General features: G+C 45.5%; 3 pseudogenes; 2 read left to right on the top strand and 1 right to left on the bottom strand.

Moving 5' to 3' along the window:
* Window positions 1–39,270: 39,270 nt before the first annotated feature.
* LOC144134821 (uncharacterized) lies at window positions 39,271–42,174 on the top strand (annotated as a pseudogene).
* A 1,327-nt stretch (window positions 42,175–43,501) lies between these two features.
* Window positions 43,502–45,255, bottom strand: LOC144133971 (uncharacterized; annotated as a pseudogene).
* Window positions 45,256–56,477: 11,222 nt separating this feature from the next.
* Window positions 56,478–57,361, top strand: LOC144133970 (uncharacterized; annotated as a pseudogene).
* The last annotated feature ends 14,728 nt before the right edge of the window (window positions 57,362–72,089 follow it).

The following is a 72,089-nucleotide window of genomic DNA, read 5'->3' as shown; positions in this document are numbered from 1 at the left end:
CGGTTTCCAGTGCACATTATGAATTTACGGGCGCTACCAAACAACTCCAAAACGCAGCGAAAAAGAGCACCTACGTGTCATATGAATGATTTTCCCGCCATAGTACCCTCCTCAGGTACTCGAGTCTCCCCCCCCCCCCCCCCCCAGAAAATATCGTAAACCTTCTTGGGGTCATAGTCTTCAATGTCGTGCGGAACAAAATTCCGCACGTCCGTGTGTTGAATAATATGTCTCCATCTTCTCCAGCGTAGCGCACAAGTACATACATGCTGTATTGCTCGAGGAACAAATCTAGAAACACTGGACCAAGCACGAAGGCAAAAAAATGTGCTGACAGAGTCGCCTAGACCCCTATTCACTGAAATGAATAGTGCAGCAGGCGCACATCTCCGCGAAACACCAGCAACGGCGGCGCTGCGATCACCAACGCAGAACATCGAGCCTCACAAGGAATAGTTTAGTGTTAAGATTTTCCTGTGAGTACGTACGCGTTTTCTCGCCCAGATGAACGTCTATTCATTAACTTTCTAACGAAAAACAAATATTTTTTTATGTTGTTTGACTTTGTTGATAAGTTCAGGAGTGAGCGTTTGTAGCGCCGCCGTTTAGTAAGCGGATTGCTGTTGTAAATGCCTCACGGGCAGTCTCCTCTCCGGGCCACTTCTCTGCTATACCTGTACCATGACCGTGATCAAAGAGGTCACGTTCGCGCCACAGTGAACTAGAATATTCGAATATTCTATTTCACTGTAGTCACGCGAATGAGAATACACAAACTTCTCGAGCAGAAATAACTGGTGTTACATCTTTACGCCTCCACTCTGCTCCGGCATGTAACGATGGAACCACGTTTAAACCATTTGAATTGCAATACAGTTTTGGTGCACTGAAAAACTTGCTTTAAAAATTAGTACAATTTATTGAGAACGTTGATAAGGTAGCTTTTAATGTTTTTTTATTTTTTAGCCATAGTGTGAGCACATGTATTGCGCACCAGGGCTCTTGGAAAAAATGCAATTTCATGACGCTCTGGTATGAGTTGCATATTCTGTCCGAGTTCGCTCCAAATTTTTCTTTTGGCTGTTTGCCTATTTCCGGGTAACTGTTTTTCTGTGCCGGCATATAAAACAAAAATAGAAATAATGATTTCAATCTGCCCTCTAAAGAATATTTTGTGTGATTTTGTTACAGCCTTTCACTGCCTTGGGTACAACTGCGGAAGAGCTATTTTCTCAATCGTAAGCGCCGTTAGCGGACAGCAAACTTGAAGTGAAATATCTGTGGGCCCCGGGAGAGACAGGACATGTTTCATGTGTTGGCAGCAGAACAGCAGTGAGGTAAGAATGAAGCTATTGCCGGGGCCAGTTGGTTTATCATTATGCGAAGGAATGCGCTAAAAACGGCCCAAGAACACAACACACACCCACGACACAAGCAACACACTTAGAAACAAGCTGAAGTGGCTTAACTCCTGCATATCTAGAGCATGCATGCTGAGCGACCTTCAAATTTTCGAACCGAAATACATGAAATACGTACTTCTTCGATTTCGTGCTTATATATAGCTCATTACAAAGTTACACGCCTTAGGTACATGCTTTTATAGCGCCCAAATTAATCAGTTTCTGCTCTAGAATCTGCGTGTTGCCTGCTCCGAACGAAAGCCGAGGGTCTGGCAAAGGAAACCCGGGCCATAAATGAATTCTGGGTAAACGTGAGAACTGAAAAAAAAAAATGTTGCCGGTAAGCTGACGTTTTCACTGATTTCAGAACTGGCGCTGTTTATCACTACCCGTATCACACGCTACCGTGGAACGAGTGCTCAGCCAGGTCTCTTCACTATAAAAAATGACATGCAAAATAGATTGTCTAACGAGAGAGTGTTATTAGCACTCCTCCACGTGAAGTTTCGCCTGGCCAGAAATGGAATCTTTTGAAAGGCATTTAACACGGCTAAGAAAATTTTTGAGCCGTTTAAGCTTCAACGCTTCAACATGAGTGGAACAATTCCACTGCCAAACGGGACAGAGAAGAAGATACTCAACACAGAACACTGAACTAAAACGTTTATTGCCGCCAGCCAACTGCCCTGGTGGCCGGAAAGGATGCAATCACAGTTGACTTCCACTTCCAAATCGGCTAAGATCCTTCTATAGCTTTTCGTTCTATCTACGGAACTATTTATACATTTTTCTTGAAATTTAAATTTCAAACAAGCGAAAAACTACAACCTTTATTGTAGTTTTTCGCTTGTTTTGCTGTGTCCAGAGAAATTTCTGAATGCATACAACTGCAGTGAGTTTATTGTTCGGTGCTATTTCTGTTATTCTTTTTCTGAATGTTTTTCGCTTAAAAACAGAAAAAAGAAAACAGTGCATTTGTGATGAGCCCCACATTTGCCTTAACGAGATTTTACTTACTTGCCTGCCTTGCTGCCCTCCCACGCGGTGCGTGGCTTGTGGCGAAAAACAATAAAAAAATATGCCGCGCGCGGCATCAGTGGTGGAATCTGAAGAGGTCAAGACGGGAAAAAAAGCTAGTATGTACATATATCTTTCCGAAAATTATTTTAATTTGAAACAAATAACCAATTCACAAAGAAAAAAGCTTCTGTATACTTTTTGCTGCTAAAAAGTTTTCGGTTTCGGTTTTAGCTACATTTCGGCTACTACGGAAGCCAATTTGGCCATCAGTGGTTTGAGTACGTGATCTAGTAACAGGCCTGGGCCCTGGGATAGACAACATTCAGATTGCCATCTTTGACGTGTGTAATGCGTGGTTGTTCGCTTCCTTTAACCATTTCTCAGAATGAGTTCGCCTCAAACCAAGCGGTACCATCAGTCCTTGGAACCTGGACGACCGCGTCAAGTACCTAGGCAAACTCAGCGGTACCAAGAGCTACTCAGGGAATAGCAACAAGCTTCACAGGAAGGCGACTCCGACGACTGCGTGCCGGCAAGCACTGGCTCTGACCATCTCTGCTTGGATGACGAAGCGCGTGATACGTCTGAACGCGAGGACTGTGAAGCTGATGGTCCCGACGCTACTGGTAGCACCTCCTTTTCCGATGTGCACGATGAAGGGGCAGACTATGAGGCTACGAACTGCGATGAATCGGCAACGCAGGACGATGACGTGAAAGAGTATTTCACGAGATGTTCGAGAGAGACCCTGCCAAATCGGAATATGAACAAAGCTCAAGCCATTTTACTAATTCTGACTTAAGTTATTTACGCAGGTCTTTCGTGGTCTCAAGTGGAGGGTCTCCTTAAGTTGGTTAACACTCTCGTGGAACAGATGTTTTGCCAGACACCAAGTATCTCTTTACTAAACTGTGGAAAGGCAAGTTAAATTCGCTTCAAGTGCACTACTTCTGCGAGACTTGCTATAGATATTTCGGCTGCAAGGATAGGAAGGAAGTGTCACACACCTTCACGTGCGACACTTGCCAAATTATACCAACCGTGTGGTTTCTAAAGGCGAAAGGCTGCTTTCTTCTGGTTTTTGACCACAAGAATCAACTGCACAGCGCCATTGCGGGCTACTCGCAAGCGTTGTATGCACGGCTGAAAGAAGCCACCGCCGTTGTACATGGCGCGTACGCTGATATTACTGATGGCCGCCTGTACCGAAACATTAGATGTGGCGTGAATGCAAAGAGGTGCGACCTCACTTTCACTCTAAACACCGACGGATCACCTGTCTCCAAATCCAGCAAATCGAATGTATGGCCTATTCAACTCATTATTAATGAATTGCCGTTTAACGTCCGATTTCAGAATGTGGTCGTCGGAGCTCTATGGTTCGCGAGGAGGCATCCACCACAGTACTTGTTCATGAAGACATTTGTGGAAGTCTTCAACAACATCGGATTGATAGCGTGGCGGCATGCTGGAGAAACAGTGCTGTCTAAGGTGTTTGTGACATGTTGCTCTGTGGACTCCCCAGCAAGACCTGCATTGCTCAACATGAAACAGTTTAATGGATACTTTGGTTGCTAATGGTGCTTCGAGAAAGGAACAGTTGTTGAACGTAAGTAAACTTTAAGTTGTGAAAACAGACTGAGATGATCAGGATGTGGAAAAAAGATTCAGAAAGCCCCATGGCAAGCCTGATTTAGCTCCCAGAAGCTTGGTAAATTTCCAACCGTGCCACAGTGACCACTATCTGGTGAGGCACAGAGCAGGCAGCATATATCGCACCTAAAACAGCAGTGCAGTCTGCACACTTCATGATCATTTCCTGAGAACGCAACCTTGTGTCGGAGCTACGTGCACCATGCCAAGCAAACATGGAAATTATTCATACTTTCTTGGCATTGTTTTAAACAAGCACAATCTGCCCCATGCTTTTGTGTGAAAAAGTTGTCCAGAATGAAGCACTGGCCGTTGTTTTTGCAGTGCATCTTGATGCAGTATGCTTGTCTTGAGTGTTAAGAATGGGGGACAGCATCGTTAAGCTATTCCGAAATGCCTTGGATACATGAAATTTTAGTTTAATCACTCACTTTCTTTTACGTGAATGGCACTCGCACTCGAGTGCGAGTGCCATGGCTTCAAGCTATGATCATATTCAGGATTCACTCTTTGATTCTATTTTCGGACATATCTGAGCTGCTTCAACCAAATAAAGCATATGGTATTACAGACTGACATCAACGGAACTGACCCTAAATCTCCCCACCTCCTTATATCTCTACACCACTGGTTCATTGCCATAGGTGCTCTTTTTGAACATAGTTGAGCACTATATAATCTTGTGCAACACAGAACAAGTCTTAGGCTAGCTAGCATCTGCGGTCCTTGTTAGCAATTAACTGCAGGTTTTTCTCATATAATATTTTTACCAGCTACTGTGTTTTCCAATTGCTGAATGTTGGTATTTTTTCATTTTTGTCCCAGGTACCCTGTGGTACATTCCTGGAGAAACGCCAGCAGCTCCACGCAAACAGCAGTATGTTGCAAGATATGCGGGATGCCTACGAGCAAGGCCGGCCAGTTCATATAGTCAAACGCCCTTCTTCACTAAATAAGCTCCAAGGATTCAACCTTGTGTGGTGCTTGCCACCAGACTTCATGCACTGCGTACTGGAAGGTGTAACACAGCAGGTAACTGAGTAGTGGCTGGGTGCTACTGGGAAGGCTTTCCACATTGGCCGGAATTTCCATGAGCTGATGACTAGCAGTAAGCCGGTGATGTGACCTGGCTGGCAAGTTATGAGGTGCGTCGTTCTTGTCTGTGCAGAGATGAGGAGGTATCAGGTGGGCGCCACCTTTGCTTGCCAGTCTGAAGTACTGAGATGTCTGCGTATAGGGCAAAGAAAAAAAGTCGGTCAGTGAGACCGAGCACAGAACTGCTTTAACACTAATGCAAAAAGAAGCAACAATCAGTAGAGTATGTTTAAGCAGTAGCACTCTGGTCACCTAGCTTTGAAAAGATTGCTAACAGCACTATACAGAAGGCACGACTTCAAAATAAATGCAATGTACCCTTAGAACAGAACTGTAAATACCATCCAGCTCGGCTGATACCCTTGCCATATTGAACTATTTCATGAAAATGAATAGTACTATTACATTAGCCTGTGACGATATTCTTCCGATACATAAAATATTTATTTCCATTAAGGCATGACATACACTATCACTTGCTTGTAGAAAATTAATTCACCTTCTGTGTTTTACATGTAACCGAATAATTGCAGAAAGAAAATTGGGGCCAATGAAAACTGTGAGAACAGCTGTCGATCAACCTCCCTAGCTGATAGGCAGCACAGAGCATCTACATCGGGGTCTCTCAGACTGGCGCCTTAAAGGCAGTAATTGCACTTACTAAACACGTGACAAGACAGTGATGCTGTCGACCCCCTTTGTTAAGGAGGAGAGCCCTTCATAAATTCTGATCCTGCTCCATTTAGAAAACTTGTCGCTTTCCTGCTCCAATAACGCTGGGTCGATACTGCTGTAATAGTTGTAAAAAGATAGTAGGTGTATTAACAATGTCAAAATTAGTTTTCAGAATTCTAACATGTATAATTCTCTACCTGCATTTAAATGACTACATTCAGTTACAGGCACATTAAAAACTCACGATATCCTAGCCCTCAGGTAGTAAGATCAATAAAGCATTGTTTCAGTTGCTGCAGAAAAGCAATAAAATTACAGCCAGGCGAATGAACCAGCGCCAATATCGCAGACATGACTAAACCACAATGTAAAATAGTAAGCTTTTTACGGCACGACACTACAGCGCTAGTGGAAGAACCAATTACACATCTCGGCGAAATTTAAGTGTTAGTACTTCTCTCATTGAAGAACTCTGGCAAAACTGCACCCACCACTGCACACATAAAGTCCTTTGAAAGAAAATTATTTAAAAGCACAGTCGAAAAAACATTATGCGCAGTTTAAGATGGTAAAGCCAAATGTGTGCAATTGCGAAAACGAAGGCATACACAGCACACTGCAGCGACATGTTGGATGGTGTAAAGGTGTGTTTATAATTTTTTTTGTAGAGGTTCATTACTGCAGCAGTTCAAGGTATGCTTTAATTGCCAAAAATAAATCAATCAAACAAATCCAGCGCTCACAAAATGCTTAATGCTCTCTGTGAGCGAACACAGCCGGAAAGGAATTCAGAAATGTTATTTTCGTGGTGAAAGTAATCGGCAACATTTCCAGTGCATTTGACGTGCGCAACTCAGACAGCTGTAGCTACATCGTCATTCCATTTCCAGGCACTGAACGGCTGCGCACTGTACGCCTTTGTAACGTGGAATAAGCAGGCCATGTTTTGTTGAGCTTGCATATATACCTTGTAAACACACAAACATACACACATACAGACACAAGCACAAAAAACTAAAAGCCGGGAACAACTGCCACTGAGAAGCATACGTCGTTCCAACACAGTGCTTTCCACGCGTTGGCCCCATTGATCGCAGTAGTGAGGGCAAATATACTATGAGATCAAAAACATGAACCTATACTACATACTGCAACTTATTCGCTGCGGAGAAGTTATAGACGCGAAGCGATGGTTTCCATGGCTGTGTGACTGGCTTGCGGTCCTGTGAAAACAGGGCACTTGCGGAAGCCGTTGCGTCCAACTCGAACTTCTACTGCACTCCGAAGAAGTTGTCAGAGAACACCCTACAGCATTTACAGCACTTCAAGCACTCCACGACAACATTTTAAAAGAAAATTTCAAGGACTCTACTTACATTCTTAAGCAATCCCGCCAGGTCGTTCTTCCCTCCGCGTTGTTGCCGGCGTTGTCACGGCGTGGTGCAAGGCGCAATACGACGTCTTCTGATATCTTCAGAACTTCAGACGCCTCAGGTCTTTCGAAGCGCAAAAGTCGCACACAAAGTTTTTGGCACATTCAGAGAACTACAGCACGAAAAGGCCACGCAAGGCGCAACACGAAACGCAACGCTACTAGGGAAAAAAACAACGCCCAAAATGCAACCCAGCAACAAAAAGAACATGGCGGCGCAGCTTGGCGCATTCCAGCCACTGTAGCTTGGCTATAGTGCCTAGAATATACTTGCTAGTGTGCCGAGGGAGCGCGCTCGCGTGGCCGCTGCGGCGATGCCATTCGCTAAGGTGCCACCACGCCGCGTTCGCTGCCGAGGCTGCGTAGGTGCGCTGCGCTTTTCGCTACGGAAGCCTGTCTCTGAACGCTTTGAGAGCACTTTTTGCATAAAAACACTACTGGCTGCAGACAATCTAACCGGCCTGGCATTACCAGGAGAAAATCCTGGACTGAAACAGCGCTCGCCGAAGCATTTGACACGTACCACCAGGTCCAGTCTGCTTGATTTTTATTCGTTTATTCTTTGTGGTGAACCGCGGAAGGACTGAAGCAGATGTCATATTGACTGCCTAATGTTCAGTGCGGTATCCAACTTGAAATAAGCAACGAAAGTTGATGCGTTGGCCGCATTACGTTGTTGTGATTGAACGATCGAGTATGGTTCGGACTCATTGTTGCTACATGGAAACTTCCGATCGAGATTTTATTCGACTAGAGGCCAGTCGATTGCAATCCACGCATCGCGATCGCGGCTGAAGGATATGGTATACACCTTCATACTGAGTGAGTGCTCGGCTAGCTCTGTCCAGATGGAAAGACCGAGTCTTGGCCCCCATTCTCAATGGCGAGCAGAACATAAAACCCGGAATGGCGTCGTATATAGGTAAAAGAAAAGCAGGGCACTCTCGCTCTTTCCCACCACGGGTTCCGTCTTCAAAGATCGCATGCGACGATCAACACAAGCAGTTGGAATAGGTCTCACTATTGATGTGTTTGATTTGCTAATCACAGCTTGCTTCATACAACTTATGCAGGTGTGTATGAGCTTGCGCTTCCCTTTGTAACAGAACAAAAGAAAATGGTGATTGTACCATATTGATTCTGATTTACAAATCTGGAATACAGTAAAAAACAGATAAAAAACAGCTTGTTGTAAGCACGCGCTTGCTTTGTTCTTTTCCGAGAAAATACACTGTAGCGACCACAAGGCTGCGTTCTGGCATCAAGCTTCTAAATGTTAGCATTCTTTCTATATAAAAAGTGGCAAAGTTGTTTTTCTCTGCTCCATAACGTGCGTAGTCTACAGAGGCAGCAGGTGTTTCAGGTATTTTGGTTCAGGTTGCAGGGATACAAATTGAGTCCAACGTATGCTGATCTTGAACAGCAATACAGCCCATCTGCTGCTGCGGGCATGAGCTCTCAGTCGGCTCCTCTATTGCTGCCGGCTCGTCGGAAACGTCGTCGAGCGTGCTTGACGGTCCATGGCTGACGCCTGCACCGGCACTGCGTGTGTGCCCTTTAGCGGCAGGTTGGTCACACAGGCTCCTCACTTTTCTTTTCTATGTCTTCTTAGGCAGAAGGTATTTCGGATAGTTGTCGAATACTGCTGGCATGAAATCGGGCATGAGGCGTGGTCTATCCCTGGCGAGCTCGTTGACGACACCGTTCACCATCTCTCGATGTGGCAGTCTTCAAAATGTTCCTCGCAGACAACACACGCTGGAGTCAACTTGCGGTCCTCTCTTTTGATCAGCCGCTCCGTGCAAGCCGTGTTGGGTCCGAGGACACACGGAACATGGAAACCTTGCCCGGATTCGACGGGTAGCCACTCCGACAGAGCGGCACGAAATATGTTTTTTTCCTGGCCTTGATGCTTCGACTTTACCATCATTAGTCGCTGTGGTTTTCCCTCACGTGGACCAGCACGGAGAAAACAACAGAAGAAAGCGTAGATGCGACAAAAATGCTATAATCCACACCGCGCACGACCGATGCAACTGCAGCGACTGCGGCATGTCCGGCAGCGACGGCACCTTTATGGCACCTTTAGCACCTTTACGACGAGCAGCGCCCCTCGCGGCCAAAGTTGGAAGGCATCGCTCGCGCTGCCACCCTCTCCCATTAGGAGAGCGCTCCGCTCGACACACTAGTAAGATATTCTAGGCACTATAGCTTGGCGCAGCTGTCGACTTGGGGATTGGACTGAATTGGCTTCGACTGGCTTTTTTTGCTGCGGCACCTGGCGGAATTTTGGTTTCGTTCGAATCCGGGTACTCTTGGGAGCGAAAATTTCTTTTGCGAGGCAGAACTCATAATTAGGAGCAGTGTTGGCACACAAATGGGCCTGTTTCCTGTAGCGGCCGCCAGTCTCAAGTATATATTTCCTATGCTGGAAAGGAATGCGCAGGGTGTAGCCATTATAAGACACTCCAAAATAGCTTCTCGCTTGCTTGAGGGAATTGTCAGTGTTGGTTTCGCGTCTAGCCACAGATATGCTTGACAAGAATGTGGGCTTTCCTTTCACACAATACTTTGGCAGCGATGTACATAATGTGCTTGATGCCGACACAATAAGTCTTGAGAGCGAGACTACATATTTTCGCTTGGGGCCGTGGCGCGCTAGCACGACGCGGGAATCTGCATGGGCATGACCATTTATTTGCAAAACTCTCAAATTCAGCTTCTCTTTACAGCGGAATGGTTCTTTACCATTCAGACCAAACCTGTTTTAGAGGCAGATTGGGTGCAGCGCTGGAGAAATGTATTGTCAACAGATGTCGCGCGTCTTTCGTGCATGCGCTTCTGGCTTGTGTTGTTGCGGCGATAAAGGGATTAGGCGAAGCTCTGCCAAGACATTGATGCGCAGGTGAAATGCACCCTCAACCAACTGCAATCGAGACGGAATGGTGAAACGTAGCTTTGCCAGTCCTCAGCGCTGAACCGAACTACTGCCCCTAAGACGGGCCGCGAAGCCGTGGTAGAAGTGTTTTTGCTATGCAGGAAACGTGGCTTACGAAGTTTTAGAACTGCTCTGCTAATACTGCACCGAATTATTGTCCTGCAGTGCGTCATGTGCTTGGTCGACAAACACCGTTCGTAGTAGATCACGTGCGCAATGTTTATGCTCTACACATGACGTTGCGCGAAAAAGGCCCATTTTTTCGCCGAAGGAAAAATAGGATATAACTTATGCAGATACAAGTCAACACGAACTCGACAAATGGTGTATGCAGTAACTTCGGCGATGAACGAGGCTACTCCTATTCGCGCTCATTAGTCAGTAGTGAGACTTATTCATATTTTGCCGCTCGTCGTGGAAAAATATTTGTTTACAGATATTTGTATGCTTTGTTTATCCCGTTTGCGGACATATCAAGCGATCGCAATGCTAGTGAGGTTGTTTTTTACTCAACAAAAGAAACGAATACACATAAGAGCCGCTCAATTCTGCCGAATTTTTTCTCGAGGTCAGCGGTTGATTCATCGTTGGCCTTTGAAAATGTAATGCTTTATGTTTGCATTGAATTATTTCGAACGTGCTCAGGTGCAGTTTGGTTTAAAACTTTACCGGGTAAAATTTTACCGCGAACGGAGCGAACTCATACAGTGAAGACACTGAACAATCTCCATAAAAATTGGCTCATAATGACATTTTACCGAGAAAATTCAATACATGACCGCGAATGGAGCGAATACAATCCTCAAAGACACGAAACAAGATTTCTGAAAAACTCATTATGAAGTCTTACGGAGACAATTCTATTGAATTTGTTTTGAGTGCGAACGCAGCGATCGAGTTCATATAGCGAAGGCACAAAACAAGCTCTATAAAATTTGACTGATTAAAAAGTCTTATGGCGGCAATTTTATTGAAATTGTTTTACTCAGAACAGAGAGAATTTATATAGCGAAGGCACGAAACAAGCTCTATAATGTTAGACTCATTTTGAAGTCTTACGGAGCTTGTTCTATAGAATCTGTTGTGACTCAGACCAGCGAGAGTTTATAAAGCAAAAGCACAAAAATTCTCTATAATATTCGACCCATTATGAAGTCTTACAGGGGCAATTCTATAGACCTTGTTTTGACTGCGGACGGAGAGCGTTCATATATGAAGGCACGAATTTGTTTTTTCTGCGACCGGAGCGAGTTCATACAGTGAAGGCCAAAAACAAGTTCTATAAGATTTCGCTCGTAATGAACACTTATTTAACCAATTCTATACAATTTATATTGACTGCGTACAAAGCAAGATTTTATAGTAAGGTATCATTAATGATGAAACAGATTACTAATGATCTGGCTCGACAGCCAGCGAGTTCCTATAGAGATCCTTTAAAGCCATTAGGCTCCCTATACAAGTTCAAAAGAAACTCAACCTCAGTAGCACAAAGGGGCTCTGAATTTCGGACACTTGTGGGTCTGGCACGGGCTGTCCATAGGGGCCCGACGTGGGATATGTGCGGGATTTGCAACTCGGCATTGGGAGGGACCCACAAGGGTATGTCACGGATCTCCCCAGAGAAGACTCGGACCGAAAAATGAACTAGGCGACAGGTGTACCCCTACAGGCGCACATTTAATACACCCCAGGTGAGACACAAACTAGCACACAAAACTAACACAACTACAACAAAACAAAAAAAACTATAAATACACACGACCCGGAAACACTGCTACCGGCGTCTACTACTAGCGTTCTACTGTTAGTGGTCAGCGTTCGTGCTCACGGATGGTTCGGTGCGGCTGCGGCGTCGTATGGATCCAATAGGCGGCGTCGAGGCGGCGTTCGACGTGCTTGGGATGGCTTCGCTGGCGGCGTCGCTAGCTGCGTCGTATAAGCTCCCGGTCCAAGCGCCCATCGAGGTGATGCCGGTGTTGTTGGCGTTAGGGGCACCACCCGGACGGTTGGCAACAGCGCTGGAGACACCCCTGGCCATAGTAGGTGGTAGCGGCCTCCGTTTACTCCCCGTAACAGGCTCAGGCACGGCAGGAAGTCCACGATGTGATGCCGTAGAACGCGAGCTCACCGGAGCAGTAGCTGGCGTCGCTCTATTCCAGCCGAAGCAACCCTGACCCGCCGGAGCCTCCGCTTCTCTGTTCTTCCCCCGTGCCTCGCTTTCCCTCGCCCTTTCATAGCCTTGAGGTTAGTCTACGTAAGCCTTGTCGTCTTCTCCTTCTCTTCTCCACCAATCGTCTCTCTCCACCTCACCGAACGCATCTCCACCAATCATCTCTCTCCACTTCACCGAATGCTTCTTTGTTCTTCGGTTCATCCACGTCGTTTTCTTCACACCTGTTTCCTTCATAATTTTATTTTAGACTCATTATATGTGACAGGGCAGCCCATTGGGCTTACTACATAGCACCACGCAGCTGTGCGCTGGATCTCATTGGGCTAGCCCGTTTCGGGCCCCCATGTGTTAGCCCGTCCTGGGCTTTCTTGGGCTAGCCCGTTCTGGTCCCACTCAGGCTACCATATTCGAGCCCCGCTTCGGCTAACCGTGCATGGTCCACTTAGTTGTCCCCACAAGGTCTCCCAGAATAGCCCAATGGCTTCTTAAGGCACTTGTGGGAAATCAACAATGCAACCCATATGGAACACATAGCGTATGTCTTTGGGCCCAACGAAACAATTGAATTTAAGGCCCACCTTGCCAACCCAGAGAGGCTTTCTTCACACCAGTTTTTTGTGTACATGTTACTACTGATTTTACATTCCGCAGATCTGGCATTACAATGCAAGTAAGAATGCTTCTTATTTATTTATTTCTTTTTCCAAGACATTCGGAGTCCATTTTTTGGCATTCTTGTTCACGAAACCGAAATTACTAGGGTGAAGGGTCCACACCCCCTTCATTCCAGCTTTCCGACCGCCATCCTTGTCTCTTGCCCCCCGCAGGAACGTAGCCACTCTCTTGTTAATACCGTCCATGGTGGCTGTCGGAACTCTGCGCTGCACAGCAGCTGTAAAAGTGAAAAAATAAACATACATCAAATTGATAATCAGTATGGCGGTAAAAAATCACTTTCCAGTATTAGTCACATCTTCTAGGAAATACTCCATAGCCGTATGCGATGCTACAATATACAAAGCTTGAAATATCAGCAAATTTCTTTTGGAATTAATATTCATAACCATAACATAAATATTCATAACAATAACCGTAACGTGCATGAGCCATTAAAGGACTGTAGACACCTAGTTATATGTTATTGCGTGTTTTCTTCTGTCAAACTATGCGTTAGATAATAAAATGCATACAATATTAGGTGATAGTTGCCTAAAACCACTAAATAATTTGTTACTGAGTTTCATCTCTCATGTGGTTTTGGTTTCATCAACTGAACGACTACTGTCGTCAACATGATGTTTGGTCGCTAGGCCCAACTAGAAAAGCTGTAATGCAATCGCTGATATGTAGTTTTAATTCACTACGACATTTAATTCAGCTTCTTCCAAGAACTGGAATGTTAAAAAATGACCTGTAAGCAATTATATAACTGATATTTTATGCCTCATGTGACTTAAACACCGACTGCACGTCGCAGTCATCGTTCGACTGATGAAACTGAAACAGCGTCGAGAAGAAATTCAATTATAAATTATTTAGTGGTGGTACATGTATAGAGTGTCTAGCGCATGATTTGAAAGAAGAAAACACACAAGAAAAATTTTGGTGCCTATAGTCCTTTAAATTTGGATGCCTACTCAGTCATTGATAACGGAAGTGCTGAAAACCACATAAGGTGCATAGAATGTAGCTTTTTCTTGCAATTAGATGGTGTATTCACAAAATGTCTAAAACCTTCAGAAGATTCACATGCACCACCAATAATTGCCCTGTACCGGCGAAGGTTCTCGCATGCAAGTCAAAATCCTGTAAGCCTTTCTTTGATAAAAGTCTTGTGATAGGAAAAAGTAGAGAAAGGTTAACGCGCGAAATCATTGAAGCCGAAAAGATAAATAGGTCAGGATGCTCGTGTGTTAGCACACCTTCCATACTCCTCTCAGATAAAGAGCTCGTTTTTCTAAGAAATCGATACTGTTCGCACGTGTGATTACTGTTTTCTGGTGTATAAATGTGATGCTTCAGGAGAATAAAATTTGTTGGAAGTTAGCGCTCGTGGTGTTCGTCTCTCGTCTCTTGTGTCCTCGTCTTTTGCTGCGCTACAGTGTATTGGAAGGTTCTTAGATGTTTGGTTTTCGCCCTGCCCCTCGAATGTACACCTGAGATCCACATGAGTCTTCACTACAGTATTTATAATAAGTTTTATAGCCTCATCAGCTGAATCACCACGAATAAGTGCAAGCTTTTTGATATCAAATAGATTATACAGAATATAAAAAGCGAACTATGGCATGAAAACCATACAGTGAATCTTTAATAAAACTCGCTCATGGAGGAATCATGCACAAGTCAACAAAAATAAGAACCGTGTAGAACAGGATCATACAGAGGACTGAAACAGATCTATGATCACAGTGGTGTGAGTCAGCCTAATGATAACAGCATTCTCTGTTGTCTTCTACAAGCCCATCTTTGTATCATCATGTTAACTTCCATTTATGCATTATTCAATGGCAAATCCTTCCCAAACAGTAAGATAAGGGGGAAAAAGTAGTGAACCTATTATTTTAAGGCCATCTTGAACCATGACAAAATTGTAGTCTGGAGCCACATGAGTGATGTAAGCACATCACCGTCAGCTGCCACTATGCACAGCAAGGTTAATGCTTGTGCTAATTTCTTGTTGTAGGTTAGATATTATCTACAACAAATCCTGATTCAACTACACTTGTACAAAATGAAGCTTTCAGGTCTACAAATGCAAACGCAACACGAGGCAATTTCCAAGTTCCAACATAATCTCAAGTGGACACACCATATGTAGAGGGCTCAAATTAAACTACACCTGAACAAAACACCATGCATCAAAATTATATTAAGAGAAATTAAGACGTTGCCAGTAGTTCATAGGCACAACTGAAAGAAATGCATGCCCAGTCGAAAAAAAACACCAGCCAATTTTTGGTGTTTACACCAAACCGGCTTTTCATACACAGGTTCTGGTGGGACCCGGTGTAAGGATTTCTGGAGTGACCATATTTGGTGTTCCGACCAGACCGGACTTTCAGACACGGGTCCTGATGTGGCGCAGTGTGGTGTGTTTTAGTGTGTTCTGGTCTGGTGTTCTGTGCTGTGACCCGGTTGTGTGATACTGGCTCAAGTGTGCTTCGGTTCAGTGTTTCCTGGTGTGGTCGGTGTACCATTCGATTTGGTGCGGTTGGTGTACCGTACTTTGTCTTGATAGAGATGCTGTGAATTTGGACACACTATCGTGAGCAAAATTAACAGATCCCTGCGAATGCACGCCAATTGATGTAGAACGGCAAGCACTCCTTACGTCGAGACAGGTGCACTAAAATCCACCAATCTCGCTGCGCGGGTCTTGATGGCACGAGCATTTCATCACGTGGCACCTTAACGCTGTTAGGCATAATGTGGCACACACTCGAAGTGTCATAATTTTTCAGATGATTGTACAATGGAGCACGCACATAACCACATCATTTCTGTTCTTGCCGAAGATGAAGAGCAAGCACGTATGGTAAAGAAGGAAAAATGCTCACATTTGCTCAAAAGCATCCCTAGCTTTATTCGTGGACAAAGTTGGCAGTATATTCAAGATGGAGGCCCCTTCCATTATAGCGTGCATCTTTTCTGACCAATTCGAATATGTTGCATTTCCCTGACGGCAGCTTGACTCCAGCTGTGTAGCCACAATGCCTGGAAACAACAGAACAAAATCATGAATTTGTGTGAAATACACAATAATAATCACAGTGCAAAGACACCTAGCAAATTCTGCCATTAAATTTACCTCAGTGGCGCAAACAAATACTACACATTCAATACGACTCGCAATGCCTCTCCAGTAATCCGTCTTCTACTTTATAGTAAATCATTGCTACCCCCATAAAGCATCCCACTTGCATTCATTTGCTTGAAATCGGTCGCTAGATAAGCTACTATATCATACTTTCATTCACACAATGTGACGAGGAACACGGACAAGTGGGAAGACGCCAAAAAACGCTTTCATGTGCCTCCCCCCTTGTCCCTGTTCTTCATGCTGTGTGAATAAAAATGTGAAATATTGCGTTAAGTGTCTTTCTTTTGTATTCATAACTGCAGATATTTACATCACAGCTAGGTGCTTCTGCATCCTAATCTGAATTCCTATCATATTTGGGCGTTGCACCTGATATTGAGCATGACAGTCATTCTATACACAAAGTCAAGCTTTTTGAGACAATCAACAGCACTCTAGCATCTCGGGTAATTTCATTCATTACCAGGCTCAGAGATTCTAATCCTTGGTAACCTAGAGAAATGTATTGATATGCAAATTCTACTGCTGCAGAAAACAAAAATTAAGAGGAATTAAGTATTTACAGAAATGATTAGAAGATGCCCGTTAAGATGGGTACAAAAAAGAGATAAGATGTAGTTCCTCTAAAAAAAATATTTGATGCGAGTACATTTTAGGGTGACAAAATCCATGTACTGAGACTTTTTATGCGCACAGTGCGCACAGTGGCTGGATGCGGCTATTTAGAATATCATTCCTCTTCAATTCTTCCTATTTTGGCAGCAAAGCATAAGAAGCCGACTGGTGAAATTTGTTTTAACTGAATTTCGCATACAAAACGACAAGACTGAATTTTAACGATTCGAAAGGAAACCTTAAACAAGATGATCTGAGCCCTGGCACTGGTAAAACCGCAACAGATGTGTAAAAAAAGCTGCCAGACTATTTTTCCTGCTGAATGTATTGAAACCAAAGCTGCCTGAGCGCGCATCTGTTTTGTTTATGTATAGCTTGCTATACACAACCTGAGAATCTGGTGCAGTTCACTGCACAGTACCCGCAGACACTTGCACGCATAAAAAACCCACAGTAGATTCTGCATACTGTGCTCTGCCTACTATGGTGCCTAGCATTCCATGTCTTCTAGTGAGTGCTCTTCTTTTGGTGCATCCACGCATTAGGGTTGCAATGAATAACCTTTACCAGTTGACTGGTTTTAAGCCGGCAGATCACTCTCAACAGCCGTTTCTCACAGCAAGGCAGATAACAATAGCTGTTTCAGGACACTGTGGGGGGGGGGGGGGGGGATCCAAATTAATTTTGACCAAGCGGGGTTCTTTAAGCATCGCTGATATTGTGTGGCTGAATGGCGCCGTTTACAAAGTAGCAATGTTTACTGCCACACATATACATAACACACAATTAGCATGATCCCTCCCAACATGTATGCAACAAAGTGTTGCAACCGCTTCGAACGATCTCTACAGGCCCCACTGAGCTGTGCCTACTAAGTGTGAAAAAAGTGGCTAAGATGTGCTTTGTCATAATCAGTGGCACAATCTATTTTTACAAAGCGTGCAGGAAAACTAGCAAAAGAGAGCTCAAGCGCACCTATGCTTGAGTAAAAAGTAGCCAAAAATTTTTATATGTAGACTGAAGCAGCTGAAGTTAGAACGTGGCTTGCAAAACTGTATTCATAACAGCTAGACAGGAGAGCAGAGAAGCTAAGGGAAAAGAGGGGCTCATTATGGGCTACGTGATGAAATCTAACCGTCATTTATATCATGGCATCCGTCAGCTACACAATATTCCAGATAGCATTCCATTCAACTGATTTTCATGCAAAATGCTCTCAGTGATGGCTACAAATTATAGATAAAAATTTTCTTTCTTAAGTGAAGACAACCAGAGGATTCATGGACGATGGCACATGCGGCGGAACGCGCGGATTCCTCTACTGAATAAGCATCAGTTATGCCTCAGCACTTTAAATTCAAGCTTCAGGGCAAATGACTGCTAAGTACCGTCAGTCTTCTGTTTCCATGGCATGAGAAGCATTCAGTAAAAAAGTTGTTCATTATGGGTAATTTCGCTGATAATACAGTGCCGCACTGCACCTAGAGCTAGGCATTTAGGCGGAACGCGCGGATTCCTCTACTGAATAAGCATCAGTTATGCCTCAGCACTTTAAATTCAAGCTTCAGGGCAAATGACTGCTAAGTACCGTCAGTCTTCTGTTTCCATGGCATGAGAAGCATTCAGTAAAAAAGTTGTTCATTATGGGTAATTTCGCTGATAATACACTGCCGCACTGCACCTAGAGCTAGGCATTTAGGCTGCTTTATCCTCCCATGAGCTAACTGCACCCATCAATTTCGCTCTTGTCAATAAACTTTCACACGAAGACGATATCTATAATTATTTGGTCATGTCTTGTGTGTTTGTCATTATCCATTGTTTGGCGCTTTTATATCAGAAACCACTAACAAACCTGGGTCGTAATTCTCACATACCCTGATGGAGTGAGTATATGCCTCTGAGATAATCCATCTAAAGCTAGCAATTACCTCTGAGTGCAACCATTTTTCACTTCAGTGAATTATGAAACATCACTCCAGCGCACAACACACGAAGAGAATATACACCACGGACACCGGACATAATTTTTGTGCGCTGGAACGATGTGTCTTAATTCTGCCTAGAACCAGCTATCCCCGCCTTTCTTGCTTAGCCTTGTGGAGAACCTTTTCCTTGCCTTCCGCGGTCACCTCCTGACCACTTGCCACTGGAACTGCATTGTACAACTGCTTCTGTTGGCCAGATGGTAGTGGCAGTCCTCTTGTGAAATACTGCATCCTTTGGGATCCCTTCATGGTGTCATACATTGCCTTCTCTACCCTGAATTCAGATACACCTACAGGAAAAAGAACACGCGTATAAAAATTCTCATATGCGCAGCCAGGAATATGATATTGTATTTGTGCACTACACAGCGGCAGTATGTTTATTGCCTGTTGAAGCAAGAAAGTAAGATATCATTTCGTTTATTACCAACACAAGACTTAAGACGTTGATGGTGCCATGCAATAGTGGTGAGTTCTGATAGCAGTGTGAACTGCAAAAGGCAACTGCTTGCTCTGCCTTTTAGAATTTGCAACTTTAACCGCACAATTATTGAAAAAAACATTAACTTCATAATTGAAAATCGCATATTTGTATGTGTGGCAGTTAAAACTGAAAATAAATATAGTAAAAGCACTGCCAGTTTTTAAATCAACACGCATTGACTGGTAAGAGCAATTTTCTAATTAGAGTTCTTACCCATGCCCGTGTCAAGCAAGGCACCAATGCCGGTTGACCTGCAGTAAAGCTAATGTGTCCTCAACATGCTGCCTAGATAGCAAATATCTTTTAGTCAAAATTGAACGAAACGTTACTTAGCATTTTTTGAGCTAGAAGCGCATGCGCTATCGATATAGTCCAAGGCAAACAACTTGATGTCTTAGTATAGTGTTCAACGAGGGGCCCACACGCAGAAACGCTGTAGTTGCCCCTGTTTCCTTATTCAAAGTAATACAGGGGTGAATGGCTTGTGGTGTAGATGCTAAGAAATACAAAATACAAGTAGAAACAAAACTGAAGTGCAAAGAAAAATTAGAGACAAGTTCTGTCCTTAACTTTATCTGACACAAGAGAGTACATGTTCACAAAATAGTAATAAATGTGCATCATCATTTTCATTTAAATGCTTCATTACCTCTTAGCACAACCTCCCATATGACCCACATGATTTGCTACAGGAGCAGAATTCCCGTGTGCACCAGTAGCATTTCATGAAAGACCTGGCGGCATTTTTCAAGAATTATACTCATTTTCACAATGAAAGTTCTAATCAGCGAGTTTGACAGCAAGCAAATATGATTTGAACCCAATAGCTTAAGAAATTTTTCAAGCGGTTTGTAACATTATGCTTACAAACAGACAACTTCAGGTGTCTATACTCATCAAAGTTGCCATCAGATCTCAGCTTTGGTGTGCTCATAAAGTGAGGGTTGGGCGCTTAGTTTTAATGACCAATTGTCACGGCTGGTACATTGTGCTACCTAGTCAATGATCAAGGCTGTGAGAAACTATCCTCCAAAATCTGACGTCTGGCATAAAGGCTTTTCTGAAAAGCAAAAGCAAATGAAGGACCACTGAGACCTGAAATTTTTTTCTACTTGCACAATTATGCACATACAAAGAAAGCTGAAAAACGGCGCGAAGTTATACTGGTATTGTGGCCCCAGATGTTCCCTCATTTGACCCTCATTATCCAAACTAAAGCAACAAAAAAGACATGACTACTGAAGAAAGCATAATTAGCTCCCATAAACGCTCATCGGCAGTCAGAAAAAATAAATTTTAACCCCTCATAATAACACAAAAGTCAGCCAACGAGGCCACTGTGTCAGTATGCAACTAAGAGACCATGTACAAACTATACACTGTAAATGTAAAAACTCTACATTAGAGCAAAGCATGCCCTGCACTTGTGAAACAAATTGGTGTCCATGTAAGATTCATGTCATAGGAGGTAGCACCAATAATGGCGTATTCTAAAAAGGAAGAGGACACTTAAATGATGCTGTACAATTTATAATTCAGCCTTTCAGTCAACTATAATTGTTCTAGTACCATGAGCACCGTCAGAGAAGGCAATAAAGAAAGGAAAGCTGACAGCTGTCATGAGGCCTGCCACAAAAAGCACTGAAGAGAAGTGATGCAGAAACAAAAAGAAGGGATGCACTACGCGATGACACAACACAAATTAGCACAGGAAAAAAGGGGCACAACTAATGCATGAAAAGAGAACAACAAAAAGAAGGCAAGCAGTACTCAACGCTGCTACCCCTGCGAATTCAGAACAGCGAAATGTGCAACACCTACCACTAAATAATTTATAATTTCATTTTTTTCTCTTATGTTGTTTAGGCTTGATCAGCCGAATGATGGCTCTGATGCCTTGTTGAGATTTAGGCCTGCTCAGGCATAAAAAAGGCTACAATATAAACGTTGATATGAAGATTTTTTTCACTACAACACCTAAAACAGCCTGTTTTAAAAACTGGAATAAAACAATGCTATATCAGCAGTTACATTATCAGTTTTCTTGCTTTTGACATGAATCTCAAAACCAACTCCACGTCGCAGTCATCGTTTTTTTTTGATAATAATGAAACGACAAGCAGAAAGACAACTATGAATTATTTACCAGGCATAGAGCAAATATCACAGGGTGGTCCATGCACAATTATGTCTAAGGCATCGTTTGAAAGGGGACGCAAGCAAACAACTGGTGTCCATAGTATATGCACTTTCTTTCAAGCTTTGTTTAATTATGATATCAGGTAGCATGCTGAAAGGCTGAGTCGAACAGGTCACTACAAGCTCCTAATTTCCTGTAAGTGTATTAGAGCAAGTATATTCACTGAAATTGCACAGTGTAATCACCAAGCAAGTGAAATGGCAAAAAATCAGAAGTCACCAAGATAATAACCGAGGTAACAATTTGTGACGAACATTCACATTTTTTCATTAAGCACATTTAGCTTTTTGTGCACAGGCTATATTTGAACAGTCCCTGAAGTAGTTTGCTGTAGATGGTGCCTATTTTCCACTCAGATACAGAGGCAGTAAAAATATTTCAACTACAGTGAGAGGTTCGTTTAAGAGTACCTCTTGCTGGGCTAGTTGGTGTAACGTTGTGTGGTGTAACCACACAGAAGGAACACGCTGTCCTGTCTGTTCTTTTTGTGTGGTTTGTGTAAAAATTAGTGCTGTTTTTACTTTTGTTATACAGTGAGAGGCCGCAGAAGAGTAGCTTACAAGAGATGCTGTCAAGCCCAATTAATGATTCATCTTTGAGGCGCATTCATAGCCGCACTATATAACACCATTCATATTCTTTTCACCAAGTGAAATAAGACGCCTTTTCTGCAGCAGTCTATGAGGAGTGCCATGTGTCACCGGCATTACTGTAGGAGGATGACATGGTTATCCTTCTGTTATAATTGTCTATGAGGAGGGCCATGCGAGATGGGTACTAGAGAAAAAAATGGTAAAAGGATTGTTCTCAGATGTAATATCACCTTAAAATGATGCCCTGTAGCCTATTACTTCATGTTGGTGTTTTTTAAAGCCTGGCTGTTTTGAAGGGGGTCTCTAGTGACTCTAGAAAAGGTAGAGAGGGAACTAAAGAGGGAGAGAGTGAAAGTGGCTGAGCTGAGGCTATGCCAGTGTGCTCATTTTTGCTGTTTAGCCTTTGAGCTGAGCGGCCAGCTGTGGACTCACTCGTGGTATGAGGGTGGGGGTTTCCCTTTTTCTTCCACCCTGTGTGTCGTGCTGTCAACTTTGCATTTTTTCAGCCTCGTCTTTAAGAAAACATGTTAATGATTCTTGCTAAAAATCTGCACGAATTTTGAGAAATGACAGGAGAAATGTTCCAACCACCACTAACAAAAAAAATTTGTTGCTTGCTTCGGATTCATACATTCCCTACACTCTAGTACGGGGAGTCTCAGATTACTCGTTAGTCTTGGTAGGGCTTCTGAGTCCAGCTGAGACTCCCCTGAATTTAAGTACTGCTTCTTTCTGAGCAAGAAAGTGGCACTATCTGATGATGACGTATTGAAAAGAGATACACACGTTATTTTGAATAGGGGAATGCCAATACATGCCATCAACGTTCTGGTCCAAAGGAGACATTGCTACACATTGATGTCAATACAGAGGTGAAAAAAAAACAGATCTTAGAAAACTCGATACATACTTGTGCTCTGCAATGTACGCTTAACGGGCACAGACAAGAACAGCCCCAAATCTGGGCAGTGGAGACATCCTCTCCGATGAAGCTCTTTTCAGACCTCTTCACTACTGAAGAGCAGGCACTTTACCTGCATAACATCATAATTTCCAGCTGTCTATTTTTGTATCCAAAATGCCCAACACTTCCTGATAATTATTTGGATAGCTGGCATTTCACACAACGACAAGAGAATGTTTAAAGAGCCAAAATTCAGATAAAGAACGCCACTTGCTCACACTAGTTTTTATGATAAGCTCCGTACTACATACGTTATTCAATACCACTTAGTTTGAAAGAGCTACAAAGACTCCTTTCTTTTTCTTCTCCTTACTAAGCATGACCCATACCCACGCATTGGGATTGGCCAAGGTTCAGTAGATAATCCAAATGAGGTATTTGCGCAGAGAAAAATATGCGTGAGAAAAATGAATCAAACTAAAAAGTGCAAAACTGAAATGAAATAATGAAATATGAATTATTAGGAATAGAATCGAGCATTTTCGGACATGCGACAAACTTTTGTATACAGCTAACAAGGTAATCGAACAGTTGCAGTTTTGTAATCATGAAGGTAGACGCAAACACTGCTTTACGGGAATCCCTTTGCGCTCGCACCGAACGAAAGAAGTAATGGAAGAGACAGAGGGTGTCCTAACCTCGACAGAGAGACCTCCTCAAAATTCTGTTTTCTCTGAACTGCGAACCGCCGGCAAAAGAGGAGAAAATGGTCTATTGTTTCAACTTGCCCACACGATACACGAAGGTTTGTCGCAGCTAACCCAGATCTGCATAAGTAGAAATTTAGGTGAGAGATTCTGCATCGCAGAAACCTCATTGACACCTCACAAAGCCTTCATTAACACCACCGGATATCTATGGGTACTTTAAGTGGTTAAAATCTATGGTATTGTGCAATGGACCGCTCAACTTGGCTGAAATATGTTGGAAGCGCTGGAAACGTGAAGTTTCTAGCAGAATTAGGTGAGGATTGGGATAGATTACTGGAGCACTGAGAGCTGACCTTGCTCATAAATCAGCCACCTCGTTAAAATAGACGCCCGAATGTTTAAGTACCCAGACAAAGGGGACCTCACGCACTGTGCGCGGAATAAAAACTGAAGGGAACGATTCAATAAAGATTTTCTCGAATTTTTGAGAGGCTAGAACAGAAAGGCAGTCTGCAAGAATGGGAACCCGTGCTACATGCCTAGGCAGTTTGAGGACAGCAAAACGAATGACCAGAAACTCTGCGAAGAAAATAGGAGTATAATCTGGGATGCGAATGGAATTGCTCCAAGACAGCTCCTTCGAAGATATCCCAATCGCCGCCTTCTCATAGCTGCCGGAGGCATCAGAGGAGATAACAGTATGAAGAGGAAAGTTCTGTAGGCGTTCAGGATGGAGCCTATTTAGGATATATGCGGGCATATGTTTCGCATGAGCCGGAAAATTATGGTCGTAATAGAAGACGGGGTCAGCCTACGTATCTCGAACTTGTTGCAACGAGACCAGATCATCCTGAAGCTGGGCAAACATATTCTGCGTGAACCTAACCTGCGGAAGCTGATAGCGTGGCCATTAATTAGTGAGAAACAGGTGTAATTGGGATAGAAAAATGGGTCTAATAACGCCGGGGCCGGGTCAGAGGACCTGAGGGAAGTACGCACTGTAAGAAGTTAGAAGCGGGAAAAGAGATCGGCGATATGAGCTTCCAGATAAAGGACGGCGTTTGAAGATGATTTTGGGAGTCGGAGGCATAGCCGTAGGCCATGCCTTTCTAGTAAAGCTAATGGCTGCAGCTTGCAGTTTGCGCTACCAGAAAAAAAGACGCAGCCAATTCGAGAAACGGTCTCATAGAAGCCTTATAGAGCAATAGTAACGTGTCACGACGCATGCCGCACTTTTTATTGGCAACGCGTGTAAACCGGCCCACAGCACGTTCCCCTTTAATAACATTGTTCTTAGTATGGAGTCGCCAGTAAAAAATGTGATCATAAGTAACGTCTAGGTATTTAACCAACTCCACCTACGGAATTGGAGCGGAGCGGTAGACTAGCAAAATGTACAAAGGAGCGTCGGGCGGAAATACCAGCATGCCACATTTGCTGACATTAAGTGACAAATTAATTTGGTTCAAACAGACTTTAATAGCATTCAAGTATGCCTGCAAACACTCGTAGAGTGCATGAATATCCTTTGCTGATGCGAAAAAAGCTATAGCATCTGCGGATACATAAACTGTAATGTTTAGAAGAATGGCATGTCCCGAACCAATATGTTGAAGAGGAATGAAGACAAAACAGATCAAGAGAAGGCAATGTATGACACCGAGAAAGGAATCCCAAAGGATTTAGTATTTCACAAAAGGACTGCCACTACCTTCTGGCCAACAGAAGCAGTTGTACAATGCAGTTCCAGTGGCAAGAGCTCAGGAGATGACAGCGGAAGGCAAGGAGAATGTTCCCCTCAAGGCTAAGCATAAGGGCTCGTATAGTTGGTTCTGGGCACAATTATGAGACATTATTCGAGCGCAAAGAATATCTCCGGTGTGCGTGGTGTCTATTCGCTTCGTTCGCGAGTTTTTGTGCGCTGGAGGGATGTTTCATAATTCACTGAAGTGAAAAATGAATGCACTGAGAGGTAATTGCTAGTCTTAGCTGGATTTATCTCAGAAGCATATACTCACTCCTTCAGTGTACGTGAGAATTATGACACAGGTTTCTTAGTAGTTAATAATATAAAAGCGCCTAACAAAGAATAATGACAAACATACAAGACGTGACCAAAAAATTGTAGATAATGTCTTCATGTGAAAGTTTATTTAAAGGAGGTTAATTGATGGGCGCAGTTAACTCGTGTGAAGATAAAAGCAGCTGAGAGGCCTAGATTCAATGGGCAGTGCATCAGTGCATGATCAGTGAAATTACCCATACTGAACAACATTTATTGAATGCTTCTCATGCCATGGAAACAGAAGACTGACAGTACTTAGCAATCATTTGACCTGAAGCTTGTATTTGAAGTGCTGGGGCCTAAGTGATGCTGATTCAGTACAGGCATCCGTGGGTGCCGCCACATTTGCCATCTTCCATGAATCGGCTTGTTGTCTCGACTTAACGATGAAAATTTGTATCTATAACTTGCAGCCATCACTGAAAGCATTTTGCATGAAAATAAGCTTGAATTGAATGCTATCTGGAATATTGTGTAGCTGACAGATAAAATGATGAAAATGACTGTTAGATTCCATCATGTAGCCCATAATGAGCCCCTCTCTTTCCTTACCTTCTCTGCTCTCTTGTCTAGCTGTTATGCATACAGTTTTGCAAATCGCGTTCTAACTTCAGCTGCTTCAGTTTACATGTTAAAAAAATTTGGCGACTTTCTGCTCAAGTATAGGTGTGCTTGAGCTCTCTTTTGCTAGTTTTGCTCCATGCGTTGTAAAAATAGTTTGTGGCATTGAATATGACACTTTTTTTCACACCTAGCAAGGACGGCCCAGTGGGGCTTGCAGAGATGGCTCGAAGCGGTTGCAATACTTTGTTGCATACAAGTTGGGGGGATCATACGACTTGTGTGTTATGTATATGTGTGGCAGTAAACATTGCTATATTGGAAAAGGCGCAAGTCAGTCACACATTGTCAGCGAAGTTTAAAGAACCCTGCTTGTTTCAAATTAATTTGGAGCCCTGCACTACAGTGCCCTGAAGCCGTTATTGTTATCTGCCTTGCTCTGAAAAACGGCTCTTGAAAGTGAACTGCCGATTTATCCAGACTACTGGTTAAGCTTATTCACTTGACTCGTAATAAACTCGGATATTTTTCGTTACTGGAACCCTAATGCGTGGATGCAAGAAAAGAAATCCATCTCACTAGAAGACAGGGAATGCTAGGCACCGTAGTGGGCAGAGCACAGTATGCAGAATCTACTGTGGGTCTTTTATGCGTGCAAGTGTCTGCGGGTACTGTGCATTGAACTGCACTAGAGGCTCAGTATGTGTATAGTAAGCTATACATAAACAAAACTGATGTGCGCTCAGGCAGCTTTGGTTTCAATACATTACAACAGGAAAAACAGTATGGCAGCTTTTTTACACATCTGTCGCGGATTTACCAGTACCAGTGTTCAGAGCATCTTGTTTGAGGTTTTCTTTTGAATCGTTAACATTCCAGCCTTGTCGTTTTTTATGTGGCATTCAGCTTAAAATAAATTTCAGTAGTCGGCTATTTATGCTTTACTGCCAAAACAGAATGAAATGGAGAGGAATGATTTTCTAAATAGCCGCAGGCAGCCAGTGCTTTACTGTTCTGCACATTGTGCGCATAAAAAGTCTTAATACATGGATTTTGTCACCCTAAAATATACTCGCATGAAATATTTTTTTGATGGAACTACATCTTATCTTTTTTGTGCCCATCTTTACGGGCATGTTCAAATTATTTTTTAATTCCTTAATTCCTCTTAATTTCTTGTTTAGGCAGCAGTAGAATTTCCAAATAAATTTATTCCTCTAGGTTATCATGTATTAGAATCTCTGAACCTGGTACTAAATGAAATTACCCGAGATGCTAGAGTGCGGTTGATTGTGTCAGAAAGCTTGACTTTGTGTTAGGACTGTCATGCTCACTATCAGCTGCAACGCCAAAATAGGATAGGAATTCAAATTATGATGCAGGCGTACCCAGCTGTGTGTAAATATATGCAGTCAGCTGTGAATAGAAAAAAATGCTTAACACAATATTTCACACAGCATGACGAGGAACAGGGGCAAGGGGAGAGGCACCTCAAAGCGTTTTTGGCGTCTTCCCCCTTTTCCGTGTTCATCGTCACACTGTGTGAATGAAAGTATGAAATACTAGCTCATCCAGAAACTGATTCCAAGCAAATAATGCAAGTGGGGTGATTTATGTGAGTAGCATCGATTTACTATAAAGTAGAAGACAGTTGATTTACTGCAGAGGCATTGCGAGTCGTATTGAATGTGTGGTATATGTTTGCACCACTGAGCTAAATTTAATGGCAGTATTTGGTAGTTGATTTTGAACTGTGATTAATATATTGTATTTCACAAAAAATCGTAATTTTGTTCTGTTATTCTTCAGGCATTGTGGCTACACAGCTGTAGTCAAGCTGCTCTCAGGGAAATGCACAATATTCGACTTTGTCAGAAAAGATGCACTCTATGATGTAAAGAGCCTCCAACTAGACTATGCTGCCAATTTTGTCAACCAATAAAGCTAAGGAAGCTTTTGAGCAAATGTGAGCATTTTTTCTTTCTTTACGATATGTACTTGCCCTTCATCTTCGGCAAGAACCGAAATGACATGGTTATGTGCATGCTCCAGTATACAACCATGTGAAAAATTATGACACTGCAAGTGTGTGCCACACTATGCCTCAATGCGTGCAGGTGCCACCTGATGAAATGCTCGTGTCATCAAGACCCGCGCAGCGAGATTGGTGGATGTAAGTGCGCCTGTCTCGACAGCAGGAGTGCTTGCCGTTTTATTCCAATGTCGCGTGCGTTCGCAGGGATCTCATAATTTAGCTCACGATAGTATGTCCAAACTCACAGAATCTCTATAAAGACATTGTATGGTACACCAACCACACGAAATCGAATGGTGCACAGACCACACCAGGAAACACTAAACCAAGGCACACCATAGACGATATCAGACAACCGTGTCACAGCACAGAGCGCCAGACCAGAGCACACTAAAACACACCACACTGCGCCACATCAGGACCCGTGTCTGAAATCCCGGGCTCGTCGGAACATCAGACAGGATCACACCAGAAAACACTACACGGGGTCACACCAGAACCCGTATTTGAAAAGCCGGTTTTGTGTAAACACCTGAAATGGGCTGGTATTTTTTTCTACTAGGTGCATTTCTTTCAATTGTGCCTATGAACTACTGGCAACATATCGATTCCTTTTAATATAATTTTGATACATGGTGTTTTGTTCAGGTGTAGTTTAATTTGGGCCCTCTACATATGGTGAGTCCAGTTCAGATAAAGTTCAGACTTAGATATTGCCTCGTTTTGCGTTTGGATTTGTTGACCTGAAAGCATCATTTTGTACAAGCGAAGTTGGATCAGGATTTGCTGTAGATAATGTCTTGCCTTCTAGAAGAAATTAGCACAAACATTAGCCTTGCTCTGCATAGTGGCAGCTGACGGTTATGTGCTTACATCACTCATGTAGCTCCAGACTACAGTTTTGTCATGGTCCAAGGGGGCCTTATATTAATGGCTTCACTTTTTCTTCGTATCTTATTGTTTTGAAACATGCCATTGCGTCATGCATAAAAGGAAGTTACTATGATGATGCAAAGAATGGCGTATAGAAGACAGCAGAATTCTGTTATTGTTAGGCTGAATCTAACCACTGTGATCAGAGGTCTGTGTCTTCTATATGATCCTGTTCTACATGGTTCTGACGCTTTGTTGACTTACACATGGTTCCTCGAAGAGGGTGTTTTATTAAATATTCACTGTACGGTTTTCATGGCATTGTTCGCTTGTATAATATGTATAATTTATTTCAGATCAAAAAGCTAGCACTCATTGGGGTGAGACAGCTGATGAGGCTACAAAACTTCTTATGAAGATTGCAGTCAAGACTACTGTGGCCCTCAGGTACACATTGAATAGGCGGGGCGAAAAACAAGCATTTAAGAACCTACTGTGGTACATCGAAATTGTAAGTGAGTACGTGTGAATCTCCTGAATGTTGTAGACGTTTTGTGAACACACTAACTATTTGCAGAAAAAACCTACTTTCAATCCACCTGCTGTGGTTTTCAGCACTTCCGTTATCATTTTAAGATAAGGCATCCAAATTTAAGGAACTATAGGTATTAAATTTTCGCTTGTGTTTTTTCTTCTTTCAAACCATGCGTTAGACATTCTATACGTATACGACTACTAAATATTTTAATTGAATTTCTTCTTGCCGCTGTTTCAGTTTCATCAGTCGAACGATGACTGCGACGTGCAGTCGGTGTTTAAGTCACCTGAGGTATTAAAAATTGGCCTTATAATTGCTGACAGGTCATATTTAGTCATTCGAGGTCTTTGAAGAGGCTTGATTAAATGCCGTATTTATTTAAAACTACATATCAGCGATTTTATTACAGTTTTCTGGTTGGATCCTGTGACCAAAACATCAACTTGACGACAGTCGGCGTTCTGTTGATGAAACCAAAACCGCATGAGAGAAGAAACTCAATTACAATTTATTTAGCGGTGGTAGGCAAACACCACCCGGTAATCCGGGTATTTTATTATCAAACGCATCGTTTGACAGAAGAAAACACGGTATAAAAAAAAATTAGGTGTCTATAGTCTTTTAGTGGTTCTTGCACCTTTCGGTTATGCTTATTATGCATATTTATGTTTATTATGATTATGTATATATTCGTAAAATAAATTTGCTGATATTTCAAGCATTGCACATTGTAGCATCGCTTACGGTTATGAAGCATTTCCTGGAAGAGGTGGCTAATACTTTGCAAAGTGATTTTAAGCTACCACATTGATTATCAATTTGATATTTGTGTTTATGTTTTCACTTTTACAGCTGCGGTGCGGGACAGGGTTTGAACTGCCCTCATTTAAGTAATTACCAACAGAGTAGCTGCATTCCTGCAGGAGACAAGACAGGAACGGCAGTCGAAAAGCTCGAATGAAGAATTGACCGTTCGCCCTAGTATTTGGGGCTTCATGAATAAGAATGCCCAAAAATGAACTTCGAATGTCTTGGAAAAAAAATAAATAAGAAGAATTCTTACTTGCATTGTAATATCAGATATGTTGATTGTTATTTCAGCAGTAACATGTACATAAAAGATACTGATGTGAAGAAAGCCTGCCTGGGTTGGCAAGGTGGGCCTGAAGTACAATTGGGTGGGTGGGCTCAGACAAACAGCTATGTGTTCTATATCATTTACCATTGTTGACTTCCCACAAGTGTCCCCTAAGAAGCCCACTGGGCTGTTCTGGTAGACCTGTGGGGACAGCATAGGTGGACCATGCACTTGTAACCGAAGCGGGGCCCAAATAGGGTAGCCCAAGCGGGTCCAGAACGAGATAGCCCAAGGGACCCCAGGATGGTCTAGCTCAAGTGGACCAGGAATGGGCTAGCCCAAGGGGTCCCGGAATGGGCTAGCCCAGGGGGATCCAGCGCGGAGCTGCGTGGTAGTATGCACACACACACACACACACACACACACACACACACACACACACACACACACACACACACACACACACACACACACACACACACACACACACACACACACACACACACACACACACACACACACACACACACACACACACACACACACACACACACACACACACACACACACACACACACACACACACACACACACACACACACACACACACACACACACACACACACACACACACACACACACACACACACACACACACACACACACACACACACACACACACACACACACACACACACACACACACACACACACACACACACACACACACACACACACACACACACACACACACACACACACACACACACACACACACACACACACACACACACACACACACACACACACACACACACACACACACACACACACACACACACACACACACACACACACACACACACACACACACACACACACACACACACACACACACACACACACACACACACACACACACACACACACACACACACACACACACACACACACACACACACACACACACACACACACACACACACACACACACACACACACACACACACACACACACACACACACACACACACACACACACACACACACACACACACACACACACACACACACACACACACACACACACACACACACACACACACACACACACACACACACACACACACACACACACACACACACACACACACACACACACACACACACACACACACACACACACACACACACACACACACACACACACACACACACACACACACACACACACACACACACACACACACACACACACACACACACACACACACACACACACACACACACACACACACACACACACACACACACACACACACACACACACACACACACACACACACACACACACACACACACACACACACACACACACACACACACACACACACACACACACACACACACACACACACACACACACACACACACATTTCTGCTCTCTGCGCTGCCTGAGAGAGCGCCCGAGGCGTCTTTTTTCTTTCTGTTTGTCATTGTTTCGAACGAAATAGCTCGCCAACTGGCCCTTGCATGGAGGATTAGCACAGACTGTAAAAAAAGTTATACATGTTACATTAGTCAGCTGAAAAGCTTCGTTAAGTTCGTAAAAGTTGTATCGTAAACAAGCAGTTGGAAACAATAGAGGCCTTGAAACCTTCGTGTCGTTCTGCTGTTTGTAGTGAAAGCTCAGGACAATAAAAATGTTCTGTGCACTGAAGAGCTCTTTTTACAATATTGTCAGTTTTTGATGTTCATGACAAAAACTAGACTTAAGATGCCAAATACAGTAGCCACGAGTGGGTAGAGTGTCGGATAGGTTCGTGGTATTGAATAAATCTTCCTATGACATTTTTTATTGTAACAAAAATTTGTTTTACGTAGTATGCAATTTAATATCTTCAAGTTAAAGAAAAAGTAAGCCCGTTAATTTTAATACGATATTTTATTACTGATTCTCAGATCCATTTTTGCACTATCTCTTTAAGTGAAAAACCACAAGAACGTCTCAATACATAGGGGCATGCGCAATAAAAAGGGGCCGAACTCGTTGTGGTCTGCTGCTCGGGATGATTCTTTTTTTTCGAAACAACTTTTTTTTTCGCTGGAAGAGCCCATAGCCCGCCTTGGAGGGAAAAGATAGCGCCAAGTCGGCCACCTTACTATCACATGAGAAGAGTACAATTTTAATGCGTTTGTCCTTGAAACGCGAAGTAATCGAGTGAAAGCATTTCAATGAAATCTAATTTCAAAACAAGTAAATGCAGGAAGCAAATGAAAACTAGCAGCATTTACTGGAACATGTCCAACGTTCTCGGACAAAAATTTGATAATTGAAAATCTTTACGACATTGATATAGGAATACTGAAAGTGACGGTCTATTCTTCCGATATGCCGCAAAATCTTCCTTTTATAGTGTATCCGTCGTTCGCATCGAGTAGGTAAAACTGAAAAAATGTGGCGCTCAAAAACTGTTCCTTGTTCAAAAGTGTATTTGTCCAGAACTGTTGGGTATGAAGAATTAGCTGAATGCGACTTAGGCTTGTAGGCACAGATATACAGCCTTTGTAAGAAGCTTAGAGCTTAGAAGGGTTTCCTTCCGGACCACGTTGTGTGGCTCTTGATGGAAAAGAAGAGAAGGTTGACAAATTTTATTAAAAGAAGGGGAGTTGTTAGAGCTTATAAGTGGGGTCCTCATTCCAGGGCTCGACTGGGTTGGGCTACTCTGCGGATCTGTTGTCTGAGAGCCCATCGGTCCTCCAGATTATCGCTGGTCAGCAGTGCTACCAACCGTTCAAAAGACGTGGTTTCCTTCTTCAGAGTGTTTAGTTTGGCCCCATATCCCCATGAAATGTGGAATAGTATACGGCGGGCCTGGCACCAGGGACGTGTGTAGTTGTATAATGTAAACACTGGTCCTCTCCCCTCCCTAGTTTAGTGCTTTCATGGTTTTACAGGAAGGGAGCGTTGGGCTGCATTCTTATAATACAATAAAATTGCACGGAAGCCTAATTACTGAGCAACTTCAGCGTGTAGCCATGAACTGAAGGGTACACTATGTAGTACCCTGCGCTGCCAGCAAAGTGTGCCCCTCCGTGCCCGGCTACGCTTCTGATCGGAGAGGAAATCAACGTTTTTGTTCTTTCTGTAACAAAAGAACTGTAGCGCGACCAAGACGAACACAAGAATAGAGGCACACAGGACTAGCGCTAAACTTCATCTAACTTTATTCACCGGTAGCGCAGCAAATATAAGGAAAAAACCCCGATCACGTGCAGACACCAGATCACATACACCACTATCAACAGAACCGTTCATGATATGCCATCTCCGATTTGTATAAATTCACAGACGTATCGCTAAAACAATATACGCCTCTCTTCCTTATATGAAATGCCTCCAGTAGTTCCCTTGCCGTAGTATCTTTGCTTTTGCCCAAAATCTTTATCTCATGAAACCGTGGTTGACAGTCAGAACACTCAGTGCAGTGCTGAGGAAGATGCGCACCACTTAGGTCTTTCAGTGAGCGCGCATGCTCACCTGCCCTTTCATTTATGCACCGCCCTGTTTGGCCCACATAGACCTTCCCGCATGACAGCGGTATCTGATATACCACCCCGATGCAGCAATCCGTAAACTTCTTTGCATGCCTGACGCGGCAACCACTCTTGTCTTTGCTCGCAATTCGCGCTCAGGTCTGTGCCATCTTGCGTGGGACCGAGAAGGCAACCGGCACGCCATGTTTGTTAGCCACTTTTTTCAAGTGGTGGGCTACCTTGTGCACATATGGCACAACCTCCGGTTTGACAGCCGTTTCTCTGCTGACACATGGTTGCTGCAACTTGATGGTTTTAATCTTCTGTAAGAGGGCTTCAGCAACCGCTGTGATGACAGTGCCTGGGAACCCTGCCGAAAGTAATCTGTCAACCTGCGTGCCATAGCTCCGTTGCATAGTATGACAGCACGATTTCATGAGAGCCGATTCAAGGCAAAGCTTGGCAATGGCGCGTTTCACTGTTTTCGACTGAGCCGAAGCATACGATGGTAACTGCTTCTGTGCTCGCGGTGCGTATTGCCAACATGCATGATTTACACCCACATTGATGTTTATGTCTAAGAACTGTAAATAACCCCGCACAGGCAGCTCATGCGTGAACCTCAGTCCCCCTCCCATATCTTTAAAGGTATTTAACACAGTGCTCACAGCATCTTTGTACGTCAACTCATTCTGTTTTTTAAAAACTACCAGGAAGTCGTCAACATACCTAAAAACTTTCAGAACCCCCTTCCCCGTTAAACTTAGTTCAAGGGCGCGGTCAATAGATGTTAGAAAAATGTTAGTAAGTACAGGCGCTACGCAGGATCCAATGCAGATCCCTTGTCTTTGGCGATAAAATTTTTTGCCGTAAGAGACAAACGTCACACTGAGGTAAAATTCAAGTATCCTCATAACATTATCTATTGAAACCCCTGAGGAGCTCTGAAATTGAACAGCACCGCTCTCTTCTATAGCAACTCTTACAGCCACAAACAGCTCACTGTGGGGCACAGAATAAAATAAATCTTCAACATCCACAAAAAACACATAACCAATTGAAGCATTTCCTTCTAGAAACCTAATAACATCTTTTGAACTGTTAGTATGAAAAGGATCAGATACAGATAGATGACTTAGGTGCTTTTGCAGGTATCTGCTTAGATTAAGCTGCCACGTTTCCGTCTCGCTAACCACAGATCTAAAAGGCACTGACGGTTTATGCGTTTTCGCGGTAAAAAACACCGTAAGCGCATTCTTTTTACTGTTCGTGATGCTACTCGCTAGTTTGTCCAATTTTAAGTCCTTGCACATCTGGGCTGCCTTGCCTTTCACTCTCACGGCGCTGGCTTTCACCGGAACAAAGTTCTTGGCAATAGCTTCACCGGCTCTGACACCAAACTCTTCCTCGGTGAACACCACAAATCCGCCCTCCTTGTCGGCTTGGAGAAGCTGGAGGTTGTTTTCCCTGAAGTAGGACACTATTTTCGTCATGGTATACTTGTTAGCCCTTTTGCCGCTGTTGCACGTCGATCTTGCTAACGCATCCACTCCATCCAGTAGGCATCTTGCCTTGTTTTCTTCAGAAGTCTTTCCTGCTATACGCCTGTTCAAGGCAAGGAACTCATGTGCTTCAACATGCGGCTCATGGCTAAACTTCGGTCCTTTGCTCAAAACTTGGTTTACTTCACTAGGAAGTTCAACTTCTCCCACAATAGTCACCGGAGTCTTTGCCTGCGTCTTGCTCTTCGTCGCAGCAGTCCGCATCACTTGGTTGAGTGTGTGGGCCCACCAAAACTCCGTCATTTTGTGGGCACCTTTTGTGGGAACCCGTACATTAGCGCAAACTTTTACTTAAGGACACAGATCAAGAAACAGAACAACCATAGATAATCCTTTGACCCTCTCTGCTGCACTCTATTGCAATTGGTACTGGTGTTTAGTTGGAACTATAGTGATATTATTTCACTTCCAGGAATTTCACACCCAGCATTCATCTCACAAACGGAAGCGCTGATCAAGGTTTGATCCAAATAGACACCGATGGTAAGAATGGAACATTTTCAACGTGCAGGCCTCAGTTCTCAGAAAGCAAGCACAAAAAAAGCGTCTGGAATAATTGCTAACGATCCCGGGAAGGTAATTTTAAAATATATATTTTCAGTGTCAGAAAAGTTACTACAAAGAATGAAAAATTATGTTTAGCCGATGAATTCTATGTGAATCAGGTAGCAGATGCGCTTTCCTAATTATGTTGTTTCCGCATGTGCAATATTCGTAGCAAAACATTGGCATTATTTTATTATTGGTGGAAAGGTAGCCATAATGGATGGTAGCCGTAATCTTCTTTTCATCCTTGCCGAAAACAGCAGCGCAAAAGTAATTAATATTTCTGTGTGCAGTGTTCGCTTCCCGAGCGTTCTAAGATGCCAAGACCAAGAATGCGCGCCATTCGGTGCATCACCAGTCCAATAGATGCTAATTAAAGATTTTAAAAATCTTAAAATACCTTAACAACAGTGAACAAAGAGCAATGCCATACTCGGTTAAGGCATCCAACCACACAGTTTGAATGCATTAGTGGAGGGTTAATTTCACTAAGGCTTTCTAGGAGACAAAAAAAACAGAACCATGGTGTGGGCTGAGAAAAAGATTACTCAATGCTTATTTACTTGTTTATTCGCGTCTCCTATATTTGCTTTGAAAACTGAAGCTGGCAACATTTAACGCTAGAACCTAATCCAGTGAGGTCAATTTAGCAGTGCTGTTCGAGCAACTAGCGGGTATTAAATAGAACATCATAAGGCTTAGTGAAGTTAGAATGTAAGATTAGGCGTATACAGTGCTAAAGGGCGGGCATGTATTATGCTTTCGTGCATCAAATGCGGCTTAATGACATCCTACTGAATGCCGGCAACCAACGGCATTTCTATCATTTAAGTTCAGCGGTTAGGAAGATCTACATGCATCAAGCTGACCTTCAAGGGTGACTGCATACCATCGTACGTGAAGGTTGGACACTTTCGTCATATATTTCGACTTTTGGGCCTAAGCCACTTCAATGCAGGAAGTGCATGAGGATCGGCCACGTGAGCGGTGTCGGCATCAACTCCATCGTGTGCCCGCGATACTCCGAGTCATACAGCGGTGACGTTTGCCGCGCGACTACCTTGAAGTGCGCCAACTGCCACGGCCCTCATGACTCTTCCTCGAAAGACTGCCCCCGTCTAAAGACCGAGCGGACGGTACTGAATCAAAAGGTGCGAGACCATTCTACGCACAAAGAAGCCACCGCAAATGTGCGACGACGTCGTTCACGCCGCCGAAGGTCGTCAAAGAGAGCAGTCAGATTAGAGAATGCCCCAAACGCAACTGCAGCTTGTCCACCTCCACAAAAACCGTACCAAACCAAAGGAGCCCGGCGCTTGGTGAGGCTGGACCTGCTGCCTCAGATGCAACTTGGCCACCACTACCAAAGCCTTCTACGCCTAAATGTCAGTGATGTTGGCGCACTGAGGGCAGTGTGCAGCGTCCACGACTGATCCAGCCAACAGGCACGATCAAGGTTATGACGCAGATATGAAAGTGATTGCAATGCTAACGTCACTAATGAATGTCATGCGTGCTCTGCTTTCCAGTCAACGCACGCCAGCAGCAAATAGCACACTTCAAGTGCTGGACGCGCTACATCCAGTTATTGCGGCTCTACAGTAGAAGGAATCATGGCTCCTTCGGACCTGTCTTTTCAAATGAATGTCAAGCAAGCTTTCATTTTCCAATAGAATGTTCGTGGACTCCAGTCCCGGATTTGCGATTTACGGCACTAAGTCTACGAGAGTCACTTCCCCATTCTTGTGATTTGGGAACCGCAGATCCCGGCAATTTTGCGAATATCTGGTTACGAGGCATTTGCATCACCCACGCGCAACAGATCCAGCAAAGTCATCGTCTACATTCGACGTGAACTTACATATGTGCTACATTCAGTTCCTCCGAACGAAGACAAACTGGACGTTTGCCTGACAGTGAACAGCCGAGACCTGACGTTTACGCTACTGGCGGTGTACTTGGCGCCATCAAGTCGTCTCGACGCCAGAAGGTTGAGTGGTTTGATGGCAGCTACGCCTGCTCCGTGGGTCATTATGGGTGACTTCAATGCTCATCACACCATGTGGGGAGGCGTTAGGATGGACGTTAGGGGAAGACAGCTTGTCTCCTTCGCCTCTGACCATGACCTCGAGTGCCTTAAAGGCCCTATCTATATTCGGGGGTGACTTATAGCAGCTGCTTGGACTGGACATTCGTTTCACAGTGCCTTACCAACAGCGTCCGGTGGTTTTCGGATGTCGAAAGCCATGGCAGCCACCACATCCCAACCTATCTGATTATTACCGGCCATTCCACATTTTCCCCAGCCACGTGTAGGCAGCGCAATAACTGGACAGTTTTTAAATTATTTATGGAGGCTGCTTGCACAGAGGGCTTCTCTACCGGTCTTGAACAAAAAATTAAGGAGGCCATAAAACACGCCACCTGCCCCTTTATCCCTGTCGCTAACTACACCGATTTTGCCTTCGAATTGCAGCGACTGTGGTCGCAACGGCGCAGGGCAGGGCGCAGATACCGACGAAAAAGTCGCGCCTAGACCTAAGAGGTGCTAGGCGCATACAGATGAAATTCAGCGGAGAATGGACCATTTGCGGAAAAGCGAGCGCCCCCTGTCGTGCAAACGGGGAAGCTCCACCGGCACTTTTGGTTGGAAAGGGGTTCTTTGAGCGAGCATGTGAGAGGCAGCGTTCGGCAGTTGGCGTGCACTTGTTTGGTTGTTTTAGTGCCGTTTATTTGCCGGAAACGTGCGTTCGCCAGCCAAAGACGATGATACAAGAGGAAAACATCCCATTTCCATTTCAAGAAACGGGGTGGAGCGAAGATTTTTCGCGTTGTAGCGTGAGAAACGAGCACGTGTGGCAGTACCTGCACTCCACTACCTCAACTGTTCGCCAGGCTCATCGCGGCTGGTCCTTCAAGGAGGAAGGTTACGTAAAAAACTTGAAGGTGAACTTTGAAACAGCTGACGATGAACTAGGTCTGATGAGAGCGGCGTGCGCACCGTCTATGAAGACCGGTGTTTACGTGACAACGGCATGGTTCGTCGTTAGTACGGGCCACATCGTTGGAGCGCACTGCGATTGTGTTGCTGGGTGAGATATTTTGTTTATAAACGTGTGTCTCTCTAGTGCGGAACGCCGAATGACTAAATGAAAATGTGCATGAATGTGCGCCTATGCGCGAGCGAGTTTAACCGTATAATGGGGTGCAGTAGCGAGTTTAACCGTATAATGGGGTGCAGTTCTAACGCGCACAGATGTTTATGTTTACGCTTTCTTTATAAGGCAGGAGTTTTTACTAACTTCGTACAGCACCTTTTGCCGTTGGGCGCACTTTACTAGTTAGTAAACGACCCGTTGTACTATCTCATATACTGCTCGTGCTGATACTGCCCGTTGCGCGCTAACGTGCCGCAGGAGAGAATGCGCGGATGTACGCGAGGTTGCGCCGTTGCGCTCTCCCGTGCTCCCGCTGTTCAGATAGCAGAGCTTGACATCGTTGTATCTATGGTCAGTGTTTATACTAGTATATCTCATGAGGTGTTTACCCAATACGCGCGTGCGTTGACGGCAAAACTCTTCTGGAACAACCGCGCTGTGTGCACTTGGCAGCAAGCACGAAATATAGCAAGAGCACCACTTTCGAAACGTGCTGGATGCGCGCATTACTGGCCTCATCAACGGCTTCGTTTTTGCGCCTTGTATCTTGTCGCTGCGTTTATTACGTGCAAGTTTCGCTGTTGCAAAACGCGTGCTTAATTTAGATAGAAACGCGTTGCAGTTACATGGCTGGCCTGAGATTTTGTGCGCAACAGAGAATATTGCGTTTCTTTGCTCTTGTAGACTCAGCGAAACCTGCCAACATGTGGCAGGGCTGCTGTTCAGTGCTGCTGCGAGGGCAGAAGATGCACCGTCTTGCACGGATGTACTTTGCAAGTGGATAGTCCCTGCTGAAGGTATAGCACACATGGAAACCTACTCACATCTCCAATAATGCTACCTTGCCGTTCTTGCTGTACACTAAGAGCCTTGTGTTTAAACTAGGTTCGTAGCTATAAAATTCTTAGTGCATGCATATTATGATCACGATAAATATCAATAACACAAGGGCAGCTTGGCTAAACTGTGCACATAAACTGGTTAACTCAATGTAGGGTCAAAGACCAGTTTTAGATGCATTTCACCTCGGAGAACCTAAGCACCAGAAAAGGGGGGGGGGGTAACTTGGTCTCATTCATGCACGAATGGCAACATCGGAGATTGAACCCCAAGGTGTTCCGTATATAAGGTGGATGCTGAAACCAATAGACCACTGCTACAAAGCACATTGTTTCATGAGTTCACATGTCATTGTTTCCTTCACAAAATGTACAACTGCACAGTTATACAGTCATGGCAATTTATTTAACAGTGTTACATTGTTTACTCAATAAAAAACAAAGCGGACACAATAAACTCAAGTTTCTCATGTATTGAACAGCCATATGTTTATAATTAATTTGGTTGCACAACTGAAGCAGCGTATTTTTTCTTCATTTGCAGCAAAAAAGGCAGCTCCAAGGAAGCCCTTGGTCGAAATCAAATTCCAAAAGTACTGTGTCAACAAGCCTCCACGTGGGAAGCGGAAGCGCGATTATGACCCCTGCCCCATTACACCACTCCCTACTCCCCACGACATTGAGTCACTAAGAAAAAAACTAGCATCCGCCTGTCCAGACCTGCAAGCGCTCCGGTACTTGTGACCCACCGACAAAGCCAAGACAAGGCCACCATGCAACAAAAAGGCTATAGAAGACAGCGACGACCTCTGGAGCGAGCCTTCAGCGACTGAGGTGCAGTCATATATGCAGACACTCAAGCCACTAAGCCGAGAAGAGAGGCATGATATATGCGAAGAAACGGTCGGCCAAGCTGCCAACAAGAAGTGGCATGCAGCTCGGGTTGGCCGGCTAACAGCATCACTCTTTAAAAGGATCTGCCGTTGTACTAAGCCAGATGGTTTACTAAAGAGACTACTGTACCCTTGTAATAGAGCCTCGTCTGAAGCGATTGCATATGGCAGAGAGCACGAGGCAGATGCTGTAGAAGCCTATGTAAAGCTGCAGCACGCTAAAGATTTGAGTGTAGCAGTGCAGGAAACTGGCCTTCATGTTCATAACAGTACCCCTTCATAGCTGCCTCACCAGACAGGATTGTTGTTTTAGATGGAGAAGAAGACCTACTTGAGGTTAAATGCCCCTTCTCCAAAAAAGGTATGGCATGCGAAGAAGCCCGCCTAGACAAAAACTTCTGCTGCAGGCTAACTGAAGACGGTGTGGAGCTGAAGCGGGACCATGCCTATTTTTACCAAATTCAAGGCCAGATGGCAGTTACGGGCCATAACTGGTGCGACCTTGTCATCTGGACCGAGGGAGACACGCCAGAAGACCCGCCATACCTCTATGTAGAGAGAATACAGTTCATTGAAGAATTCTGGAATCGGGAGCTACTGCAAGAACTCTTGCACTTCAGCAAGCATGCACTGATACCAGAGATTCTGACAAGGAGAGTCAGAAGGCTTCGACGGCTGTACACGTCCGGCACGTATGTGTCGCACTGCAAATTCAGACAGGGGTATTACGTGTGCACACCTCTTGGAGGTCTGCGCATAAAAATAAAGAAATTAAAGTAGCACACCAGACTACCTATCATCATTCTCATCTAGAGCAAAAGAATTTCATCTTGTGTTTTTTTATTTTTCAGTCTCAAGAGTTGCAATATAGAACTGTCAAAATGTCTCCTCACAATCGTGGCACAAGCGTATGTCCAAGCATACTTTTCGAACTCGAGCCTTCACTCCAGCCTTCATTTTCAACTGTTCTGACCTTTTACATTTTCTGCTAACCTGGAAACTTCTAGCTGTAAAATATTGGGCAGTTCACTTTATTTCAATGTTTGTGACGCATCTAATATTCTGAACTTCTTACTGAACTGACTCCCCACATGCTTTGGTCTAAGTGGAGACCAGCAGTTTTGTAAATAACAAAACTTTATGTTATGAGCACTTTATATGCGTGTTTTGATGAAAGAAGCTGGCAGGTTAATGCGGCAGTGTTAAGGAGCTCGTGTCTCAGAACAGCCGGAGTCAGCTTTGCAACACGATAACTTCCAAATAAAAAAGAAATTGTGGAGATACGAGGAATCGAATCCAGGTCTTTCATAGTGTGAGGCGGGCACGCACAGAACACTACGCAGGCTCATTGGTTCGAACTGAATAAAAGGGGACGTAGTGAATGCGTTGTGGTCTGACTTCGTGAAAAGTCCTTGTGTGCTGGTGCATACATAAGTAATTCCCTGGCAGCGCTGTAACATGCTGTCGCATTCCACAATTAAAGGCTAAGCTTAGGCGTCCTACAATTTTTTTGTTCCCAAATATAGTCGGGAAGAGTGTAGCAAAGGTAGACTGCTTGTTACATTACATTTTAAGACTGAAAGTATGGTATGTGTTATTTGAAGCGGCGTATAGCTGCGAGATGTATTGAAAAGCTTGAGATTAATCTCAACAGCATAGGGGTTCTCGAACGTAACGTCATGCAGCACAACGGTGATTACCGTATGCGTATAAATGCAAGGTAGATTGAAAAAAATCTAACCGTAATGGTTTCCCCGGTTATATCAATTTCAGCCAAACTGGCAGAAAGCATGCCGCATTCGAACAGCAGACAAATTTCTATTGTTGCATCACCTGCAGCTACCAAAGCATTGTTCCCTAACTCTGTCAGATCAGTGGTAGAGAGAGGGCAGGCAGAAATCTTCTTGACACTCGCAAAGTCAACAACCCAGGAGAAAACTTCAGGGTGCTTGCCAACGTTTCGACAAGAGGAGGCAAGTCGTCATGTCGAAACTTTGGTAAGCAGCCCGAGGCTTCCACCTCCCTTGTTCCTTTGTCAGCTCTAGCCGGTTATATCCTTATTATTTCAAAATGCCCTCCTTCAGCAAACAGACAACTCGTGCCCATATCAATCTGTCTCTCTGATCAATGGTAGCCTGAAATTGCTTAAGAGGCAGCAAACTTCAAAAACCTGCTCAGCGATATCAATCACTGAGATTGGAAAGGGCCTGTCTAATATATGAAATCCTTTGACTCTTAAAATGGCTTTTTCAACGTGCACTCTTGCAGAAGCAATGCGCCTAGTTTCATCTACTGCTTTTGCAGGCATCTGTTTTTGGTGCGACTTGCGATATGGAGGCCGATAAACTTTTATGCCTGGTGGCAAGTATGGGAACGTAAAGCCTTTGTCCACCATTATAGCGTCACCTGCATCCAGCTTGTCAAGAAGGCCACTGGCTTCCAGAATAGCTTTATCGGAGCTAGAATCCCCCCATAGACGCGACACATGTGAGATGTACCCATCTGGTGTACAGCCTATATGCACCTTCTAGGTGTTGTAGTGTTTGTAGGGAGAGAAAGTTTGGCGTTGTGCATTCATTGCTGAGAGCCGCTGTATTCTCACCTCCGTGGCATCAAGGACAAGACGGGGTCCTATATCTTCTCGAGTTGGGAAGGTTGTCTGGTGCCTAAGTTCTCGTTGTAAAAAGTTGATCCACTTGAAGAAAGTGCGGCTAACTTGACTTTCAGATATCAGGAAATTCCGAGCCAGTTCTTGGCCTTGCATACCTGTCCTGAGCCGTACTAACACCATCAAAAACTCATTGCCCAAATAACTTTCTTTTCGATTGTCCCGGGGGTCATCCTTCTGCTTCTTATCAGAGCCCCAGTACATCATTTCCCTAGCACGCGGTGAAAAGTATTCTAGTAAAGTGTGAAAAATTTCGACATTTGGCAGCCCAGTATAATACATGCACTTCTTCGGAGTGTCAAGCATACTCAAGGAGAGAAAACTTGACATGGCTGCATCCAGCCGCATCTCGAGCTTCGCATTTTCATTCTGCAATCGGAGAATCAGCTTCTGTGACTCTCCTATTGTCTGCTCCAAGTCTTTCCCCCTGTTAAGTGCGCAGACTTTACAACAGCAATCTGGCCAGGTGTGCTCCTTGATACCTGCAAGCAGCACAGAAAAAAAAGAGCGCACGTAAAGCACTTTAGAGCTTCCTCTGCAAGCACACTAGAACACACTCTCTAACAAAAGAGCTCTATAATTAATTTCTAGTTGATGAGTTACTTGCAGCAGAAGCAGGCCATCTGCAACAAGCAGCCGCAGCGTTCGCACCATGGTGTGAGCAAAAGCTCAGAAAAGCATTTCAATCTGCAAAGCGCGTGCAAACTCACCATTTTCAGGCTGCTGCAACTCTACTCTGTCCTCCTGAGCCGTTGTGACGTCCCGAGAACTTGTGGCCACGTCAGGATTTTCTGCGAGCAAGACAATGGCTTGCACTCAGAACCTGGAAAAACCTGGGTGGCTTCTCGGTCCAGCACAGACCCACAATAACAGTAACGGCTGATCAAACATGTGCAAACTCACGATTTGCAGGCAACTGTAGTGACACTGAGTCCTCATCTACTCTGTTATCCTGTGCCGGATTTGTGTCCATGTCAAGATTCCCTGCAAGCAACAACAGCTGGCACTCAGAAGCTGGAGAAACCCTTCGTGCATAACATTGACTGTGCTATGTGAGTATACTGCAGCAGAAGCAAGGCCAGGTGCAACAAGCAGCTACAGTGTTCACAAAACAATATGGGCAAAGGCTTAGAGCATTACAGTCTGCAAAGCAATGCAAGCTCACCATTCGCAGGCTGCTGAAACTCTGCCATATCATCAGGAGCAGCTACACGTCTTTTTGCTGCACGCGCTGGCGTTTCAAGTTCCCCTACAACCATGAAACAGCGGTTATGCAGTAAACATACTGCTCAATACAAGCAATGAGGGGGAGACATTTACAGCAGTCACATATTGTAGGTCAGAGAAATACAGTGAAAATATGTTCAATGAAGGCATTGCATTGGCGTTCACAATTCTGAAAATGTCCAACTTCGTAATCTAAAAGCACTTCATAAACGCGGGTATCATTGGCAATATTTATCGATTGGGTAATAAATCTACACGCGGTATTTGCACGGCTTTCGCCGTGCGGGTTCTCTAAACCACGCAATAGGTGACGGCCGCACTACGCTAGCCACTGCAAATCCCAACGACAAGCGTTTACAGACTCATCCCACTGACGATGAAACCGACCACAAAATAAGAGACGCGAACAGTGCATTACATGTGCTCCCCAGTTCTGCGTTGGTACTTCTAGACCCCGCGAGAAATCAACAGAAAAAGTAGCGCTTACCTTTATGTCGTTTCAGCCATCGGCTATGACGAAGCACAGCAGCATCACCGGGACTCCTAACGTAGTTGAACACACTTGGAACGAAGTCAGGATGGTTCTCGAATTTTGACGGCCGTCCTGCATTGAACGTTGTTTCTAATCGTACAAACCTATACATAAGCGTTTAAAAGTGCCGTACCTGTTATAAAATGCGAGCTGCAGATCCGAGAATGTTCGTTCGGCTCCCATGGCGAGCCATCTGCATTCTTTCTTCTCACAGCCGTTATCCACGCCGCTCTCTTTTCGGCGCGTAGCCTCACGCACGGGAACCTGTAGAACTTCGTGCTTCCTTTCTCAATGAAGAAATTCGTGCAACCGTAGGTCACGCAGTGGGCTGGCATTTTTATACACGCGGCTAAAGCGAGGCAAGGAGCTCACATTAGTCGCCGCACTACAGCGTAGGACTGCACGGCCGGCTCGTGTTTTCCAACCAAAACCAAATCGTCTATAGGGCGCTGGCTGCGCCGTCGCCGCGCATGCGCAGAAACTTTTCCGCAAATGGTCCATTTCATGAGGTCTGTGGCAGTGTTTTCTTCCTTAGTGAATGGAGGAAATGTTGCGGACAGATATTATTTTTTAAGCATCATATTTTTACAAATCAGAGGTAAATATCCAGAAAAATTGCACTTTTAGACATGTCGGTCTTTCATGTGTACTCGTGAAAAAACTAAGTCAAATATGAGAATTTCGTCTGCAACATTTCCTCCCTTTCTCTTTCTTGATTATCAAGCCGCAATTTTCATCCATATCGAGCTTAGTGTTTGCGTTTTACAGGCTCTGAAATTTGTGTATGCCTTTTCAGCGGGAATTTGAAATTCGCGCCAAATTTAACTAACGCGACGTGGCTTCATTTGGCGTCACAATATTTCGTCGCTACTACACTTTACCACCAACCTCCTGGTTGTCTGTGCTCGTGCACGCAGGATCTTAATCAGAACTAGGAAGGACTACAGCTCTTTCTTTCCTTTTTTCTTGCTTGGGCTGAATTCGGAAAGGATTCCTGCTTTTCTTTTTTTTTTTGCTGGAGCTCTTGGTGCGGAAAGGATGTGGGCTTCAAGGCCACACCCAAAAGCGCCCCCCTTTCCCCTCCCGGGAGCCAAACAATAAGGCATTGTCAGTGCCAAAGCACAGGAAGGAGGTTTCCTATTAAGGACAGTGTGGGAGAACAGAATTGTTCCTTACCCAGCGCAGGGGCGCAGTAACTCAGGTGTCGATACAATTGAAGAAGGCAGCTGTAAATATTCCTCATAGGAGGCCCTCGAGCAAATAGCGGCGCTTACATGAACCCAATACGCCTGGTTGTTGAGTTAACGGGTCGAAAACCGCTACTGGGTTCATGTAAACGCGCGCCGAGTCCGGAGTCGACGGGTCGCGTCCAGTAAACTACGCCGCAGGGGTAGGCGACTCAACTCGACCCTGACTCGATGTGCTTGTAAACACTGTTGAGTCGAAAAGCAGAGTTATTGAGAGGGGAGAGGATAAATGTGAACTTGTTTTTCACGTGCGCCGTCGCGCCTCCGATACAGCGATGGCCCGCCTCAATATTGGAGGCTATGCTGCTTGCTCTACGCTTGGTGTCGCTACAGTTGAACCGGTCTCGAATCGCTAAATTCGAGTTCATGTAAACACGCACTGGTTGAGTTGGATTGACCATCCTCAACCCGTCCCCCGAATCGACTCTACGCTATCGGGTTCATGTGAATAGGGCTAATCGCGTGGACTGACTGTCATGACGTAGCGATTGACCTCCTTTTACTGAGGCACTTGCCAATCACCTGCGATTTCACACTATACTCGCGGAGAACTATTTGTGGCTGTGCAACGGCCCACATCAAGGTGAGAAAGGATCGTTCCTTCCTTTTCCTGCTCAGCCTCTTCTGCACTGCAACTGCGACGCCATGAGAACCGGTCGAAGCCAACGTTCGCCGTTGGCTCCAAGCTAGTGAAACCAGAATGCGTCGGATCGGCATCGAAACATCGGTTCTCTAACGAACCTTTGGTCTAGTGTCGCTCTTTTCCCCCAATTTTCCCCCCGACCAGGCATATCTCTGCTTGAATGTTCGCATTATCAGTGAGGGTGCTGTCCGCGTGTAAGCGTGGGTGCACCTTGTCTGCAGAAAGGAGCTCGCGGATTACCGAGCCCCCTACTCCAGAATAGACATCTCTGTGGTGTACATAACGTGATGTCTAACGTTCATGGCCTGGCCGGCGAAATCATCCAGTTTTCCTTCTGAACCGGTTTCGCATGTGTCAAGCATTCAAACACCGTCTTCATTTTCCCGATTAGGTGTACGCCTCGGTATGCGCCACACCTAGTCGCACCTCCTGCACTACGCTTCCAAAAATCGCACATTTCAATAAATAACGCTCGGAAGCAGCGCTATATAAATACAAATATAAAATATATAATACATAAAAGTATATAATATATAAAATATATAGAAACCATAAAAGAGCAGGTCGCATAGTGACACTTTCCCACAAACCATAGTAGGTTTGGAATTTTCGCTTTCAAACCCGTGACGTCATGACAATTCAGGTGCGCTGCAGTTTTTGTTTACAGAAAGAGCGTACGCGGTTGGCGTGGTTGCAGCGCCCATCTTTTCTTGTATTAAGCTGGAGTTTTTATTTTTCAAAATAAAGCACTACTAGCAACTTTGTCCACAATAGTTGGAAGTCGCTTGTGCAATGACGAAACTTGCGTTCAAAGTCACCACGAAGAGCCACAGGACGATCTCGGTGCTTTTTCAAACCACCCATCTCACCCTTTTACCCAAGTTTGATTTGTTCCGTAGTGAAATTATGAGCAGTGGACAGGAAACGAAGTATTTCAGCTGTAATTTAGTTACTGAAGTGACTATCGCCCATAAATAAACTGAAGAATTCAGCGACGCCAATAGCAAGAAGCTTGCTCGGTGGTCATCGAAGAGGAACCTTCAAGATAAGGCGCTAAAAACAACTGCAACCACCGTGAATAATGTCGATATAGTTGCGCCTGGCTGCAATCTTTCCAGATAACGCTGATCGCATCTCGCATAACAGTATATGCCCGCGCGCCAACGGGTTTGAACCCGAACAAACAAGTAGTACAACAGTTTCGCGGCATTACTTCTGTCAAAGAAGCATCGGCCGGATGCTTAAACAAAAAGTACGGTCAACAACAGCAAAGACAATGCAAAATAAACACTGGAAAGCGCAAACAATGAGAGCACAAAAAGCTTTTTCACTGAGGTCGCGCCGTCCAATCGGCGTTGTTGTGCTCGCGCTTCCTTCCTGCTGTTGAGTTCGGCGAATTTGGACATGGGGAGGGCTCCCTGAGGACCACCGTGAGGGTGGGTGAGCCCTCTGGGAGAGACGTGGCTGCAGGAGTTGTACTCACAACGCATGACATACATAGCACCATTTTATAATGAGCGCATCGTAGTGCGATAAAGCCTTCGGCGTAGGCTAGGGAAAAGCCACAGCTAGCAAGCAACACGATAGAGTTACTCTCAAGAGCCTGTGGCCGCTTCTTCTTTGCGGCTAAGACCACAGGTTGTGCGGCAATAAATTCGACAAGAAGGAGGCGCGAGTTGTGCGCTTTTATACATGCTCTCGCAGCACATTACGCAGGACCAGTTTTCAGTGAACAACTGTTTTTATTGCAATTCCAATTTCATCAAGCATTCAGCGTCTGCCATGGAAGAGCTGCAGCTACAGAGCAACACCATAGTTTCTCTCAAGGGCCCGTGCAGCTTCGTCTTTTTTTGAGCTGAGAGCAGAGGTAGTGTGGGGCGTGTAGATGCTAGAGTCAGTGGAGAAAGTGGATAAAGTGACGTCGATCCTGAAGCACCTGAGCTGGGGCAGCGGAAATGAAGGATAGCAGGCAGAATAGAGAAATTAAATGAAAGAGGTGAAAGGACAGGAAGAGAGCATAGGAGGAGAGGTAACATAAACAAAAGCTTTTTACACAAAAATAAATATGCGCAGGTTGTGCGCGTGGTTAGTTCATGATAGAGCTATAAAAACACACGCACACAGCACTATGTTGACTACAATTGGAATGGAGCGTCCAGTTGGTAATCGTCCAAGGGCGAACTCGCGGAGCGTTCGGTCACTGCGTGTATCTACCTGGCCGAGAACAGACGGGACGTCAAGCCCGTCTGTTCGAGGAACGCACCGAGGCTCACCAAGGTTCGCCCACGGGTGAGCGCACTGCCCTGGGGCAACTTATAAATAATAATAATAATTGGTTTTGGGTTTATGCTGGAAACTGGTTTTCAGAAAATGAGTGGTACCCGCGGCACTGGCTCAGTGGTTAGAGCGCTCGGCTACTGATCCGGAGTTCCCGGGTTCGAACCCGACCGCGGCGGCTGCGTTTTTATGGAGGAAAAACGCTAAGGCTCCCGTGTGCTCTTTGATATCAGTGCACGTTAGAGATCCTCAGTTTGTCGAAATTATTCCGGAGCCCTCCACTACGGCACCTCTTTTTTCGTTTCTTTTTTCACTCCCTCCTTTCTACCTTTCCTTACGGCGCGGTTCAGGTGTCCAACGATATATGAGATAGATACTGCGCCATTTCCTTTCCCCCAAAACCAGTTATTATTATTAGTAAATGAATGGCGCAGTAAATGTTTCCTATCTCTGCTGACACAGTGGTGGTGAAAAATATTTATGGTCTGTAAGCGGGTGACACCGGAGCTCCGGTGCCGCTTGCAGGCGTCCAGAGAGCCCGATGTCACCCTAGGGGGCAGGGGTTAGTAGACGAAGCTGTCTGCCGCTTCTGCTGCCAGACGGACCATGTTGGCCTGTGTCGTCGGGTCTTCGCTAAGAAACGCGGTCTCCCATGCTTCTTCGTCCTTGAATAAATTATATCCAGGGGAGTAGCTGTACACCCATATGATATGTTCCTTTGTTATTACAGAATCTGCAGAGTTGGTCCTGCGGATTTGCCGTTTGCGTGAGGTATCGCAATCTTGGAGAAATGTGGTTCTTGACTTGCAGGCGGCGCCAGGTGACTGCCTCTGCGGACGTGAGGGACCTATCCGGGAGTGGATATTTCCGCCGTACTAACCTGTAGTGCTGTATAACCTCATGGTAGGTCGTGAGCGTCTCGTTCTTAAAGTCTTAAAGTTAGGTTGATGCCGCCGTCCCCCTCCCCCCCCCACCCACCGGTTAATGATCGCTCGGGCGAGGGCATTGGCGGCTTCGTTTCCTGGTATGTTGGAGTGAGCGGGGGCCCAGGCTAGCGTGATACCCCTGTCTATGTTGCCTTTCTATAATATGCTGAACGCGTAGTGTGATATTTTGCCTTTGCAGAAATTTCTTACTGCCGATTTGCTCTCGCTAATGATCACCCTCGCGTCTGTACTAATGCACGCCAGGGTGATCGCCGCTTCCTCCGCTGCTGTGGCTTCTACTCCGCTCGTATATATCGTGCCTTGTTCTGTTCCGGACCCGTCGACTACCACTGAGACGGAGCTTCCGTCGGTGTCTGTGAAGGCAACCGTCTCGGGTGGCGTTCTGCTTAGCTTTGCTTCCAAGTGTTTGGCTCTGTGTTGGCGTCTTTCCTGATCGTGTTGTGGGTGCATGTTCTTAGGTATCGGTGTGACCGTGATTGCTTCCCTGATTTTGGACTCAATGTGGAACGCCTGGTATTTTGTTTCTCTGTTCCCTTGTAGTCCTACCCAGTTAAGAATCTGCTGTACTGTCTCGGTTAGACTTAGGCTTTCGAGTTGTGCCGTCCTCGTTGCATCCGCTAACTCCACCCATGTGTTATGCACCCCAGTTCCCTATTGTGCCTCGGTTGAGGTCGAGAGTGGGAGTCCCAGTGCTCGTTTCTTGCATTTCCTTATTATTGCGTCTTACTTGTTTCTTTCTGATTTATTGATACCAAGGAATGGGGTTGAGTAGCAGATCCGACTCAAGATGATGTCCTGGACCAGCCTCAGCTTGTTCTTCTCCTTTAGCCCTCTGCCCCTGGCCGAGATGCTTCTAATAATGCTTACCACTTGGTTTGCGTGCGCGTCTAGCTTAGCTATAGTTGTCGGGTTGTTTCCAGTTTTGCTTATGAGCATGCCCGGAATTCGGATGTCATCTACTTGCGGAATTTCTTTCCCGTCTAAGTATATTGAGATTCTGGGAGGAGATGCGTTGGTTGTCCTCGTCCGAGGCCTGATGATTAGTAGTTCCGACTTCGTCGGGGAGCAGCTCAGCCCTTGACTTTTGGCATGGAGGTCTATGATGTCGACTGCCCGCTTGAGCCTTTCTTCGATAGACCCATCGCTGCCCTCATTGAGCCAAACGTTGACGTCGTCTGCGTAAACGCTCGTCTTTAGTCCTTCGATCATTCCTAACTTACGCGGGAGGTCTATCATAACTAGATTAAATAGGAAGGGGGATAGGATGGCTCCTTGCGGGGTGCCCCTGTTTCCTAATTTAATCTCTTCCGAGCTGAGGTTCTGCATGTGCAGAGTCGCAGTTCTGTCTTTGAGAACAGATTTGACGTAGTCGAAAGTCCTCTTCCCTACGTTAACGTATGACAGGCCGTCGAGGTTGCCGAGTGGCTGACATTATCAAACGCTTTGGTTAAGTTAATGCCAAATATTGCTCTCGTATCTTTGGTCTTTGGTTTGTCTATAATATGTTTGAGCTTTAGCATTGTATCTTGAGCGCTAAGGTGCTGTCTGAACCCTACCATCTCGTGGGGTCTGAATCTGTTTTCTTACGCGAATCGAGTTGGTCGCGTTTGGATCACCTTCTCCATTAGTTTGCCTAGACAAGAGGTCAGTGAAATTAGCCTAAGATTTTTTATACCCCAGGTTTTGCCCTTCTCATGGATTAAAATGATGTTGGCGTGTTTCCAGTGTTTAGGGAATTCCCCGGATTCCCACACTTTGTTCAAATATGTTGTAAGGTGAACTATAGAGTCGTCATCTAAGTTCCTTAGCATACCGTAGGTGATCTTGTCTGGGCCAGCGGCTGTGTTCCTTTCAAGTCAAAAAGCGCGGCTCTGACCTCTGCAACTAGAATTGGTTCGTCCAGTAGCGGATTCTCCGCTCCCTGATATTCTTTATCCGCTGCCGGGCATGTACTCATATTGAAGTACTCATAGAAATCTCTGTTGACACAACGCCTTGAAGGAAAAGATGTAGTGGGTTTGAAAGAACGAATAGACAATGAACTTGCCCATATAGGAGACGACACCGCAAAAATATCGACCGCCTGAGATTCTGAAGTACACCGACTTTGCCCATTACAAGGGCGTCTTTAATATCGCCACCATGGAAGAGTGGCTGCAGCGGCCGGAATTGTCACGTCCTCGGGCTCAGCAGCCGAATGCGCTAAACACTGACACACGGCGGCCGGCGTATAGCTGACCCCTTGGCTGGGCGTGAACCGTCGACGGAGCCGCCACCCACCAAAGGTCGGATGAAGGATGGACGCCATGCTCGCAAAATCAACGATTGACGGAAACGCCACCGCGGGGAGAGCTTTTCGCCAAGTTGTTTCTGCTAAGCAGTGCGGTAGCCTCTTGTGCATTCTGCCTCCATCGAAAGTGCACACCATGGCCCGGATTCGATTCACGACCTCGTAGCCAAAGATCGCAACGCATTCACTAGGCCCACTTTTTATACGGTGTGAACCAGCGAGCCTTCGCAGCGTCTAGTCTGCGTGCTCGTCGGGCAATCTGAAAGACACTGGTTCGATGTCCCATATCTTCCAAATTACTTTCATTTGGAGATTCTCGTGTTTTGTGTTACAGCACCAACAACAACGGCCTACAACGTCGACAACTGCTTTCCCGCGACGCGGGCTGCTTAAATCAATCGTGTTAAAATTTTGACGCAACAGTTCGTCATACAGTGCTCCGGGTGGTGGCATATGATTTGTTGCTGCACACTGGACACGTCTCTTAGTCAATTTGCAAGTAACCTCGCGACAGGGATTACAACTGATGACATGTATAGCTTTAAATGATATGCCGTTCCCAGACTTTTTCACAATTGTGAAGCAACCGCTCGCCGTACAGCACCCCGGGTCGGTGTTATATGACTTTTCATTGTATCTCATATAAAGCTGCTAGACAAATTAGAGGCTAGCTTTCGAAATTGATTCCAACTTGATTCTTGCTACCTCTCCTCCCGTGAACTGTTTGTACACCTCGAAGGTTATCAATCGTCTTCTTCCCCGGGGGCTTCAGCTTTTCCACACGGAAGTGTCTTGGGCCCCCTTTTATTTCTCGTTTTCGTAAATGACCTCATAAAAGCTATCACAGTTCCAATCAGACTGTTCGCTGATGATTGTGTGGTATACAAAACAATTAAGACCCCAACTAATCAAGAAGAACTGAACGCTAATCTGCATGCAATAGAAAATTGTTGCGCTAAGTGGGAAATGGTTCTTGACTCTGATAAATACGTAATTATGTCTGTTACTAGAAAGAAAAATATTATGATATACCATTACTCCATTGCAGGTAAAGCCTTTAACAAAGTACAACAGAATAACTATCTCGGCTTAGCCTTCACTTCTGACTTATACTGGAATACACATTTAAATAATGCATGCTGCAAGGCACGCAAAGCAATTTGGGCACCAAGACGCAAAATCCGCAATGCAACTACCTATGTAAAAAGACTCACTTATAACACGCTGGTAAAACCTATAATTGAATATGGCACAATTGTTTCGGATCGATACACCGCGTCTAACAAAATAAAAATTGAGAAAGTTCCGAAACTTGCTTCCCGTTTTATCTTCAATAAATATCGCCGAACTGACTCATCAACCGAATTATGTAAATCAGCGAACCTTAAAAGTCTAGAATACTGCACAAAGGTAGATAGGCTGAAGTTTCTTTGCCTCTTAATTCATGACCACTTGAATATCAACACATCACCCTATTTTATAATACACCCTAATGAGACATCAAGACCTCGCCATTCTATGTACACTCCTGTGCCGCGTTCTTATGATTGTTTTAATTGCAGCTTTTTCCTCGTGTTATTTTAAAGAGTGGAACATGCTGCCTGATTCCGTTATAAATATTACTGGATACACGTTCTCAGTTGATGTTGAGGGTTTATTTTATTCTGTTCCTCAAACTGAACATTTAGTGGTTGTAAAGGAGTCCATTGATAACTCGGGGGAGCTCTCCTTTCAGTCCTCAGTAGGTGTGTCCCTCGACAATTTTTTAAAGCTTTTAGAATTTTATTTGAGTGTCACTTCTATCCAATTTGACAAGCAGCCTTTTCTGCAACGCAACGGCGTTTGTATAGGGTCCTGTGTTGTGCCCATTTTATGTGATATTTTTGTAGCTTATATTGATCGCCTTTTGGAACAAGCTTTTAGTGAAGGGCCGGTTTTAAAGGTTTTTAGATACGTTGATGATTTTTTAATCTTTTTATAAGGTTTAAATGACTCTGCTAGCGAACATTCAGTTCGGAATATCTTACAATTGTTTATTTACTATGGCAAAGGACTGTCTTTTAGCCACGAACTCCCGAAGAATGGCGAGATACGCTTTTTGGACCTGAAGGTTAGGTTAACGAAGGAACACACCTGCTGGTCGTATTTCCCACGTGCCAAGAAAGCACTCCTACCATACGATTCTTCCCATTCTAAGACTATAGAAAGAGCCATTGCTTCGCACTGCTTAGAATCTGCGCTTCGTAAGTCGTGTTCGCACGAAATGCACGGTAGCTTCCATAATCAGATTCGCAGGCTATTGGCTGGAGGATTCCCTTATTCGGACCTAACGGCAGTCGCTGAAACCCTCCTAAAGAAACTCGGGCCCCGTCGAATGATGGCTGGAACTGAACGCGCGAGGGCCAATCCCGAGGTGATGCCTTACATTCATAAGGTTTCTCTTAACCTGAAGTAAGTGGCCAGTAGGCACAATGTGCCTCTTATTTTCTCGACGCCAAATAAGTTGGCCAAACTATGCCCCCGTATCTGCGGGGAAGTTGGGCGCGGTTACAAGAAGCAACATCAAGAAGCCTTCGTCAAATGTGCCTTGGGAGTTGCCTACATCATTCCTCTGTCCTGTGGAAAATGCTATATAGGGCACACGGGGCGCTGTCTCAACGACCGTTTAAGGGAGCTTGCTCAAAACTTAATCCTACAAGATAAGCTCGCGAATTTAGTTTCGCATGTTCTGACGTGCAAGTGCGAGCCCCGCTTTAAAGAAGCAAAGATTTCGGGGCAGGAGCGCAATAATAATAATAATAATTGGTTTTTGGGGGAAAGGGAAAGGAAATGGCGCAGTATCTGTCTCATATATCGTTGGACACCTGAACCGCGCCGTAAGGGAAGGGATAAAGGAGGGAGTGAAAGAAGAAAGGAAGAAGAGGTGCCGTAGTGGAGGGCTCTGGAATAATTTCGACCACCTCGGGATCTTTAACGTGCACTGACATCGCACAGCACACGGGCGCCTTAGCGTTTTTCCTCCATAAAAACGCAGCCGCCGCGGTCGGGTTCGAACCCGGGAACTCCGGATCAGTAGTCGAGCGCCCTAACCACTGAGCCCCCGCGGCGGGGCGGAGCGCAAGCACAAAAGCCAGAGTTTTGCTTGAGGCTTTCTACCTTAGCAAAAAATCGAGTGATTGCATCAGCGACGCTTCAATAAGTTTATTCTCCTCCATTCTACTTCCGGCCACCGAGCGTGACGGAAGCAGGATCATGAGCTCCGGCGGAGCGGCGACAGCGGCCCTTGCTGGCCGCGGAAACAGGCTCGAGGGAAACGAAGATACGGACTATCAGGTTATCTTGCCACAGCTGCCTACCGGACGTGTGGTTTTAAACACACTTTTTCTGCACGGTGATGTTCGTGTTAGGCCCTTTCGGGTCGAGGATTTTCGTGATGCGCTGGCCCAGGCTGGTGCGCTCCCTGACGTGGTGGCTTTGGGGGCGTACCAAATCAACCACGTTTGGGCTGTGACTTTCAAGACCGCTGAAGGAGCCAAGAGGCTTCTCGCCTTCAAGGAACTGAAAGTGAAAGGTCGGCGATGTCTTATCATCGATCCGGAAGACCAACAAGTCAAGCTACGGCTCCACTGGACGCTGGAAGGCGTGCCGACGAAGACATCCGGACGGCTTTTGCTGCGTTCGGGAAGGTAACCGAAGTTACACGGGAACGGTGGCGCGTCCATGGCGTCCACGAGAAGGGATTTACAACACGAACTGTGCTCCTAAAACTGAAACCTGGTTTCAAGGTCGACGATCTGCCTCACCAGATACGTGTCGCCGGGGAGTTGGCCCTTGTTTTGGCGCCGGGGCGACCGATGCAGTGCTTGCGCTGTCAGGGCACGGGCCACGTTCGGCGAGAATGTAAAGTGCCTCGGTGTTCGAAATGCAGGCGTTACGGCCACGCCGACAGCGACTGCGTCCGCACATACGCAGTATCAACCGGGCTGGCAAAGGGAGTCGACACGACGGAGCACATTATGGACGTCGCCGAGACAGAAGAGGCGGCAAAGGGGACCGACGTGACACGGAGTCTTCGGGGAACCCGAGCGGCGACGGAAACACGGCCAGCGGCGGCGGGAAGGAGCCGGGGACGGTAATTCCTGCTGGGACAAATGAAGGGTCATCCAGCGACGGGACCAGTCATCCGGCTAAAAACGTCGACCAGCCACCGACCAGCGAGGAACAGATGAACCAGAGCAGCGCCCGTGGGACGACCGTCGCCGCCCCAGCCAAACGACCTCACGACCTGACCGACAACGAAGGGGACAAGCCCGCAGCTGGCGGCGTTGAGGAGCCGCCAGCAAAAACAGCCCAGTCCAGGCGATCAACACTCAGGCCAACGCCCAACCTTGCGGCAGGCAAGCGGGTCGCCGAGAAGGCGCCTCCACTGCCTCCGCAGAAAAACCAGGCATCCGCTCCTAACGACTCCGGTGGTGGCAACGGCGTCTAGCTTCGAGCTAGACGTGAAAGGTGAGCACGGTGCTCTCGACGTCTTCACACGTTTTAAATATGGCTTCTGCAACCTCCTTGACTTTTGCAACGCTCAATGTCAGAGGTTTTGCCGCTAAGGGGAAGCAGTGCCAAGTGCACCGCATTTTAACAGATCATAATATCGATCTGCTTGCTATTCAGGAAACGAAAGTGGAAGGGGAACAAGACACCGAGAGCATCGTGCGACGTTTTACGTCAAGATTCTATGCGGTCGTGAGCCATGCCGTCGGCACATCTGCCGGATGCATTGTGCTTATAAAAAAGCTGCTTAGCCTCGTGGTGCAGGCGTACACATCGTGCCCTTCGGGTCGTTGTGTAGTGGTGGATTTTGCTTTCGCCTGCTCTGAATGACGACTAATTTGCGTTTACGCACCTAAGCTGTGCGAGGATAGGGTAGCCTTTTTTGAGAGCATTCAGCGTTTCTTAAGCACTGAAAAACACCTGATATTGTTGGGAGATTTTAATTGCCTTGAGCTCGGCTGACAAAACCAGCACGCGGTCCCACCGCGATGAAAGCACCGAACTTCTCCGTCGCTTGATCGATAAGCATGCATTGGAGGACGTGACTGAATGTGTGGTATATAAGCGCGGCATGATTTTCACGCACTTCCAACGAAGTAGCCATGCCCGCCTTGATAGAATATATGTATCGGTCGACCTGTCGCCAAAGTGTCACAGCTACGATGTTGTTCCTGCAACTTTCTCGGACCACTGCTTGGTGAAATGTAGTATAGACGCGGTAAAACGTAAAAACTCTTTCCAGTGGGACCTCTGGAAATTAAACAATACGCTTATGAAAGACGAAATTTTCACCGGGTTTGCAGTACAGGAAATTAATAAAATAACCGTTAATGGCCATCGGACAGCTGGAGAAGAATGGGAAAGTTGCAAACAGCAGATAAAAGTGTATGCAATATAAAGGGCCAGCTGCATAAGTTTTCAAGAAAGGTTAAGCGAGGCACATTTGAAGTCCTTACTGGACAAGTTATTAGCTCAGGAATGCAAGGCACCGGGTGTTTCCAGTGATGACGTCAGAAAAACCAAACAAAAGCTAGAAACGATAGAGGAAGAGCGATATAGCGGTGCACTTGTGCGTGCGAGAGCTGAGCAATTCGCCGCGAGCGAAACGCCCACAAAACGGGCGTTAGGAATGGAAAGGGCGCACGCTCGGCGAAACCATGTCGCGGAAATTCAATGGGGCGGTGCCACTGCATCTGACGATGACAGCATAGCAAAGGCTTTTTTGATTACTATCAAGCGCTTTTCGCTTCGAGGCAGGTTGACATTGGAAGATATAAGGAGATATTTTTAGGGGCCATGCTACGTATTGATGACGAAGACAGAATAAGATTAGAGCTGCCAATTAGCGAACAAGAAGTGGAACAGGCTATTGATAAATTAAACTCGGGAAAGTCGCCGGCCTGACTGCCTGAGCGCGGCTTTTTATAAAGCTTTTGAAGAAGGAACTAGCACCGCTCCTCTCAGTGGTATTTAATGAAGCGTATGAGTTGCATGCTCTGCCTACATCATATGCGTCCTCGCATACTGTGCTCATACCGAAAACCGATCAAACAGAAAAACTCAGACAGGTAACATCGTACAGGCCCATAGCCCTCACAAATGTCGACTACAAAATTTATATGAAGGTTCTTGCGGGCAGGCTACAGACCGTAATGCATAAAATAGTCGGGCCTCACCAAACGTGTGGGATCAAGGGCCGTTCCATTGTTGAGAATATTCACAAGGCTAGGTGCGTGCTTGAATGTTGTGACGCAATATATGCTCGGGTCGCAGTTCTTCAGATTGACCTTGAGAAGGCGTTTGACTGTGTGGTGCACGAATTGCTGCTTTGCATTCTACATTACATTAACGTTGGTTCTGTTATCAGAGAAGGTGTGGCCATGGCTTACCGTAACTGCACTACGAGGTTAATAGTAAACAAGGCCTTGGGGGCCCCATAAGTTTGCAGAGATCGGTACGCCAGGGCTGTCCCCACAGCTCCATGCTGTTTTGTAGTTATATAGAAACCCTCTGCCTAAACATTATAGGAAATGCGGCTATTCATTGTTTTCGTGTACAGGCATCAGAAGTGAAGCTCTTAGCATACGCAGATGACGTTGCTGTTCTCTGCGTTAACCAAGATAGCATAGGCAGGACAATCGAAGCAGTAAAAGGTTTCAGTGAGGTCACCGGAAGTTTGGTGAATTGGGGCATGTGCCTGGGATTCTGGCACGGAGAATGGCCGTCAACTCCAGCTGTTTTCGCCAGCGTTTCTTGCGTGACAACACCCGTGAAATACCTAGGTGTTCCACTCGAATTTTACAGGGACACTGAGCCTTTTTAGAAAACACAGGTTGAAGAAACGCGTGAGAAACCAGAAAAATGGAAAACTGCTAATTTGTCGGTATTTGCAAGAGCAACTGTGTGCAATTTGTTTTTCATAAGCAAGCTCTGGTACGTGATGCTAGTACTCCACTGCTCACGGTTAAATGTGCAAAAGCTGCACCGTATTTTCGCTGTCTTCATATGGGCCTCAAAATGGGAGAGTTGCAGCCGGACAAATTTGCTCAGGAGCTTCAAGGTAGGGGGACTTGGTCTGGGGCACTTGTTCATACGGCAGATAGTAAACAGATTTTTGTTTCTCCGAGACGTTAAAGATCCCTTCCTACGTACCGTATGCCAAGTCAGGCTCGGGCGTGCTGTGCCAGATTTCATTGTTGGAACGGAGACTATGACTGGAGGTATTTTTGGTTTTCTTAAAGAGGTTGTGTTTAGCGTCAGGTTTTTGACGGCGAGATTATCAAAAAATTATTTAAGTGGCGTTCAGCCGAAAACATTGTACAAGGATTTATGTGGCGTGTTATTGCCGGAACCAATGTACAGGGCAATATGCTCCGGAGGCCCAGGCAGAGATGTCCTGAAACGGGTGAAAAAAATGCAGGTACCACCGGGAACAAAAAATTTCTTCAAGCTTCACGCCGGGACTCTGTCTGTAAAATATTTCAAAGAAAAAAAGGGGTATTACCTACCTTGGGGATCCCACTGCCTTATATGTAAACAACCAGAAACAATCGACCACGTTTTCTTGCACTGTTGGGAAGGGGTATATTTTTGGGACGTCCTTCAAAGGACCATAAAAAAAAATTACCATTGGATCCGAATGGAATCCGATTCCTGCCAACAGCAAAAGAAGATGGCATGCCATTGGATTTAGTAATGCTCGCGGGCCTCCATAGCATATGGCGCTCCCGAATGGCAGGCTTTCATTGTGACCCGGATGCGCGGCCTGCGCGATTGTATTTCCGTGAGACAATGCACAAGTTCATCGAGGTGCTGAAAACACCCAGCATCTCCCCCTAAGTGGCTTTCAAAGCTCGAACCTTTTTGACGGAACTCAGGGAATTTTAAACTGACAAGGCCTGGCCCTCTGGGGGCTGTAGGCTACCTTTTTGTAGTTTGGGTGTCTACCGGTGTATGCTTTTTGTTGTATTCTGTCGGAGCCCGGCAATAAAAAAAAAGTTTGTTCTCCTCCGAGCGCGGTTTTCTGGTAAGGTTTCTGTAAGAATCACACCGCCTCTTTCGTGCGTGCCTGTTTATCTCTTTTGTTTTTCTTTTTCTCTGTCGTTTTTTTTGTCTGTAGGTTCATCTTCATTGCCTGTTTGCTCCTCCCCCTCCCCCCCCCTCCCTTCCCTTTTTCGCAGAGGATGCATTTTGGTACTCGTTCCTTGTTTGATAGTAGATATGTAATCAATTTCCCCCTTTTTCTTTTTTCTTTTTCTGTCAAGAAGCCCGGGCCAGAGCTGCCCTAGTGTCATGTGCGCATGCGATGTATATATTCACATCTGTTACGGAAAATAAAGCCAGTTGTTAGTAGCGCTCATCCTTGTGTCTCCCTCCCGTGCTCGTCTCTTTTGCGCTACATCTTTTTTCAAGAATATTTACTCCCTCGATGTCTTTCTAGAATGCCTGAAATCATACCTGGACCATAGTACACCAATAGAATATTTCTGCCTCAGCACATGCGTTTTCTTATCTAGTGTTTCATTTTTCCTTTGTCTTTTGTGTCGATGTCGTAGTTGTGAAATGTACCTCGCTTTGAATGTGTATTTATTAGATTTTCCACTCCTGTAATAGCCTGAGAAAGGCTGACAGTATCAATAAATGAATGAATGAATGATGGAACTGATAACACATGCTTTCGTTTTCATAGCACGTAAGCGGACTGTTGTCTTCCTTAAACTATCTATTGCTGAAAAACTACTTCAAATTTCCATTGAAGAGAGCATTGACTGACACAAGAAAAATGCAGCACCTAGCACAGTGCGGGTAACATGTCCACCGCTTGTGATTCGAAAGCCTACACCCTCTTGCAAAACACTGCACCTTGGAGAACACCATTTATTGTGCCGGTGGTGCAGAAATTCACTGCACATATTTTCCTTCCTATGACTGCCAGGGAAAAGCAAACCAGGAATTTTCAAGTTAGTTGCCGCTTCTATACATGGTTTTTAGTGCGAAAGCACTTCTATCCGCACTCCCCGGGTATCAGCGGTGTGTACGTGTGTGAAGCCTCTGAGTGGCAAGTGTGACTGGCTAACTGGGTCAGTGGACACCTCAATCTCGTTGTGAGTAGAGGGTGGTGGGGGTGGAAAATTGCTTTTTGGGGAAAGGATATAACGGCGCAGTATCTGTCTCGCTTATCGGCTGACACCTGAATCGCGCCGTAAGGGAAGGGAAAGGAGGGAGTGAAAGAAGAAATGAAGAAAGAGGTGGTGCCGTAGTGGAGGGCTCCGGAATAATTTCGACCACCTGGGAATCTTTAACGTGCCCTGACATCGCACAGCACACGGGCGGTGGTAGTGGTTGTTTATTAAAATAATAGTAAAAAGGAAGGAAAAGATTTATGCTAGCCCCGGCATCTGCCATCGATACTGAAGCACCTGATGTGGGGCAGCGGAAATAAAGGCAGGCAGAATGAAGAAATGAAATGGAAGAGGTGAGGGGAGGTAATGCACTAAATATTTACACAAAAAATGTGTCCAGGTTGTGCGCGTGATTAGTTTATGATGGAGTAATAAAAAATGGCAGTGGCTTAGCTCGGCTATGCCAGGATATATGTAGCGAAAGCAAGTGTGAAACTCCACGGTTCGCCTTGTTCACATATTCCACAACGTATGAAGTACAGGCATAAACATCCAGTATGACCTGTAGGTCAATGTTTGATTTCAGCACCGAGGCTATCCAAGGACTGAAAGGGTCGCGTCACTCTTACGTCTATTCTCTAGGCTAACGGCACGTTTTTCTCCGGTTTCTTGGGCCCGCCGCTGAAGTCTCTTGGTCGCATTCCATCGTTCATCACGTGCCGTCTTCAGTGAAGCAGGACTCAGCTCTCTCCTCCAGCTGCTGTAACTGTTGCTTGCGGTCGAGACACCGGATGTTAAGCATGCCTGGCTCGCGGCGGCGTTTAGCCAGTCGTTCGGCGCGCTGTTCGTCTGTTTCCTAGGCGATTCGTTTCCTCTTCATCTCGTTCCGCTGTCGATTCCAGGCTTCTTCCATCTTATCAAAATTGTCGCCCTCCATACTGTCGCCTCAACTGTGGTTGCGGCGCACGCCAGCTCTCCTTTTCAATCCTGTGACTGCTTATCACGCATGAGACGCAGCTGACGAGGCGAGCGGAATCGAGTGCAACGACGAGGAACGCGGTGTCAGGTCCCACCAAACGGCGGCGGCTGCGAGCGGCGCAGTGTGACGTCATGCCAGATGGCGCGGCGAGGCGCGTGCTGTGACTTCACTGGCGTGCTGTGATAGCCTCGGTACTGAAATCAAACATGGACCTACAGGTCATACTGGACGTTTATGACTGTGCTTCATACATTGTGGATTATGTGAAAAAGGCCAACCTGGGAGTTTCACACTTGCTTTCACTACATATATCCTGGCATAGCCGACCTAAGCCACTGCCATTTTTTATGGGGGCAAAACGCTAAGGCGCCCGTGTGCTGTTTGATATCAGAGCACGTTAAAGATCCCCAGATGGCCGAAATTATTCCGGAGCCCTCCATTACGGCACCTCTTTCTTCCTTTCTTCTTTCACTCCCTCCTTTGTGCCTTCCATTACGGCGCGGTTCAGGTGTCCAACGATATATGAGACAGATACTGCGCCATTTCCTTTCCCCAAAAACCAGTTATTATTAGTAATAAATGAATGGCGCAGTAAATCTTTCCCATATCTCTTGACACAACCTCTTGAAGGAAAAGATGCAGTGGGTTCGAAAGAGCGAATAGACAATGAACTTCCCCATGTAGGAGACAACACCGCACAAATTTAGACCACCTGAGATACTGACATACACTGACTTTGCCCATTACATGTGCACAGGCGTCTTTAATATCGCCACCATCGAAGAGTGGCTGCAGCGGAAGGGATTGTCACGTCCTCGAGCTCAGCAGCCGAATGCAATAACCACTGACACACGGCGGCCAGCATATAGCTAACCCCTTGGCTGGGCGTGAACCGTCGATGGAGCCGGCACCCGCCAAAGGTCGGATGAAGGATGGACGCCATGCTCGCAAAATCAACGATTGAAGGAAACGCCGCCGCGGGGAGAGCTTTACGCTAAGTTGTTTCTGCTAAGCAGTGCGGTAGCCGCTTGTGCATTCGGCCTCCATCGAAAAGTGCACACCATTGCACGGATTCGATCCACGACCTCGTAGCCAAAGATCGCAACGCATTCGCTAGGTTCATTTTTTATACGGTGCGAACCGGCGAGCCTTCGTAGCGTCTTGTCTGCGTGCTCGTCTGGCAATCTGAAAGACACTGGTTCGATGTCCCATATCATCCAAATTGTGTTCATTTGGAGATTCTCGTGTTTTGTGCTACAGTGCCAGCAGCAACGGCCCACAAAACTGCTTTCCTGCGACGCGAGCTCCTTAAAGCTAGCGTGTTAAAATTGTAACTCAACAGTTCGTCATACAGCGCTCCGGTTGGTGGCATATTTCTTGCTGCACACTGGACACGTCTCTTAGTCAATTTGCAAGTAACCTCGCGACAGGGATTACAACTGATGACTGATGACATGTATAGCTTTAAATGATATGCCGTTCCCAGACTTTTTCACAATTGTGACGCAACCGTTCGCCGTACAGCACCCCCGGCCGGTGTTATTTCACTTTTTATTGTATCTCACATAAAGCTGCTAGACAAATTAGAGGCTAGCTTTCGGAATTGATTCCAACTTGATTCTTCCTACCTCTCTTCCGAGTATGCATTAAGAGACAAGCAGGGCAATGTAATTAGCAATACGGATAAGATAGTTAACGTAGCCGAAGAGTTCTACACAGACCTGTACAGTAGTCAATGTAATCAGAGCGTTAATGAGAAAGACAGCAGTGCACAGCAATGCGTCATCCCACCAGTAGCGAAAGATGAAGTAAAGAAAGCCTTAGAAGCAATGAAAAGGAGAAAAGCAGCTGGGGAGGATCAGGTAACAGCAGATCTGTTGAAGGATGGAGGGGACATCGTGCTAGAAAAACTAGCCACCCTGTATACGCAATGTCTTATGACCTCGACTGTACCAGAAGCTTGGAAGAATGCAAACATTATCTTAATTCATAAGAAGGGAGACGCCATAGACTTGAAAAATTACAGGCCGATCAGCTTACTATCCGTTGCCTACAAAGTATTTACTAAGGTAATCGCTAATAATGTCAGGGCAACGTTAGACTTTAATCAACCAAATGATCAGCCAGGCTTTCGGAAAGGATATTCCACAATACATCATATTCACACTATCAATCAGGTGATAGAGAAATGCGCAGAATATAACCAACCTCTATATATAGCTTTCATTGATTACGAGAAAGCATTCGACTCAGTGGAAACCACAGCAGTCATACAGGCATTGCGTAATCAGGGGGTAGAAGAGCCTTATGTCAAAATACTGGAAGATATATATAGCAACTGCACAGCTACTATAGTCCTCCATAAAGTCAGCAATAAAATTCCAATAAGGAAGGGCGTCAGGCAAGGAGACACGATCTCGCCAATGCTGTTCACCGCATGTTTACAGGAGGTATTTCCAGGCCTGAATTGGGAACAGTTGGGAATAAGAATAAATGGAAAATACCTAAATAATATGCCATTTGCTGAAGACATTGCCTTGCTGAGTCACTGAGGAGGTGAACTGCAAATAATGATCAATGAGTTAGACAGGCAGAGCAGATCGATGGGTCTAAAAATTAACATGCAGAAAACGAAGGTAATGTTCAACAGCCTAGCATGGGAACAACAGTTCACAATTGGCAGCGAGAGCCTAGAAGTTGTGACGGAATACGTCTACTTAGGGCAGGTAGTGACAGCCGATCCGGATCATGGGAGGGAGATAACTAGAAGGATAAGAATGGGGTGGAGCGCATATGGCAAATTTTCGCAGATCATGAGTAGCAGTTTACCAATTTCCCTCAAGAGGAAAGTGTACAACAGCTTAATCTTACCGGTACTCACGAATACGGGGCAGAAACGTCGAGGCTAACGAAAAGAGCTGAGCTTAAGTTAAGGACAACGCAGCGAGCCATGGAAAGAAAAATGATAGGTGGAACGTTAAGAGACCGGAAGCGGGCAGAGTGGGTGGCGGAACAAACACGGGTTAATGACATCCTAGTCGAAATCAAGAGAAAGAAATGGGCTTGGGCAGGGAATGTAATGCGAAGGCAAGATAACCGCTGGTTCTTAAGGTTAACGGAGTGGATTCCAAGAGAAAGTAAGCGTAGCAGGTGGCGGCAGAAGGTTAGGTGGGCGGATGAGATTAAGAAGTTTGCAGGCAAAGGGTGCATGCAGTTGGGAAAGGATAGGGTTAATAGGAGAGACATGGGAGAGGCCTTTGCCCTGCATTGGGTGTAGTAAGGCTGATGATGATGATGATGACCTCTCCTCCCGTGAACAGTTTTTACACCTCGAAGGTTATCAATCATCTTCTTCCCCGGCGGCTTCAGCTGTTCCACAGGGAAGTGTCTTGGGCCCCCTTTTATTTCTCGTTTTCATAAATGACCTGCCAAAAGCTATCACAGTTCCAATCAGACTGTTTGCTGATGATTGTTAAAGCATGAAAGGAATGTAGTTTTTCTTTGGCTGAATAGAGCCTAATTTTTTTCTCATCTTTCAACCTTGTGATAAGATAGTCGAGCATAAGTTCCCTTACTTGTGACCCCCTGACTCCATTGCCTGCGTGAAGTTGCAGTACTTGTCTGACAGGTCATCTTTTATATTACAGATGCAAGTTTCCGTTCTCGTGAAGCAGTACGGTCCCAGACAGGGGTGATGACCGGTTTGTAACCAGAACAGCGCGCACTAAGACACGGACACGAAGGAAGACACGACACACACGAGAGCTGTGTGTCGTGTCTTCCTTCGTGTCCGTGTCTTAGTGCGCGCTGTTCTGGTTATAATGAGTTACCAACTCGCCCAAGCATCTGTTTTAACCGGTTTGTATCGTCTGCAAGTATAACGAAAGTATTTCGTCGGTGTCAAGTACCTGTTTGTGATAACTGAAGAATGAAAATTTTAAGAAATGTCCGAGAAAGTAAAATTGTAACGCACTTCGCAGAAAACTCTTAAAAAGCAAGCGTATTTCTCTCAGAATCTTTAATTTCTAACACATAAATACCTTGATATGATGTCAATGTTCCAGATGCAAACTACAAGAGAGTGAATTTCGCTTTGAAACCCCTGTATCGTATGGCTTGAGATGGTGGACGTAAAAAGCATCTTCGATTTTAGAGTAGTTTGCTTTCCACAGAAAAGTGGCAAATAACATTGGCGGTTTCATTCGGGCCACTGTAACGACATTATAACCCTCTTTCTTGCAATATATGTCTGAATAACCGCTAAAACATCCGGATAGAATTCGAATTTGACCAACCTTGCCTCTTTTGAACAGCGGCAGCATTTGTATAAGACAGCCTCCTGAACTTCCTCACTGGCTGCTTTTCTCATATCCGTGCATAAAACGCGTTAGCTTTGGTTGAGTGGCGCGGATACTGTTGGCTGCTAAGCGCGTGATGTTCCACAGAAAATTCGTCTGACAGACAAATTGATCTCGTAAGGGCATGCAAGTTACGTAGGTACCTTCAAGAGCAGCGACGAAAAAAAAGGCTTTTAACAGGTATAGTGTACTAAAGAGCAGAGTCGTCATCAAGAGGGGTTTACGTGACAGGACCAGGAATTTCCCAGGGTACAACGCATCAACCCAAGAGAGCTTATTTATTGATGTCTTGCAGCGCAACTCCAATCGCTGGTGAACGAGCGGCGAAGAAGCACGCTAGATTTCAAGCACAAGAACGACAATACTGTAAACCTTGCGTGACTTGAAATCTATGGAGAGCTTGGGAGTGCAGTCTGCACATAGAGACATTTTAGACCGTAGGGTAAGCCGCAGAAAATCATGGCGCTGTTCTGAATCTGGTGACACGTTTGTCCGTTACCCTTGGAACTCAGCCGTACACTCACATCGAGCTACGAAAGATACCTGCAGCTGGATTGCTGCGAGTCAAAGGCCGGCGCTTTGACGAACTGAAAATGACTTGTAGGCTTCACCTGCTATGACCACGGAGTTTCGCTATCACTTTTTTTCGCTAGCGCATTTAGTCTACTGCGGCAGTTTCATACAGGGATCCATACAAAATAAGTAGTTTGATTGCGTGCGCAGGCGCCTGAACAGCAGACAAGCTATGCAGGAACGCAGAGCATATGTATCTGAGAATAGGCATGCGCAATGTAGAGGGGCGGAATGATGAATGATTTCGTTCAGGACGTTGTACTTTGAATGGGAGAGCATGTCATACCGCGAGGGCCTTGAGAGTCTCTCAGAGCGAAAGCGACGAATACTAGCTTCAAAAGAGTCAACTCTTGAAATGTTACGTTGTGTTCCGCGTCCCGCGCTGCGTGCTCTGGCGTTGACCACGTCTACGACTGCCCCGAGTTCCGGGCAGCGGCAAGAGCGAGACGCGAGGTGCGGTACAAGTCCTTTCACGCGAAGGTCCCGAAGCTGATATTCACACCTCTGCAGACAAGCTTACCGAAATATCGGTGCGAATCTAAGGGTAACTTAATTATTTTATTTTCTGAGTCATTCGCTCGTTGCAGAGTGCCATGAAAATGATGCATAACGCTCGAACAAAAAGATGCAAGTTACTAAAATTCCCATTGTATGTCAAACAGAAGCTTCAGCGTTTTAGTCTAATCCAGTTCCGAAGAAATGCTCATTGCGTTATCGACCACGAGAGATGCCGCTTGAAAGGAGCTACTAATTCCCCGATGAAGTGAACTGTTCAGATATATTTTCATAAACCCGGATACGTACGCGGTCCTCTACAATTTCGCCTCCATCGAAATTCAGTCGCCGCGCCCGGGATCGAACCAGGGTCTTCGGGTCAGCAGCTCGGCGCCATAAGCACTGAACCACCGAATCGGCCAAACGGCAATGTATGTTCACATTCTCAGTTCTGGTTGTCTACCACGAAGTCGCGTCGTATTTTCTGCTCCTTCGTTTGCTCTCCTTCATTGGGATCGACAGCAGTGCAGTAGCCGAAGGGCAGGGTAAAAATGTATCAAGCATGATAAACACCCAAGCGAGGGCAAGGACATTTGTCGTTACTCAGGCCACTCTCGCAGCGTGCGTGCGGCGCGATATAGGAGCGCCGCGGTGGGGCTCCGCAGCCGCTCCTGTGACCGGATCCGTGGTCTCTCGACTTTAATGTAAATGAAGCTTTCGGCAGCGTGAGGCAAATTAACTGACTAGGCGTTGTTAGGCTCTGGACCGTTACAACAGAGTTGCTCGAAGCGCACCTTCCGTTACGCTTCTGTGAGATGGTAAACAACGAACACTGTGCAATGGCGTCGCGCAGCCATCACGACTAACCTGGATGCCTTTCACTGAGGACCTTTTTCAGAGCTTTTTCTCCACGTTGATTAAACAATTAATTTAAAAGTGTTGAGAAAACTAGGCATAGCATTAAAAAAGAGCGTCTACAGACTGACTGCTCTCTTAGGAAAACACAAGCAAAGGGTACCACGTATGCGTTCGAGAAAAGGGGGGTCAATAGAGGTTGGCGCTCTTTACGTTCTTTGAGAGCTGAGTAGAGCGCATTGAAGTGTAAGTAAAGGCAGATTTATTCGTGCGATTTTAACTCGAAAGTGTTACGCAGCTCATGTGGCAAAAAAAGCTTCGTCGTCGTCGGCGTTGTCTTCAGCCCGGCGCCGTTGAACCTGAGTGAAAAATCGACAAAAAGCTTGCAGGTCAGTAAGCCTCCTTGGTACAAACCGTGCCTGCGATTTGCGCCAAGAGTGCAAGCCAGAAAAATGAAGCGACGAGACTACCTTGTTCCACCTGCAGCATGTGCAAGCGGAAAACTAGACACTGAAGTGTCTGGAGGTGATGCTGCAGTACAGCCCCAGTCCCAAAATCCTCGCTTAGCCCTCCGCGCCCACCAAAATATGTTCGCTATTCATGTCGATGGAGTCCCTGTGAGAGCCCTGATCGATACGGGCGCGCACGTGTCCGTCATGAGTTCAACCCTCCGACGCCGCCTCAGAAAAGTACTGACCCCTGCACCCACAGCCGTTCTCCGCGTTGCCGACGGCGGAACGCCTCCTGTGATTGGACTATGCACAGCCCGTGTGACCGTTTCCGGCCACCATACATCCGTCCTATTCTCTCTTCTGAACCAGTGCCCTCATGACGTCATTCTTGGCGTCGACTTCCTGTCTGAGCATTCAGCCCTCATCAACTGCGCCACCAGTGTTGTCGAGCTTGACCTTCCCCTTTCTGCTGAGTCACCGTCCCCAGCTCTACCTCTCCTTTGTGCTGTCGACTTTGTCCGTCTAACGCCGAAAGCTGCCATTTACGTTTCTTTCTCATCTGTTCCTCCTGTCTCTGATGGTCCCTACGTAGTCCGGACATTGACGTCACCCTCTCGCGAAGTATTGCGCTTGCGCACACTGTACAATGTTGGCCAACCGAGCATACCTTCCGGTTCTGAACTTTGGCTCGTCTATCCAACCGCTCCCGCAAGGCATCTCACTCGCCACGCTCTGCCCGGCTGCCGAATGTGTCATGTCGTGGTGGACACCTGCTTACCTTCCACTCATCACAGCCTGTTGTTGCCTGCGGCCACATCAACCGAGAAATCAACGGACGACTACGCCGACATAATCTCTTCTGACCTACCGCCAATGCAAGCTCACGATCTTAGGTGCCTTTTATCATCTTTTCGCGACATCCTCGACTTTGATGCCCGTGTTTTGGCTCGTTCCTCTGTAGTGACGCATCGCATAAACACTGGTGATGCCGCTCCTATCCATAGACGTCCGTACCGCGTGTCCAGCGCTGAACGCACTGTCATCAATCAAGAGGTGGACAAGATGCTCGCAAAAGACATCATCGAGCCCTCGTCAAGCCCTTGGGCTTCACCAGTTGTGGTAAAAAAGAAGGACGGCAGCTGGCACTTCTGCGTTGATTACCGGCACCTACACCGCATCACAAAAAAGGACGTATATCCTCTCCCGAGGATCGATGATGCATTAGAGTGCCTCCACGGCGCCAAATATTTCTCTTCAATTGATCTTCGATCGGGGTACTGGCAAATTGCCGTTGATGAAAAGGACCGCGAACAGACCGCCTTCGTGACGCCTGATCGCTTATACCAATTTCAAGTCATGCCATTCGGACTCTGTAACGCGCCGGCTACCTTTGAACGAATGATGGACTCCCTTCTTCGCGGCATTAAGTGGTCAACCTGCCTCTGCTACCTTGACGATGTTGTGGTTTTCTCGCCTACTTTTACCCCGCACCTCCACCAAATATGTTGCGGGAAAGAATATATTTACAGCTATGTACACCAGCGAAGGAACAGCTACGAGCGGCACTCAGAACACAGTCAGAACTTCAATGTCCATTTTCGCTCTCAGCGCAACACGAACGGGTTACAAGACGAAGGACCAGCACAAACAGGCGCTGACTATCAGGACCTTTATTATTCCTTGCCACATTGTGAACTCACGGAAGCTATGAAGATGTGCATAACACAGGACAATGATGAAAGTGCTTTTATCGATAGATGCGGTGTCTCGGTTGACCGTTTTTTAGAAATCTTGTCCTTTTATCTATCTGCAACAGTGGTTGATTGGGAGGGAAAGGCTTTTGTACAAGCATCGGGGGTTTGCGTAGGCTCCAGGGTGGCACCTGGGTTAGCCGACATCTTTTTAAGCAGGGTTGATAGGGAAATTTAAAAGGCATTGGATAGGGTAGTTGTCAGAATTTTTCGGTATGTCGACGATTA

Source organism: Amblyomma americanum, chromosome 5 (genome assembly GCF_052857255.1).
Source record: "Amblyomma americanum isolate KBUSLIRL-KWMA chromosome 5, ASM5285725v1, whole genome shotgun sequence".
NCBI classification, from domain to species: domain Eukaryota; kingdom Metazoa; phylum Arthropoda; class Arachnida; order Ixodida; family Ixodidae; genus Amblyomma; species Amblyomma americanum.
The sequence above is the reverse complement of the archived record's forward strand: the minus strand, read 5'-3'. Positions and strand labels throughout refer to the sequence as shown.